At 37.1% G+C, this 72,089-nt stretch overlaps 3 protein-coding genes across 3 annotated transcripts in view; all 3 read right to left on the bottom strand.

The window, feature by feature from the left end:
* Positions 1-3,685: 3,685 nt before the first annotated feature.
* LOC145770246 (uncharacterized) lies at positions 3,686-6,593 on the bottom strand. The gene is made up of 4 exons (XM_082581845.1): positions 6,318-6,593; positions 6,066-6,161; positions 5,601-5,815; positions 3,686-5,379 (listed from the first exon to the last, which is right to left on the bottom strand). The coding sequence occupies exons 1-4, from the start codon at positions 6,393-6,395 to the stop codon at positions 4,629-4,631; spliced, it is 1,140 nt and encodes a 379-aa protein (XP_082437971.1). The 5' UTR covers positions 6,396-6,593; the 3' UTR covers positions 3,686-4,628.
* A 19,276-nt stretch (positions 6,594-25,869) lies between these two features.
* Positions 25,870-57,774, bottom strand: LOC145776055 (MAM domain-containing glycosylphosphatidylinositol anchor protein 2-like). The gene is made up of 18 exons (XM_082587466.1): positions 57,503-57,774; positions 57,076-57,238; positions 56,689-56,801; positions 54,965-55,098; positions 54,051-54,172; positions 53,702-53,826; positions 51,789-51,949; positions 50,961-51,099; positions 49,831-49,927; positions 49,223-49,531; positions 48,696-48,757; positions 48,183-48,320; positions 39,466-39,513; positions 38,971-39,129; positions 31,583-31,717; positions 31,224-31,348; positions 30,077-30,185; positions 25,870-27,307 (listed from the first exon to the last, which is right to left on the bottom strand). Exons 2-18 carry the CDS (start codon positions 57,171-57,173, stop codon positions 27,141-27,143), a joined length of 2,241 nt encoding a protein of 746 aa, XP_082443592.1. The 5' UTR covers positions 57,174-57,238; positions 57,503-57,774; the 3' UTR covers positions 25,870-27,140.
* An 11,565-nt stretch (positions 57,775-69,339) lies between these two features.
* The window catches only part of LOC145777271 (uncharacterized), an 11,029-nt gene continuing 8,279 nt past the window's right edge, over positions 69,340-72,089 (bottom strand). The window contains exons 5-10 of the mRNA XM_082588618.1: positions 72,055-72,089; positions 71,411-71,549; positions 71,220-71,254; positions 70,459-70,519; positions 70,096-70,157; positions 69,340-69,612 (exon numbers count right to left, since the gene is read on the bottom strand). The exon at positions 72,055-72,089 is cut by the window's right edge and continues 43 nt beyond it. Coding sequence (XP_082444744.1) covers positions 69,512-69,612; positions 70,096-70,157; positions 70,459-70,519; positions 71,220-71,254; positions 71,411-71,549; positions 72,055-72,089 — 433 coding nt within the window. The 3' untranslated portion in view covers positions 69,340-69,511. The remainder of the gene's footprint in view (positions 69,613-70,095; positions 70,158-70,458; positions 70,520-71,219; positions 71,255-71,410; positions 71,550-72,054) is intronic.

Genomic DNA, 72,089 nt, shown 5'->3' with positions numbered 1-72,089 from the left:
GAAAACAATGTTTACAATAAACTGGCATTTTAGTCGACTAAATATATGAATTGATCAAAGAGGTTTCTGCATTCCATGACTGGAAGTTCTTGTTATGCCTTGTTTTAATCCAAGAATGATGTCACATAAATTTAAGTAATGTTTTCTTAAGATTTTCGGGTTTGAGTTTTTCTGTTTGGCTTCTTTCTGCTGTGGTTATTATAAAAAATAATTCTACTTAATTTGAAATGACTGTGACTTGTGACATGATAGTAAACAGGAAACAGTTTTGTTTTCAAAACTGTTCCAATGAAACATTAATTGTACGAAGAAAAAAAAACAAACTTGAAAGCATTTACTGCGTTTTGTCTAGCGATCACTGTCTATACAGACTATTCCCTTTTTATTTTATTTAATTTCTGCTTTTACTAGATATTCAAAGAAAAGATGTCACCTACCTTAAAGTTAATCGAGGTCTGTGAAACAATGTAACATGACAACCGTTTTCCATGTTCTCAATTCGGCTAAACAGGATATGTCTACATAGAGATGGCTCAGAACTTTCCTAGAAAAGCGTCTTTGCTATGACATCTTGTCGATAAAAAGTCATGTCGCTTGAGTTTTTTCCATGGAAATGAATTATGAATGAAATTATAAGCAAAAGTTTGCGTTGAATCATAATAAATACATTAATTGCAAAGTGTTATTCAAAATTTCAAACATTTATGATCTATTTTGAATTGTTGCCAGTAAAAAAGAATTCAAGCTGCTGGTCAGGAAATCTCGTTCAACAAGTTTCTTCTGTTTGGTTTTATCGCTTAGGTTAAAACTATGAAGTACGGTAGATTAAACTAAACTATCAAAAAGATATTGTAATAAATAATAACCTACATTTATTGCGACGTTTCTTAAACCAGATGTACTGTAACTAACTTCTTCATGACGGTGGTACAGTTAATAACCTCCGCAACTTATAACAAAGCCAAAACCATGTCGCAGAACAATGAAACTGAGAATCACAAAATTCAAAAAGAGATATGTTTTCAAATGCACAGTGCACAGTACTGATTACTAACCGTATGATTTTGAAAACCACATTTAATCAATAAAAGAAAGAACCGACAATCCATTTGGGTTCCACAGTTGCCAAAGTAAATAAACTTATCTATTGAAACTCATCGAAAATAGGATATTTTAAGTTCAATTTTCAATTGGCAATGGCACATTGACCTTGTCTTTGAGTGTTGCAGGTCACTATGAAACTGGTCTGAAGAGCTTATTGGTAAAACTGACTGTTCGTTGAAGGGACCTTTGAAATGATTAATGATTTCAACTTTAAAACTTGACAACGCAGCACTTTGGTCTACTCTATGCTGATGGTGAAAACCAAGCCTCATGAAAAACCACAAACAAATCGATTGAAATTATGACACCCTGCTTACAACCAAGCAATCAAGAACTGTGATATAAGTCATGAGTGGAATGGAAAGAATAATAGACACTACCATATGGTGGAGATCTTCTCGGTCATCCAAGTCGAAGCTTACGTCACCTCGTTTCCTGGTTGGATGTCGCTCGATGACCAGAAGCTCCAGGGGGTCTGACTAGATAGGTCTAGGACGTGGGGTCTAGGATAATTTTAGAGGTTATGAATCTTTTCAGTAAGCCTGTAATAAAGTAAATTACGCACATTATTTGGAAGCTCTCCTCTCAAATAGCTCGAATCAGGGGCGGAATCGAAGAAGTAAAGAGGGCAATTTCCTCCCTCCTCCCGACATATTTCTGTATATGCAACGGACTAACAGACTTATAAACTATTGAAAAGCTGTAGGAAATTTTATTAAAAGAAGAGGTATTTCTTTGATCAAATGTGTGTGCATTTAGTCATGCAACACTTAATCTGCTAACTGTTGTCAGAGGTAAAAAGGTAAAGATAAAGGTGGTCCCATACTTAATTCAAGTATCGAGTATGAGAAGATAAGGTTCTCATTGTACTAAGCCTTCGGCACTAAGGGGATTAGGGAGGCCAGTTTCTTTCTCTCGGCCGCCTTTTCTGCAGCAATTATGCCCACCCAATTTAGTACACCCATGGCCACCTGAAGATGCGGCCTGATTTGTCACATTATGCAGATTTTGATTACAGCTACTGCTAGTGCTTGACTGACATTTTTTGAGATGTTTTTACTTTTTGCGGTTTCCTAATGACATAAAACTTTTTTGTTGCCTTGGGGAAGCAGTAGCAAATGAGAAAAAGTAAGTTGAAAAACGCAAAATCAGACTGTTATTGAAAATTAACAGTCTGACTAAAATCTTTGAAATCAAATTTTCTTTGTTTTTCAACATGTGAGAATGTTAAAACCTATTGTGTCATCTGGGAAAAGCAGTAAAGAAAGCGTAAAAATCTAATTTTTAGAAAAAATTCTTTAAACTTTCGCCCAAAGTTAGGAAAACCTGAAGATTTCTGCAAAATGTAACAAATCAGGCCGTATCTTTAGGTGGCCATGGTACACCCTAGGTAGAGGTGAGTGGTGTTTTCAACAAACAGCTAAAGCCGGGAATCGAACCAGGTTTGCAATTGGAAAGCCAACGCCTTATCCGTTGCGCCATCCCTCCTGTCAGAGGTAGTGACATGCAATTTTTTGTTTAATGGCTTACTTACTGGTTGGCGGTAGCGTAATGTCGAATGTTTGTTTCGACGTAGGCGTGCCGTACACCTCAGATCTAATATGAACAATAGATAACTGCTACTTTGTATTTTGTGCGAAAGGTATTTGTTGACAAACTGAAGCCTACCATTGAACCAATCATAAGGCCTACTCTATTTATTCTTACAGCTGTTTTGGTGTTATGTAGACCTAACTTACGTAAAATGTTACCTTTGTTACAGCATTTTTTGACAGAGTTTTAAGGTATTTTAAGAAATTCGTCTGAGGAAGCTCTCCAGAGGTTTCGTCTTCGGCGACAGGACACCGGGCTTACCGACAAATCAACAGAAGGAAAGGTTTAAAGGTTTCTCAATTCACAAGTGGACGTGCAATGTAAGCCTGAGCATAACAATAAATCAAGCAATCGGCAATGACCCATTCACGTACAATAACAGATGGCAACTTTGGACACCTTCATTGTTTTGTCTTGACCGTAAACTATAAGCTGTGAATCTATTGTAGCCTAATTTTTACAGAAGAAACAGGCGAAGAGTGGCAACTTTCCCATGGGTTTTACAATAGCGAGCGCGTCAAGACAGGAAATTTTATACAAACAGGTCACATTCTCACAAGCGGCAACAATGGAACGAAGTTGTCAAAGCCTTCCGTCTTCTTGTGTACCAATTTTCAATCGGCAGTAGCCTACTCATAGACTTTCTTCGATTCTAAGACCTGCTGTACGCGTGTTCATTGTAATATGGCACCATCAAAACTGAAGTGTTTGTGTTGTTTGGAACGCCTAATAATCTTGATTACGACACCAAGCTTTGTATCAAGTAATCTTGCTTGCTCTGTCTTCATGTCATAGCAGAGTGTCGAAGAAAAATAATGCCGCGTCTGTGATGTAAAAATAACCGAAGAGATCGCTTTATAAGACGATTCTTCCGTCGATTTCTTGTGTCAAATGCGAGTTCATCTGAAATGCGATTATTGATAAATTGAAATTTATTTGCTTCAAGGAAACTGTTTCATTCAGGAACAACCATCACAATAGTTTGATGAAATCTTTTTCTTTCATACTGTATTTGCAATCAATAGCGAACATTGAAAAGAAATGCAAAAAAAACGAAATTATATAAAAAGAAACGCAACAGCATACTATGCAAAGAAAACGTTGTATAATTATAAAGGCACCAAAAAGGAAAGCCTAAGTTAAAAATAAATCTAAGCACAGAAAAAGCACACACAAGGCATACAAGTTTGTTAGAACGAACAATTGGATCGTTATCAGTTCGCAATGAACACCGTTGTTCAAAGTCATGTACAGTACACATTCACCTATAATAAAACTCGTAGAAATAACATAACAACTTTTACAGCGAGAGCAGGAGCCCTCATGTCGATGGCTTCGTCAAAAATCTTAACAGTCTTTTATGGAAGTTTACAGTATATTTATTCATTGCAAACAACAAATAACTATATTTTAACTCGACGGTTAAAACTTTGTCTTTTAAAAGCAGCAAATCATTTAGTTAGTTGAAAACTGAATAATAAACAAAAGCAAATACCAGAAAGCCCGAAACAACTATTGTCTCATAATTCTATTCAGGTAATGTCAAATTTACCCAGATAAACGTAATGAAGCAATGTCTAACGTAGTAAATTTTGGTACCGTGGTTTTTAAAAGGCATTGTACGGACCAAATTCAATTTACTAGTTCATTGACAAAGCCTGGTACTGCAGCACGACAGAGAAGGCAGCTGGGGCACAAAATTTTATAACTAAGTCAATAAGCTTCTAACGCCAAACAATTTCAATTGAATAAATAACAGAGATTTTTATTTCAATGTGATGTTATCTATTTGTGATGAAGTTGACAATGTTTTAAAATAAAAAGATGGTAAAGAAACCCTTTATTTCACATTGAACCAAGATTACATAAAATATTTCAAAAATGAACACGTTTGAAGCTGATCGTATATTTTGTCGTAGTTGTTGCATTGTTTACCATGGTCGCCATACAGAATCAGAATCGCTATCACTACCTGCAGAAGACGTGGGCGAAAAAGGTTGGCTCATCAGCGACGACGACTCGCGGTTAGGAGTAGGTTTGTTTACGAACGGGCAAGGAGAAGAAGATGGAGTGACCGGTGAAACACACTGGCTATTGTAGGAGGAAGGTCTTTGAGATCTCTCTGCTTCCGGATGAGTCCTTGAAGGAGAAAGAGCAGCAACTGAGGAGGATTGAGGAACTACAACAAAACGTCTCTCCATGTCTCCTTGCGATTCTAAAACTTTTGAACATTTTCTCGGGGTTGCTGAAGGTGAAACACCATTAGACTCTGAGAGAGAAACCAGACCAGATGATGCGAAAGAAGATCCACTATTGTGACGAATAAAATGCGTGTGTGGTTCAGAATGGGAAAGAGCACTGTCTGGAGTCCTGGAGGAAGATATTTGAGGGGAAAGAGGATGCATTTCTCGGTTCATTGGCCGAGAATCCAGCGGCTCTTTTGTAACAAACGGTATTCCTGAATGTCCGTGAGACATCACCGATCTTCCTTGAGCCATCGCCACTGCCGCCATTACTTGTTGCATTTGAGTATTAGGGGTGAGCTGGATTTGAAGAGGAGAAATTGCGTTAATAGCGGCTACAGGAGGAGCTGTTGTCAGTAGCCGTGGACCTTGACTTTGGTTCATTAGTTGTTGGGTCACGTGAGATTGGGGAACTGTATTTCCAAGATGATTCATAAGTCTGAAAGATAGATAGCAATTGTTGTAAATCAAGAACATGTTTGTTTCAGTCTTACACATTTTTTAAAAATCAAAACATGCCATCAGTGAAGTCCAATTGTTCCTTAGTGTTATTTTAACCAACTTTTTTGTTGAAATACAAAAATGTCACAATGAATTATAATTGCGATTTATTGCCAGACTAATCATCGCTATTTATTTAACCAATCCTGAAATCCTCACCTTGCTTTCACATCTGTTTGGTTGTTTTCGTTGGAGTTGTCGAGGAAATGCGAAACTTCGTTCTTGCATTCCATGAAACCGTTTCTGTATTTGTTAACCGCGTTTGGATCGACTGACATCGCCGCAGTCATTCGCTGTCTTTGGATGCCTCGTAGATAACGCACCGTCATTTCTAAAATGTCGGCTTTTTCCAATTTCGAGTGGCATGTGCTCTGCTGTGAAAAAAATAAAACATTTAGAATAATCTCAAAACTTAAAACGTTAATAATGTTAACTGCAATGGATAGATGTTTTTAAATCAACTTTGTTAAAAGTCATAAAAGGTCCATCTTTTCAATAATAATGGCGACTCATGTACTTAACTCACAAATAATTTTTAAACTAGGACTTTATCAAAGTTGTTTGTTTTAATTTTGGTAGACACGTCAATAACTTTTGCATAAGCCGACATAAATGTATACTTACATCTTTTCTCAAAGCGTTGAGCAAAATGGATTTCAATTCGTTCAAACTTTTGTTGATGCGTTCTCTTCGCCTTTTTTCCATCAAGGGTTTCGATGCCTAAAAAAAAACAATACAAACTTTACAAACCAAGCGATGAAACAATCACATTAACAAACTTACAAAATCGTAATTATGTTGATCACAAAATAATTGAACCTTCAAAATTAACACTTAATTTAATAAAACTTAAAACATTAATAACTTTGTACTTACTCTGCGGTCATTTTTCATCACTGAACCAGAAGAAACGACATGGACGTTTGCGGTACGGGGAGACATGATAGTCTTCATTGATTTGTTCAAAAATAAATATCGAAGTGTAAAGAATTCCAGTCAAAAAATCAGCAGCTTTTGAGTAATCCAATGATTTTACTTTTTCAGTTGTTCTTGCAGCTTGTTGCGTTGTATGCACGATTTGTCAAATAAACTTATTTCTGAAATGAATAAGATAGACTGTGTGTTAAATTGCTGGCAAGAAACTCTGCTCCAACAAAAGTTTGTCGCACAAATAAGCACGATAAATCCACTCTCAAGTCCTTTTCATATTTACATGGCCTGACATCTCAATTTTTCGTTTTATCTCAAGACCTTTTTAGATTAGTTTCAAACTCTACAAACGATGCGAATACTTAGCTACAAAAACACGTTCTTTCCTCCCACTTGACAGTGCCGTTGTTACAAGTGAAACGCGAAACCTCACAATGACCAAATCTTATATACAATGTGGTCGCGTGTGCGACGCAAGTCTGTTTTTTGTTTTGTAGATAAAATTACTTTCGCCTTTTACTCTTTTATTCCGTTTGTTGTCAGAAATCTCTCCGCCACAAAAAAGGGAAACGTAATAAGTAAGACAAGAAGCAGCGCTCGTTTTTGAGCGGCAAATTACCAACAAGCGAAACGAGACCGATGATCGAACGGGAAGAGGAAGAGAGGCTCGCCACTTTACCTCTATGTGAAAGCAGTCGTTCGGGTGTTCCCACGGTCTTTTACAGCAATCAATTCGAGTGTAAACACGATTGTACGTGCCGACGCGTGCGGCCTAACCCTTCGAGCTCTTTCCTTCTTTGTTTCTTTACTTTCTCTTTTCATCTCATTTGAGTAAAACACTTTATCCTCTTGTGGTTCTCTGGTTTAAAGACCTTTAATCTAAATCCAGCCTTTGCTTGCCTTTCGTATCATTAGCATTCATTCCAGCCGCTTTTAAGCGTGTTATTACGTATGGGTCGTTGAAGCTCAAGGACTAATCCACAAACATAAAGCCCACGCAGGGGTTGCATCACATTTTAACAAAGTCCGCCGTGATTTGATATCTCTCACCTCATGGTTACGTCATGTTTAATATGTTGAAGATTTTGATTATCTAACGTTTATGTCAACTACAAAAGTTATTTGCAAATTATTTAATTTGGTCATCTCGGTATTAAAAAAACGAAATAGAAAAAGATTTTTAGTTCCTGGCAATGATGGCAAACAGAGCTGATGATGTTTCTCAGAGAAGACGAGATTGCCACAACACTTCCTAGTTCAAAAGCACAGACAACAATCGGATAATCGAGGAGAATATGCACGATTGATATTGATCAATATGCCATAAAGTTTTGAATAGTTTCAATAGATATTGTCTGGCTTCTTTAGTTTTCATGCATACTTGTTTTATCCTTTGCAGCACGACATGCAAAAGTAACTAAGCTGAATTTAGCAACATTCAAGAGAATTATATTAGCAGCACACTACGAATTGTAAAAACTTGAATTAGAAACACCACAGTGGCACAACTCGATATACCAATATGATGGAGCGGAACTCATTTTCTTTAATGTCAAGCAGTCGCGCCAGCTGCATAAAAATAAACTGTTACTCAAACAAATATTTAAATCCATTGTCTCTGTTGACTATGTCACGTCTTTAATATACAAAATATTCGTGAAAAGATGCACGGGGCTGAATAAGCATTGGACATTACGATGTAAGTAAAGCGTTATTTGTTTACACTAGAACAAAAGACGTTTGACGTTAACCCTTAAGTGAATCCTTGTTATAAAGCGAATAATCTTGATTGAAATTCGCTGACTTTTCAGAGACGGCTATTCCAGCTTTGTTTACCTTCTTTTAACTTGTGTCATTTTCTTGTCCGGATTATAATTTAAAATGTGTCGAATTATTTCACAGTGTTAGTTTAAAACTTGGATTTATTTTTGTGAATTTGACAACGCTTGAAACAAGCATCATTTCGAAAGTCATTATCCTGTCAGCTGTTCAATCTTCAGCTTTCAAATCGTTTGTTTTATTTTCAACTTAACACCAAAGAAGGTGTCAATTCCGCAAACCTCAGGTGAATGATGATTTCATTCAATAAACGTATGCTATAGCTCAATCAAAACTGAGAAATAGAAGACATTCTAATGAGACCCTTGTAAACTTTGTATCAATTAGCGACGCACATTTACGAGACCGACGTTCCCACGCACAGAGTTGTTTAGATAGAGAATACCAAGATAAGTGTGCAAGATATACACGTCTGTCTTGTTTCCCATCTATCTTGCAGGTGTCGAACAGATTCGAAATGAGTTAAAATCTTCATTAAAAATGCATGAGCATTTTTCAAACTCACCAAACAACAAATAGATTCCGAAATTATTGTTTTTGGCAGCTTCACCAACACGAAAACGATTTGACTGAGAATTAAACAGTTTTAAAAAGTAACGAAAAAACGGATTGGATATCGAAATAAAGCATCTCACAAGCGTTTTCGATCTTCCGGTTTTAATCAACGCAATAAACAAAAAAACAACTGCCTCGCATACTCTGCAGTGTTTTCAAAAGCAGGAAGCCAAACATTATTTAAGATTATATTTGTAAAATGTGGCTTGTACCCGAAAAGGTCACTAGCGTGAGCCTTCAGATCCAATCATAAATTTCTCTACTGTTGAGCCTTTTTAAGATTTCAAAGGGTCAAGATGTATCGCTTCACTATTTGCCTGTTTCCGCCTCCTGTGCGTGCCGGTGCTTTTGAAACAAATCGTTAACTGCTCAACAAAAATTCAATGTTAAGGAGCTTATATTAAACGTTATACAAAGTGCATTGGTTAAAAAGGACCCAATCAAATAAATGGACAACACGTCGTTGAGTGTAATATACCTGAACATTTGCTTCAGCAAACACACTTGTGTTTTAGCGTTGGTTGTTCTCACAATACAATGGGCGCCATCAATTATACAACAGACTATTAAAGAAAGGTCTTTCCCACGCCATTTCGTAAAACCTCAATACTACTTCAAGAACAACAAACTTTTCATGCAGCAAGTCGATCGTTTCAACTAATTAAATTTATTTTCGTGTCGATGCAACATTTCTTCACGTTAAATAGAATGAGTAATTTTAACCTTTGACCCACGCAACGAGTGTATGCTTGCTTTCATCGAGAAAATTCGCTTTTCCAGCCCTAAATTCAGGCTTTTTGAACCTAAATTCAGGTTTCTAATTTTTTTCACAATTCACGCTTGCAAGTTTCAAAAGTGCGGTAAGATATTTTAAATTAAAAATATTCAACCCTGTGATTTTCGCCTACTTAGTTCTGTGTAGTTTTTTTTTACTTCTCAACGCTTTCAGAAAATGTTCTCAGTTTTCCACAGCGTGCTTGCAGTTGATGGATAACAATTTCCATTGTGTTCGTCAAAAAACGAAGCTCAACTCGGTAACTTGCCGTTGATACAACGCTTCGTGTCTCACCACTCGCAGAGCAACGAAAGAACTTGTCACTGACAGCCAGTGAACGTAAAACTGCCTGGCGATTGTTTCCAAGGCTGTAAAGTTGATTTGTGTGATGACCTTCAATTATAAGTTAATTGATTGGAAGCGAACTTGTTGTTGTCTGCTCGTGAGAAAGAACAAATCTCTAAAAAACTGACGCCATAAAACGATCAGTATTCTTTTTAATGTTATTATGGCTAAAGAAATTGTTTGATGAATGGCAATCACTATTTAGCTGCTTGCTTGTTGTCAATTTTTTAAGCGACGCGTGAGACACTCAATTTATTTAATTTTGAAAGTGGTTCTAATCGAAATCTGTAATAACTTCAAACAATTTTTACATTTTTAGATAGAGGTCTCATTGAAACCTTCATGGATTCATTATTCAACCCTCATCAAAACGTTTTACAAGGAGAGACAAATAGGACTGTTGCTTGTTTGTGATCAATCGTATTCGTATCCTGCATTGGCGTTGAATACTCAAATACATGGATGGAAACTTTTTCCCTTTCCAAGTGATCAACTAAGAACACGCATTGACGCAATCGGTGGCCTTGTCTTTACATTTAAAAGATTTTTCTATTCAGAATCTTTTTAACATTCAAGAAGTTTCAAGTGAGTTTAGTTTGTTTTGAACATTGCTTTGGTTTGTTGTACAAGTGGAGTTACTAGTGGAGTTACTACAGTGTTTTTTGTTGCATTATGTAGGTTACTGTCAACCAATACCATGTGTTTGAGTTAGTATCTTGTGTGTCGTGCAATAACGCAACTTTTGTGAGTGTTTTTTTGCTTTAATGTCTGAAACTTATAAAGGTATGAAACTATGCGCAATTGTACTGTTTTTCACAGTTGAGTTTAAGATTGTCGTGATTGACTTTTGTCAAAACTTTTTGCTCGTTTTTCTCATTTCGGAATTAGCTAACGAGTTGGTTCTTCACAATCACGTGATGTTGGTTCGATTATTGTAGGCGAGCTGACTTTCTTAATTTCTTGTCCACTTAAACTAAACCTTCAAGCAGCGGCATGAGCATGGGTACGACAATGGAATATTGATTATCGTACTTCAGTGATACACAGAGACAGTGTAACAATTCTAGTGTGTTATTTAATTGTCATTCAATGGATATAAGACCACACTGACACAACGTAGGCTATACGTTTTTGTGTTCGAAAATGTTCGTAAAAAATAACCACTAAAAATAGTCACTCTCAGAACACCGACCAGTGGTGATGTAATTGACTGAAATAGAAAATGGACAACAGCTTGGTACATTCTCCACGTTTAATTTTGTCTGCTTGAAGAAGCGGATATGTCTTTTTCTCTTCCAGACAAAGATCGTTGCTCATATGCACTGTCTGTTAACATGAAACAGTAGCGGGTAGCCTATCGTGAACAGTGGCCAACCGAATTGTTGGACTCTGCATTCAGAATATGCACTACTTGCTTACATATTGATCTATTTTGTTTTGTAATATCACGTCGAAACTTTTTTTATTTCAAATCAACCTTTTTACTCACGAAAGCCCATATTACTATTGGCATTGTTACAAAAACACATCAGTGGTATTGAGTGTCGAAATGATTTGAATTGTTTCACTACGAAAGATTTTAACTTAGCCATTGTTTTGCTTAATCTCGTGGTGTAAATTGTAAGCTTCAATTAAACAAAAACGATATTACATTTTTAAATCCAACAATATTTTTTAAATCCAGCTGTGACATTTCAACTTTAAAATTCATCAGTTGGGTAGCTGGAGGTTAAGAACTCAGGTACTAGTGCCGGAGTGCCTGTGGCGTTCCGACACCGCTCAGCATGAGTTTGTGTATTTGGCAGTACACTGATGGGTCCACTGATACACTGATGGGTAAGTGAACACGAAGATTGGCTTCCTTGCCTTTCCTCAAACTAATTCTTCAACCATGCGATAAAAAATGCACAAAATTTATCACTTTTGCGAAATAAAGCTTTACAGTAATTATTTACTTGCTGGCCTCAAAATTTAACTTACAATATGTTCACAGAAAGCAACAAGCAAAGCTCATGTAAATTGATGGACATTCGCAAATGTGCAAAGCATTGCAAAAGTTTTATCACGAGGAAAATCAGTTTTATTTAAAATTTTATCTAAAGATAGAAGCTAAATATTATATTTTGTATTACATTTTTATCTCTGCAAAAATCTTTGACAGGAGATGTAAAAGGCGAATTGCAGTGAGCGACCGCATTAACAATGTGGGCTTTGTGTTTTTATCGATCTGATTTGTGTTTGATGGCTGACTTTCCTTGCATGAAACAGGTTGTTTTGTAAGAATCTTTTCATCTTTTGTGATCGGTACGGCCGAAAATTGTTGCAACTAAAAGGCTTAATAGATTTAAGACGAAGTGAAATTGTGTAAAGACTTTTTACTGTGTTGATGGTTAGCTATTTGTGTTTTGGAGTTTTATACTTTCGTTATCATCAAAGCAACAAAATTACTAGTATGAGTTTTTGCGGGCATGTGCTATTAGCAATACAACGCAATTTGAAATAAAAGATTGTATAACGTGAAAGTTAAGAGGCTTTTAGTTGTGAAGATGCAAGGTTGCGACATCACCGAGTTTAACATTTCCTGAGCCTACTTTGCCAATAAAAAAGCTGCTCTATAATTTTCAAAACATAATCAAACAAACAAAACTGAAGTTATAACAACAGATTTCGAAACGATACCTAAATGATATGCTATGCCCAGGAAATCTTCATCTACAAAACAGGCTAGTCCTTTACTCTGCTGCCAGTAGGCCTACATTGCCTATCTAACCTTATGCTTGCATCTCAGCACGGACATGAGGATTCGCCCAGTCCCATGCACCAAACAAGAATTTGAACTAAACAGCCACGCAATCAACACACAAAACAATCTTCAGTTGTTGTAACAATAACAATTATTTTTGATTTTTATTTGCATCTGATTTAGGCATAGCTTTAAGCACCCTTAAAATTTCACAAAAAGCAATCGATTGCTTTTTGAATTTCACACACTACAGGATCTGTTTCCCCTTTCCTCGAATGCAGCCCGCAACAACACTTAGGCTACTTGTTAAAATAAGAAACTGAGAAACAAGAATTTCTACAATAGGCCTAATTTATTGCAAGAACAGTTTGAAGCAAACGAACCATTTTCTAATTTTACAGGAAACGTTTTACAAAACCACCACATTTACACAAACTCGTTTACGTAGTATACTTGTGGGCTACTAAATAAATTTTCAAGTCATTTTTTGTGTGAAACATAATTTACGTATACACACACACAATAGAATGTCCATTCCATTACCGAATAAACACAATGACAAATCTAAAAAGAACTGGGCATTTATAGCTACTTTTTAAGATTCCGAAGAGATACAAAGAGCAATTTATTGATCACTTTCGTGAAAGAAAGTAGCTTATCTTTTCTGAACATTTGTTTTTTTTATGTCTGACTAACGAAGACTGAGATAAATCTAAGTAAGTTTTATAATTATTCAGGCATATAAACTAATCCGAATAATAGTGATTTTTATTTCGTATCTTTGTGATAGACACAAGAGCTTGTTTCAAGGCATAGTTACATTAAAGATAGACTCTCGGGCTGAGAGGCTCAAACAACGACGAACCTATTTAAGCATCAATGCTAATTGGTTTGTAATACGTAAAAATCGAATGGTTTTAACTTATTCAAACTTTTGGTAAATTTTGGTTAGCCGCTTATTAGAAAATATTAGTTCAAAACTTTAAAAAAGGTTTAGATCTCTTAAAAATAAGGCCGTGATGGGTATTTCGATTTTAGTTTCCATATTTTCCCTTATTATTCCTTATGTTGTACAGTCGGTTGGTACGGTCCCATGCCGAATAACAATTTTCGTTACTTATTATACTGTATGTAAAGTACGGTAAAAGTAGCAACTATTTTGAACAAGTAAAATGGCATTTCTCAAACATTGCTTTTATTCGAAGCTATTCAGAAATTTTCTACAAAGTTTTTTGTTCACCGGCCATACTATAAAGTAAACCATTTGCTTTTAAGGAAGATGATTTTATTCATGACAAAATGGTGGATGCACTCATACTGACACTACGACCGTGTGATGGCAAGCAATGGCGTAACGCCTAACCTATAATGGTCGAGGCAGGGACTGCAACGTGAATGAAAGAACTAGTTATAGAAACTGAAACAAACATTATATTCTGTAATTCAACTAATGAGTCAATTATTATGCGATATGCTTTGACAGATGTTGAATAGCACTCAAGCGCATATTTTCAACTTCTACTTTTCGAAGTACACTTTTTTTGTTATAAAAACTCTAGCATGAAATTTCTAATGTATGTACTGAATTATCATCTATACTGAATACCTACAGTAAATTCTTTTATCTGGTATTGACCATAGTATTCATGTTCAATGACATTAAAAATAAAGCATGAACGAAGCCTTAACTTTCTATTCTCGCAAAAGCAAGAATATTAGCATAAAAAAATGTATCATAGAGTAGTTTCGAAACAAGCTTACGTGTTTTTATTCTATGCTTCCAAAATCTGTTGTTAGTTCTCTCAAAGCATTTAACCAAAAAAAATTGTGTTTTTGGAATCAGACTCAAAGTTGCAACTGGTCAAGTATTGTACTTCATCTCGGATATTCTATATTTATCTTCCTCCCTTTTTTATCTTTTCATGGATAAACTCGGTAAAATCGCTCATTAAACTTCAAATGTCTATTCACGGTTTTAGCATCAGAGTCTGAAATTTGTCATATTTCTTTATTCAAGTGCCAAGTTTAAAATGTATCAAACGAGATTTAGAAAAGACCACGACTTTGATGATTTATTTGTGTAATTTTCAAGACCACCGTTTTATCGCATATGAAATGAGACACTTGTTGGATGCAAAACGTGTAGGCATACTTTGTTTCTCTAACTCATGCTCGAGTCTTTTGAGTAGTATAAGTGGTAAGTCTTTAGAATTAAGATAAATGCTTTTCACGTCCATTTATCTTCTGACTATGGGTGGCCAGGTATTAATTCGCTATTGTTCGCCATACATACGTAATGCCTGTTGAAACTACGTCAAAGTGTACGAGAGGGCACCTCGTTGACAGCTCAATCGTCACCGAAGCAACTTGTCACGAAGTTAATCTGATTCAAATGTTTTTGCTTGGTTTTCATTTTTGGCTCGTTGAGCGTTTCTCCTAAGAAATCGAGATACATTGCTAAACCGATAGGCGGCTGGACATGCGAGTAAATTTAACTTAATCGTGGGACGTTGATTGTGCCAAACCTGCTTACGGCGGTACTGTATACACTTCGTTGTTGCAGCGTATAAATTACTAAATATCTTGTCATCAACAAATGACGTTGTAAATAGGAGAATTTCTGCACTATAAACCCAACGTCAAAGAAGGGTACACCTTGTAAAACATGATGCCATCATAGCAGATTTAATCGGATTTTTATGCACTGATCTGATCTGAACAAGAAAAGGACAAATTGAAACAAAGTTTCGTGTTTCTTTCAGCTCTCCATGTCAGACCGTCTGCTGCTTATTGAGTTGCTGACGTAATCTGCGGCCAATGCAAATTTTTCATTGTCTCTTTATTCGTTAAGGTCCGTTTGGCTTAAATTCGACAATGTAAACAACTTAAATCCATATTGTCTGACGTTGAATGAGACTAAAAGTATGGGGAAAGGTTTCTCGGAGGCTCAGTCGACAATGTTTATTTTCAATGCGAAGGCGTTTAATCTCCCAATATCGTGATTTGAGGCTGTTTTATTTTCCGCCACGAAGTTAACAACAGACTTTGGTATACAAACTAATGTGGGCAAGCCTTGAAGAAAAGGTCTGGAAATTGTCGAGACTAATATTCTGTTCTATGTTTTTATCCAATTACCAACCTCACGATTTCAAATTTAATACCTTTTTTATAGCCTATCACACAAATTACGGGACTCATTAATTTCTTAAACCTCTCAAAAACTTTCAAATGCTCACCCACTTTGCAGTTTTTTGTTTATCAGTGTTTTTTTTATGTTGTTATTGAGTTTCTTTCAATTCTAACAGTCTTTTTATTGACTCTCGATTTATTTTTAATGGCTGGATTTGATCAGTGAACGTCAATGAGACAAAGCCAATCAGTGTCCACTGCAAGCAGGTCATCAAAGGGTCTTAACGAAAAGCAGGAGGCTACTCACGGTGAGTGTCGAACCAAGGTCTTTTTATTTGTCAAGTAGATGTTTTCGCTACGTGACCATATATAGAGAATGTTGGTAAAAATCGACACGGAAAAATCCATACAGAAAATATCCATGTTGTTCAAGAGAGAATTTTTCTCCGAGTAGATATTTTCCTAGTGGGTATTTTCCAGTCGGGATATTTTTCGTATGGATGTTTTCTGCATGGATTTTTCGTATGGATTTTTACCGATTCCCTCATAAAACTTTTACTGCTACTAGTCATTTGTAGCAGCATTTTGATTATTTTCATTTAATTACAAGAGCACAAAAATGAAAAAGGTCATTAAACAATTTCGAGTTAAATTGAATTCAATTTGCTTGATATCTCATTTCTTCTGATGTCGTACAAATATTGTCGCGTGAGGTCATCGGGATAGTTACTGCAAGAGTGTTTCGATTGTTGCCAATAACAATCAATCAAGTTTGTTTGCAATGAGGCGTCCCTGACAACTGTTCTAATGTGAGAATGGATTTTCTTGGACGCTCACATCGCGTTTGCTTCAATGTGATGCTCATTGATGACAAATCTACGCAGGATTAAAGTTTTGCTCACAAGAGTTTGACATCGAATTTTGACACAGTCTTGCTGATTATTATTTTCCGTTGCTTATTGCCAGCAGAACGCCTTTCCCACGAACGAATAAAAGAATTTGCCGATATATTATTTGCTATCAAGCAATTAAGTGGTACAATCAAGATACATTTTCTCTGACGTGCATTGTATGTTGCCATGAAATTTAGAGGGCATCTCCAACGAAGTGTGAGAGAAACCGAAATTAATTGATAAAATTTAACCATACTCTCTGATGTGCTATTTTGCAAACTATTTATGGTGATTCAATACTGAACGTTGAAGATGTTGTATCGGAATTTGTTACAGTTACCTCGCTTTGTGTCACGAGGAATTTTATGTCAGTAAAGGGGATTTCTTTTTAAAAATTACAAGCATTTTTTCTGTCGAAATAAAAAAACAACAATATCAAATTAGTAGGCTACTTTAGAAGACACTCAAGACAACCACTTGAACTAGAAGTGCATCTTCCTCATCGTAAAAACAAGTTCATGCATTGATCAATTTTTCAAGTTACTGTAAATTGAAGTTAGCTATTTTGTGTTATGCTTTTTGCTGATTTGCGTTCACACTGCAGTATGCAAAAATGTCATTTCAGGTAATGCACACTCGCTATATATGTTTGTACATTTCATCAACGTCGACTCATTGAGCTTCATTTTAGGAAAGAAAAAAAAATTGTGAAATGTTAATAATAAATGACTGAAATTATAATCTGCAATGAGCTACGTATAAACACAACTGAAAAACAAATACAAAAGGTGTTAACGATCTGTTATAAACTATGTGGGAGTGTGGTCACAACCCTATGAACTCAACAAGCAATTTCGCTGGAGGGGCATCTTTCTTGTTAAATTTGTACTAAATTACGTTTGTTTTCTGATTTTCCTTAATTGCCTTAACGTTGTACCGCTCGCTATCTTGTCTTGTGACCACATTCCCACAAATTATAACAGAATGTTAACACCTTTTGTCTTTGTTCTTCTGTTGTGTTTCTATGTAGCTCAGTGTAGATTGTAATTTCTGTCATTTATTATTAACATTTCACGAATATTTGTTGTCTTTGTTTAGATGAATTGTTATTTTCCTGACGAGGGCAGAAAGTTTTTCGAAAACGTTTGAATTTATGTAGTTATCTTTTATGGTATGTATTGTTTTTGAATTATGCAATTCCATCACATCAAGTTGCTATCTGTCCATGGCAGGGGTCACCAACTGGCGGCCCGCCACGCTGATATTGTGCGACCCGCGGAAGGTATCAGCGTACAAGTATAATCAAAATTACTTTTCTTGAACAGTTAAAGATCATGAAGGCAAAAAATCCTTTCTGGGAAGCATAGTTTTGCTTTGCATAAGATTCCACCGACCGACCAATCAGATTGTAGTTCTAGGTGGGGGTTGCTTAAAGTTATTTCAATGCGATGTCCAGCCACACTGTCCCAATGGTTGATTAAAACGTTTGTTTTCGAAATTGTCTGTGAGTATAGGGTTGCTTGTTTTAAGTTTGTAAATGTCATGTACAGTAAACACTAGTGTGCGTTTCACCGTTATTGTGTTTCACAAGCAGTGTTCCCTTTATGCAAGTTTTTGTTGGCAAAAAAGGTCGGTGTGCCAACTCAATTTATAATAAACTGTCAAAATATTATATATACATTATGCAGTATATAAATTTAAAGACTTTTTCTGGTTGTATTATAAAAATACTTAGCTTAGTAGGCTGCAAAATGTTGTTAATCAATAATTCTTGCCATGCTGATAAGCACCGCAAGTGACAGTTGTCAAATAATCAAAGAAAGACGGTTTTATAGACTCTCACAAAAAGGATGAAAAACCAACTCATTGCTTTTTTAGAGGAAACACTGTTCATGGGTTACCATAAAAACGTTTTTTCGGTGATTTCCACAAGCGTTTGTTTCATGGTGCCTGGTTTCTTTCTCCCTGTTATTAGAGCCTATTTTTCACTGATATGTTTGCAGGCCACTATTGTTGCCTGTATTGCGATGTGTCAAATATTTCCTTGTTTACTGAAACTGTTAATGGCAAGATATCTTTTGTGAAGCGAAGTGACAACACCAATCTTGCTTGGTGATGAATATTCTGTTGAAACAGCTCGCCTCGCTATAAGAGCGCAAAACAAGTGGTCAAAAAAGTCAAAAGTGTTGTTAAAGGAGCTTGGCCTGGCAATAGCGTTGTTCGACTAATTTTGTTGCTGCAGTATTTTAAGATAAATATTAACAACATGTAACGCTGAATACTGGGTACGAAGTGCGTTCTTTTCTTGCATAAGAATCAACCTACCTAAAATTTTATTAATGCGGCCCGCCACAGCTCTTTTAAGTGCCAATGTAGCCCGCATGCAAAAAAGGTTGGTGACCCCTGGTCTATGGTATTCAAAAGCTATAAAAATTAGGTTGTTCAACGTATCGTAAATCTTAACAGTTGGACTTACATCTCAACCATCAGATCTTTGAAGAGCGGATGAGGAGCGCTTTTACCGAAATAAGGAAGCTTGTTTGCTTTTTTTAGCAAAGATTCTGCAAGACCTAAAATACATAAAGTAACTTTTCCTTCTACAAGAATCTTTTATCTAACGAACCGTAAATTTGCTGACTTGTGACATGTCAAGTTATGGCTTGCTCAGTTGGTACTTACTCAGTTTCATCATTTACCAACTTCAGCCAGTTGCTAAAATGTTGCTGGCTCAGTTGCCAATTGCTCAGTTAATTCAAAACTGCTGGCATGTAGAAGACTCCAATAGAATAGATTGTTTCAACAAATCTCTTTCAGTATAAGATTAGAAAATCAAAGTTGCTTTAAGCCGATCACAAGACTGCTAAGTAGCAATTGGATTGAGCTGGCAATGTAAACAAACTATGCCATTAGGGATGAAGGTGACCAAAGATGGGGAGAACGAACCCACTCAAGTAATAATAAGAAAACAGAAGAGAACACTCGTTTAAACGATGGCATTTGACCATCTCAAATCAGTTTTGAGGTTTAGAAAACAGAAAAATTTTTAACAGACCTTGTAGTTTTTGAAATTATGATAATATCAAAGAAAAAACTATTTTTTGCAAGAAATGAAACCATTTTATGCTTACTTCAGTAAGACATTTCAACCAGCAAACTGTTTTAACCGTCCTACGAAAAGGAAACAGTAATTAAGGCATTTGGTCGCTTTCATCAGTCAGAGATATTGATCAGATCTTCATTTCTCGCCCCACCTGTTTACTTTAAGTTAGTATGATTGTTGTGAAACTTTAGACAAGTAGTTCTCAAATTTTTTCAGCTTGCGGCGCACTAAAAAAATGAAAAATACGTTGCACACTTGCTGCAAAGCACAATTGGTTATAAAAAAGCATCGGCAAAGGAACAGGTAAATGCCATAATATAATCAGTAATCACTTCTTTAATGCATGGTGTTCAACTGTTCATTATAGTCTCGATGGCTTGCCTGCATGCCTATTTGTTTGTAATACTGATGGTTTATTTTCTAAAATTTCAAAAGATTCCGCGGCACACCAGAGAATCCCTCACGATATGCAGTTTTGGAAACACTGCTTTAAGATGTTCTTTTTGTCAAAGCTCAATGCTTTTGAGGTCTTGAAAACATCATCATTTTAATTTTTCTTTTATACGATCATGAGATGGTTTACTCTCTCTTTCTTTCTTTCTATAAGTATCACAGCTAATTCAGCTCTCGATGAACAATGATGATCCAGTTGGATCGATATCCATGGCGGGCTGGGCTATATATAGGGTCAAGCTGACTGGGCTTCCACAGGCCAAAAACCGTGGTGCCAAATCTATTTATATTTGGCTTGTGGGCCAAAAAACAATCGGGAGAACACGGTAGGTCTCAAGAAAAAACAGTTCATTCATTAAAGTTGCCCTTTCTTGCCTGGAGTACAATGCCAATATGCCATGCATTGTAAGGGAATCTAAGGAAAGAACTTCTGAAAGTTCACTTCACAGGATTAGCGCATTGTTCAGTATTCTACTGATAGAGTTTTCTCAACAACCACCTCGAGTCGACAAACATCCATCACAACAACTTGCTGGTGAGAAGCATCTTCAGCAGCAGTTGTCAGCCTGAAGTTTTCAATTGATGGTGCCAACAGAAGCATACCAAAGGCAAGTCCTACGTGATTAAACCGATTAAACTGAAACCAGCAGATAAAATAGACATGTAGATGGAAATGGATTGAGCGGAGAATCTCAGAGTGAGAGCTTGAATCGAAAATGCAAAGTAAATTTCGGCAGACAGAAGCCAAAGACGTTTTGTCAGTTAAATCAGTTATCGTAACTTAACAAAACAAGCAAAAAGCGACTTTATGTTTTGAAAAGTAGTTTTTGGAGGTAGGTTTTGTTCAATTTACGGCACCTCAACTACAACCAGCTTCACACAAGCAGCTGTTTGCATTAATGCCACGCTTTTGCACATGCACAATTGCACACTAATCAAAATGACCACTTTCCCGTGTTTTACGATGAAACAAAGATCAGAAAAATGCTTACGGCAATCTTGCAACATATTTAATATGTTTTAGTACAGTAGCAAATAAGATTTGTACTTTAAATGGCCATGAAATGCCATAAACAAAAGGTGATGTCTATACAATATTAGGCAATTAAACGCGAAAAGTAATTCTCCAATAGGAGGGAGTCTTTGAACCACAGTTTCAATGTTTTTTAAGAGGTCTTAGAATGTTCTGTTGTATTCTGAAACCAGGGCTAAAATGAGCAGGGCTTGGATTTGAGAAAAAAAGCCCTCCCCTCCCTTCTAATAACAGAAATCATAAAACAATGATAATATTGGACTTTTAAAAGAAAATGGTTAAAACGCCCGATCACTTTGATCAAAAATATAGTTTCTGCATTATGCGTTAGTTAATTTATGATCAAGAGACTCTTGGTTGTCCATAATTGCATTATGGAAGCAAGCAAAAAGAGTAAACGAATATCTCAAAAACCAAACAATGTTGCCATGCAAGGAATGGCATTATTCACATGCATAAGTGGTTTCAAAATATGATAAATGAGTTTGATGATCTATGGCGGCATGATCGATTTATGTAGCAGCAGACAAAGTGGTTATATTCTTTGTACAGCGCAACAACAAAGTTCTTCCGTAATTTGTAATGGGGTCGTTCTTCTTGGCACGCGTAACTTTCTGAAAGCTTCATGTTGAGTGAAAGTCAATCAGGCGTAAAATGGCAGCACACTTTCCCACACTACGTCATCTCTGAGTGCACACACATGTCCGCCCACAAGAGCATGCTGACCCGAGATTGCTCACACAGGTGTAAGATGACACGCACCGCGCGTGGATTGCCCCAGCCTGTTGTGACCTTGAATAAACAAACCTGTTGGGGACAGACGGGATATGCTTGATTGCCGCGTGTTCGCCTAGTCAAAATAAAAGTAATTATCATATTTTTTTGTGTAAAAGTAAAGGTCTGAAATGCATGGTATTTTCGAGGAAAATGCTCTAGATCTTTGTCAAGTGTCCTTCACTCTGTTCAATGCTAAACCTTTTGTTCCAGATGTAGACTGCCAGAGCACCTTTTGCACAGGATGTGCTTGCATGAAGAATACATTCCTTGCAAAAAAATCATGCCAAAGGTAGATACGTGGTTGTTGTATAAAACCATGATGTAATGTTAGTTAATTGGGCCATGAACTTCCTTATCAACTTAAGATTTGCTCAACAGCGAATCTTTCATCTTAGCAAAATAAACACATTGCTTTCGACCACCAAGCGAACGACTAACGATAATAAGAACGTTATCTTTATTGTTTACTGATGCCGAACATCCCAAAGAGCAAAAGTTGCATTTTTCCATCATATTATCGTAAACGTTTGCTCAATGAGACATAGAACCGAGATTGATGACTTCAGGTGAGGAAATACGTGTTAACCTGGTGGCAAATTACTATCAACACCTTCAATGACTTAATCAACCCACGCATGGGGAGGGTAGCCTACTTTGTTTTAATTACCAGAACAGATCATTTCACGTTAGTGAAAACTACTAAACACTTATTGGATTGAGGTGACTCAACCAGGATAACATTTCAGTTTGAAAACCGAGTTTAAAACATAGATCTAGCACAAAACTAAGGCGATGAGCACAAAATGTTCAAAGAAAATCATTCAGTTTGCTTTGTCATTTAGGTTTTTGTTCTTGGTTACCATGCAACTTTGTTGTAAAATAATTACTCGGTTGTTTTACAAAAATATGAGCTTCGGAATAAAAATATTAACTTTGTTTGGTGTTAAATTTGATGTGAGCAAACAAATGCTGAACAATAAAAAACACAAAAATAAGCAAAAATGCCTTATAATTTTCAATTATGTCTCTCAGCGGTCATCAAGTCTTTGGTTTATCTTTATTCTTTAGACGAGCCTTCAAATGCAAATAAGACTGAGAATGCTTTTGTTTGAGTCCTCTTCTTTCAATAATAATCCCTTTTTGTCAAAGCAAAATGTGCAAGTTGACGATTTTGCAGATGCTGTTGGAATGTTTTTTCTTTCTTGTCAAAAAAACTTGTGGGTCAAAAAGATGGTTTTAGTATTTTCAATTTCTAAAATCTGAACCAAAAAAGTTAATCGGATCTTGCAACGATGAAGACATACCAAGAAGACAGGTGTTGACAAAAATAGAAAAAAATAACTGAGAATCTGTGGAAAAGGATTAATGTTTGTTGTTATCCTTAGTAATTAGTTTCCCATGTCAGGTTACCTTAATGTGTGAGGTGAGAAGCAAAAGCTTAAAATGGCAAAAAACACTTTCAACAGCGCTTCAAATTCAACCAGTAGCCTACGATACGTGTCTGATACAAATCTGGGCTTACTGCTCACCCTAATGCAGTACAGCAACAATTATAATCTTAAAACTAGCCACATATTGTAATAAATGTCAAACCAGCTCCTTTCAACTAAAAAAACTTTGTCTTCTGTATCTGATTCTACCTGGAAAATATGTCTGATCTCAAAGTTTATAACTTTTTAATCTTCCAAGATAGAATAGATTTGTTGACATACGGAGTTGCAGCTGAAGCAAAGTTAGGCTACCGATTTCGAACTAGCAGTGAATTGAAAACATGAAATGTAAGCAGAGCATACATGAAAAACACACATCAAAACTTTCACAAGTAATTCGCTACGTGAGCCAGTTGCAGACTAAAGCACGGGACTGACAATTCAATGGTTGCCTCTTGATCGCCGTTAAGATGATGTGGCTGCGTCGAGGCAAGACACTTTAGTCCTAAGACATTGCAGAAAGCGGATGTTAAATTGTTGTTCTACTCACAAAATCGAAATGCCCATTATATCGAGTTGATTGTTGTTCAAACCGTTTGTTCGTTCCTGTATATTGGATAACTTTTGCAACATTCAATTGTGAGTGCCGAGTGGTCACAACAGATAGATAAAAAAACTGGCTACTTTTTGACTATTTCTTCTTTTGACGTAATAAGCAGCTTAATATTGGTAGGATAATTTTTATTTTGCTATTTAAGTGCAATTTAAGCAAAATATTTAACTAAATGCGTTAAATCCGAGTTACGATAGCGCACTAGGCGTAGGACAATTGCAAGTGCTCCTCTCCTAAGTTATCAAATGTTGACCAACCAAAAGTTAAAAACTTTTTTGATGGTCATAAATTTGATTAACCTCTATTGAAATACAGAAATAGACAAACTAAATGTCGCCTACACTGGAAGTTTTTGATTGATTGTTTGCAATATAATCGATGTGGAGTAGGAGGATTGAAAGTTTTTTCAACAAGTTGGCAGCTCCAAAATACAATCCTTTGCGATCTCTACAAGAGGTTTGGTTTGAGTTTCACACGCCACTTACCAACTTTTGTCCTTGAGATTGTTATTTTGCGATGACTGAGTAAACACACGTAGAGAGGGCAGGCCTAGGAAAATTTGTGGAAAAGTTATTGGTAAAAGCATAATTTTGCATCGGATAGAGTCGCAGTGTTTCCTTGTGTACGTGGCGAGATAAGCAACAAGAATATTACACATGAACGAAATTTGAGAAGTGAAAGGAGCCGCTTCAATGTAAAGGTATGAGTGTCAACATCAACAAGACAAAGATTGTAATCAAGTGGAACGGAAGGGAAAACCACAATGCGCAAAATCAACCCTTGTGGCGTATGTGGAAAAAGAGTAAGGGAAAATTCTGTTATGTGTACGAAATGCAGGAAGTGGGTGCATGGAAGATGTGCAAAGATGAAGAGTGACATGCAGATCCGGAGATTGTTTTGAATGTGAAAGATACAAGAAGATTGAAGAAAGAATGATTGGTCCTGTTGAAAAGCTGAATGAAGATGTTGAATCAGTGAATGCCTTTTGCTATCTAGGTCCTAGGAGATAGATTGAACGCTAGTGGTTGTTGTGAAGCGGCAGTGACTGCAGGAGTGAGGTTTGGTTGGCTGAAATTCAGAGAGTATCGAGAATTGTTATGTGGTAGAAGAATTCCGTTCAAAATGAGAGGAAGGATTTATATTAGTTGTGTGAGATCTGCAATGCTGTACGAAAGGAAGTGAAGTGAGACATGGTGCTTACAGGAAAACGAACTGGCAATTTTAAGAACAACTGAGAGAGCGATAATGGGAGCAATGTCTGGTATGAAGCTGATGGACAAAAGGAATACCGAAGAACTTATGAACTTGCTTGGGTTGAATGAGAATATTAAGTTGGCGAAGGCGACTGGAGTGAGGTGGTATGGGCATATTTTGAGAAGGGGTGACAATGATGTTTTAAAAAGAGCACTGGAGTTGCGAGTGGAGGGTCGTAGAAAGCAAGGAAGATCCAAGAAAACGTGGAAAAGGCAAGTTGAGGAAAAACAGCAAGGTGGGCTTGACAAAAGAGGACGCGTTAGGCAGATCAATGTGGAGGCAGGGTGTGAAAGCGATTGTGCCACTTGGAGGTGAATCCGGCCACCCTCCGTAATGGGAAAATCACTAAGTTGAAACTGGACTACTACTACATGAAAAAACATTGAAACTGATCAACGATGGTATCACAACTAAAACAAAAAATTGCTCGTGGAAATTTGGGAAAGACAAAAGAAAGTTTACTGAAAAGAAAATAATCCGTATCACATTTTTAAGTTACAATGCTAATAAGAAAATGAGCTGATACAATTTTCCTTTCCTCGTTGTCGGAATGGATTAATCAAATTGGCAAAGCCAAAGATTTAAAGTTACGCGAATCTCAACTACAGTATTCTTCTGGCCTAATTCATAGACCACTAAGCCTCTATTAACTAAAAAATTCAAGTAACCTTCTCAAAGACAGCTTTCATCAAAAACAATTCGTAGTAATGAGATAGGATGCTTGATTTAAACAAATCACTTTGTACAAATAAAATATGAATCTATACGTCACTCGTAAAGTGTTTAAATATGGAACACAGCTTTAAAAAGTAACAAAAAACCAAACAACTGCAAAATACAGAATATTGCAGCTCAAAGTTACAATTTTTACAATAGTCCATTTTAGGCTATGTATTTATGTTCTTTATTGCATTTTAAAATCAAGTATTTTATTGCAATATAACATAATTTTAAAATTTTTGTTGAAACATGAAAGATTTAGGCATATTCATTGAAGTAATGCAATAGCCACTATGTTTTATAAAAATGTAATGTTTCACTTTGTCTCACGAAAATACCATATTTGTTGTCTTGCATAAAATGCGATGTACACTAGTGACTAGAAGTTGTTATATCTAGATAAGCTGACATAAAGCTATAGGTAATAAAGACTCAGCTGTGAACATGTTTACAACGTCAATATTGTTATAAAAGTCACTGTACAAAAACTAGTGTAAGGAAGCTCTTGGTCTGCTACGCAGTTACGGATCATTATGCTTAACACAACGCATTACTATTTGCACACACTTTTGAATGTTCCCTAAAGACGTAAGAAAAATCGTTCACACTTTGTGTAAAACGGAATGAAAACCAATTCAATAACTTTGGAAAATAGAATTGATACAACTAGTACAACTATACTTGGACTACATGCTGCACTGGCAAAAATACCCAAATCTGAATAATTGTTCGCTTTCTTATAGGCCTACTATTTCGGTATTTAAATAAAACTTAAACCAAAGAAATGCAGAAGACATTGTAGGCCTACAAATAAATCGAAATATTATTTCATGTTATGTTGAAGACGTTTTATTTGAATAAGCTGAAGATGCTATGCTTATAGCAAAATTGATTCTTTAATAAATTATGTTAAGAGATTATAAAATAGATTTTTATGCAAGTATCAGCATTGGATGAATGCGAATTAGCAGTACTAGCCTATTTCAGGTCAAAGTAGGCCTACTAGCCTATAACGTCTGCAGACTTTGAATCAATGCAAAAAATGGTTGATCCTACCCTACACGGTTCATATGCGTTACAAATAAAGAAACAATTTGTTTAGAAAATTGTTCAAACAAAAATGGAAAAACTGCAAAAGTAACCAAATACCACGGTTACAAAGTAATTTAATAATGTTAGTGTCGACGTGGAAAATTTCCAAATGGAAAACGGAAGGAAATGAAATTGGTTCTTCAACGACCCAGCACCGCCACCTTGTGGTGTAGTTGGAAACAAGTCTGATGAAATAAACGGTTAAGTTTGTTAAATTAAGTTTGTTCTACAGCTTATTTAGGCTTATAATTGACGATCTACACTCTACAGGATCTCGATTCGATCCTTTCACATGTCACTACGTTTACTATTGTTGCTTGGCTACAAATTGACACTGGTGATCAACGAAGAATTAACTTTTAAAAGAAATCATGAGGAATAAAGTCTCATCCATGGCGACATATCATACAACAGGTCTATGTACTGTTCACATACCATGCCAAATTGCAAGTTTTAAATTTGGTTAGCGGCTAATCTGCTACGCTTGATATCAAACAGGATTGCTAGTGTAAGACGCTAGCTTGAGTAGTAATTGATAATAATTGTAATTGTAGTTTTTGTGTATATTCTGTGTAAATTTGGGCTACTTTTGTGCTGTTGTTACCATATTGACATTTATGCCTGAAATCTGAAGTGCATCTGGCAACCTTGGAAATACGAAAGGTTTTGACTAGAATCATGGTTCTTGCGTAACACCCTATCACAGAGGTGTACAGGAATACGATCCGGACCCAGATCTTACTATTTTTCGCCGGATCCGGATCTGGATCTGAGTCTGTTTTTTTGAAACAGTAAGATCAAAAAGATAAGATAGCCTACAGTAAGATCAATGCATAACCGAGTGATGAAAGGTCTGGAACAACAATCAAAAGGGCGCCGGTTCGACACCACTCAAGAGCATGCGGCTGTGTCTCTGGTAGGACACTTAAAAGCAAGTCTGAAGGTGGACAAGAAGATTGGCTTCCTTGCCTTCCCGTCCACTTAATCTAAATCTTCAACCACTGGGTAAGCCTGGATACGACAAAAAAAGGAAACAAATAGATAAAAATATTTCATAAACTCCTGGCAACATTTCCAAACCCGGAGAAAGTTTTGAACCACTGCGTTTGTGGCAACACTGAAATTTTAGTCAGGTCAACGTTGATGTTGTAAGATCATTGTTTTTCCAAATTCTAAAAATTGGTTTTGCTTGTTGCATTTTTACTGCAATATGTGTTGAAAATGTTTAATGTTAGAGAGATAAACATGCATTATGGGTTACAAGGTAGGCCACTAGGCCTACATGGATGCAACCTAGTTCGTACCCTGAACAGTTCGTACCCTCATTTCGTACCCTGAAAAGATCGAGAGAAAACATTAAAAAAAGCGGAAGTCGCTGATCGCAGTTTCCGCAAACATTTTAAAATTTTCCCCCTGAAAAGATCGAGGGAAAGATAGCACAAAGCCGAAGTCGCTGATCGCAGTTTCCGCTAACCTTAACAGTAACCCTATCCTAACGCTAACCCTCACTCATCGCAGCTTCCGCAAACATTTTTCCGCAGTTTCCGCTAACCCTAACCATAGACTAATCTATGCTCTAACCCTAACCTTCGCTGATTGCAGTTTCCGCAAACATTTTTCCGTAGTTTCCGCTAACCTTTACCCTAACTTTAAGTCTCTAACCATAGAGTAATCTATGCTCTAACCCTAATCCTCGCTGATCGCAGTTTCCGCAAACATTGTTTCGCAATTTCCGCTAACTGCAGTTTCCGCTAACCTTTACCTTAACCATAGAGTAATCTATGCTCTAACCCTAACCCTCGCTGATCGCAGTTTCCGCAAACATTTTTTCGTAGTTTTGCAGTTCCCGGTAACCTTTACCCTAACCATAGAGTAATCTATGCTCTAACCCTCGCTGATCGCAGTTTCCGCAAATATTTTTCCGCTGTTTCATTTTTCCGCAGTTTCCGCTAACCTTAACCCTCGAGTTTGTTTGCGGAAGCTTCGATCAGCGAGTTCGGCTTTGTGCTATGAAACTGCGATCAGCGACTTCGGCTTTTTTTAATTTTTTCTCTCGATCTTTTCAGGGTACGAACTGAGGGTACGAACTGTTCAGGGTACGAACTAGGTTGCACCCGGCCTACATAAGGTTGACAAATGAGGCTAGACTTTATTTCATTATTAAGTTTAGTTATTGCTTTGCTATGCACTGAATGGTTAGTTCAGAAACCATATTGGTTGCGTCATGTAATATGCAATTATGCGTTTGAATGAAGAGAGAACACATTTCAAGTCAGGATGCTTGTTATGCAAAGACCAAAAGTGCTATACGAGGCGATCAGCAAGTAACGCGTGATGTACCCGTACGGTAGTACGCTAAGCACGAAAGCACCATACACCTATTAAGTATACACCTACAGTACTGAGGAGTAAGCTACGTACTGAATTTAATGAATCCATTTTGTAAATTACTTTTACAAAAAAAATGTGAATCTGTCGTGTGGTGAAATAGCCTACTATTGTATAAAATTTGAGACATAAAATTACTTCAGATTTGTTAAATTTACTTCAGATTCGAATCTAAGATATCTAGAAATTTCCGGATCCGGATCTCAAAAAGCAAAAACCGGATCATGATCCAAAAAGTCTTGGTTCTGTAATTGATTATTTTGATCTTTGGAACCTCTGCTCTGTCAGTATTTGACATTTTGGCAAAGGAAAAACAACTATCAAAATTGTTTGGTTGGAAAGCATCAACATTTAGGAACAACTTTCACTAATAAAATATTTACAAGCAGTAGCCTACAATTGTTTGCATTTTTGTGGTCTCAGTTGCGTTTGGCCAAAGAAACTGCTCCTTAAAAAAAATTAGAAAAAAATCATTTATTTGACTTTCTCTTGTTTCCATATCTTTCTAAAAAACAAATTACTTTAAAGTAGAAACACCATGTCGCTCTAAAGTTACAGGTTCTCACTTTCATTTGAGGTAGTAGGAGGAAGCTCACATTCGTCACCATCAACTATGATATCATCAATGGCAATATCACCTTGAAATCCATCCTTCATTACAGCTTCAAATATAATCTGAAAGCAAAATTGCAGTGGCTCAATACTTACAGTAAAGCAGTATCAACCGGGTTATTAAAAAACTCAATAATAAATTAATTTCTGAGAACTTTCACCTTGGGTAAAAGAGATGAAACGCCACTTCAATAGTTGAGTTGGTTTCAAAACTAAAAAGGGTTTTTGTGTTGTTTTGAACGAATAAATAATATTCTAAAAATATGTTAGAGTTGATGGATTACAAGCCTTCGTTTGTAGCATGTATGACATCTGACAAGTGGATCTACAACAGCATAAAGTGCTGAGTTAAGTGCACATTAAACACTAATGATTGCGTATTTGCGTGTGACTTGTATCAACACAGATGGTAGCATTTGTGAACATTTTTGTTTAATTTGATAACACTAGAACGGCATTGCATCAGTTGTCCTGAATATTTCACCTTAAATGTTAAAACAGACGTGACAGAATTACCTAAAAAAAAAGCTACACATAATTTCCCAAATAAAAATTGGCTGACGACACAGAAATCGAAGTGATTGGAGGCGATTCTTTAAAAAGAGAGCGTGATAGCTATCACCATTGCCACGCGATGGCGTTTGGCTGTCATCCAATCACAAAAACCTCTGAAAAAATTGCTTTTGTTCATGAAGCTTCCAGGAAAGTCATAACTCAATGTTTTTGCAATGCGTCTGCGTCGAGTCACATAGGCTACCATTGGCGTCATACAAACGTCATTGTAGTTATTTCTTTCAGATATAGGCTAATCAATCTCCTTCTTCTTTGGAAATTTCTCACTACCTTACTGGTTTTGAGCATTGTCTTTTTTGCATTGTTTATATTGAACAGACTGATCAAATTCAAGTCTCATTCAAAAGAGCTTCATTTTTATACGCTATTATTTTTCTTTCGAAACTTTTCACAGGCAACAATGTGATGCATTTTCAATGCTCTCAGTTCTTATAGTAATTGCATCTTTTTGTTAGTGGTATGCCTAATGCCTATACCATGCCTTCGTTCCATGCTAAAACACCACAAAAACATACGCAAGCGACCTACCCGATACTCTGTTCGTGGTGATAGGTTAATCAGAGCATAGAGCCAGGTTTTGCCTTGTTCTTTTTCCTTCTTCCACAACTCAACTTCCTTTCCAGTCTTTTCCGAAAGCAAGACTCGTAGCTTTCCTTTCATGTATCGAAAAAATTATTTGAAGGCATAGAAACTAGACGTTGTGATGAATAATCGCGATGTAGCACAGCAAGCGTCTTCGTAATATTTTATCGATTCAATTTAACTTCTCGTGGCCATGTTGTGTTTGTTTTGATGTAAACTTAAATTAAATCTTAAAACTTACATTAAGTTTTATCTCAATTTCAAACGCCAACGACTATTTTAAGACATTAAAGGTGCATTCTTACCAATATGGCGACCCTTCATATGATAGAAAAACTTCAAGCAGTGTCGCTGAGATGTTTCATGCCAGAACGTGGGACTAATGAGGCGTGCTCTATCTCCTGCTTTTACATTTGAAGACTCGATGAACATATAACCACCTTTGAAACAAAGTTGACATAGGACACGATATCTTATTTCATCATTATCTTTCATTCAATTTAAATCCGCTGCTGACTTTAGACATAGCATGTTTTTATACAATCGGTTACTTTAATTTGAGCGAGAAAAACGACAGATTTTTTTTTACAAAGAAAATTTGCAATTTTGGAAAGCTTGGTGCGTGACAAAACTTGATTCATAATTATAGTCCGGCAGCCCGTGACGTATTTGTAACATCATAAGGTACAAAAGGTTTGAGTGTTTTATCAACCTTGCCCCACTGTGGGATGTTCAGATACCCACGTCCGAGGTTTCACTGCTGGGGCGTTTGGGGGCTACGGCCCGATGAAAAACCCATTTTGGGGGTCAAAAAAACATCATAAGGTACAAGAAAAAAACCTATGCCAGATTTTATGCCTTCACTTGTAGACTTTGGAACAAGTCGATCTGGGTGCCCCAGGTGGGGCATTCCCGAATAAGGGGCCCCCAAAGTTGGGGCAAAATACGTAAAAATAACATCATAAAGTACAAAGATGAAACTTTTTTCATCAGTTGGGGCATGTTCCACTGAGTACGAAACAACTTTTCTTATGGCCCCAAGGTGGGGCTTAACCTCATTTTGGGGGTACAACCGCTAAAATTCACAAAATTAACATCATAAGGTACATGGATGAAACCAAGTGCAGGTGATAGTACCTCACTTACGGATTTCAGAACATTAAAATTTGGTCGCCCCAGGTGGGGCATTCCCGAATAAGGAGCCCCCAAAGTTGGGGCAAAATACGTAAAAATAACATCATAAAGTACAAAGATGAAACTTTTTTCATCAGTTGGGGCATGTTCCACTGAGTACGAAACAACTTTTCTTATGGCCCCAAGGTGGGGCTTAACCTCATTTTGGGGGTACAACCCCTAAAATTCACAAAATTAACATCATAAGGTACATGGATGAAACCAAGTGTAGGTGATAGTACCTCACTTACGGATTTCAAAACATTAAAATTTGGTCGCCCCAAGTGGGGCATTCCTGAATAAGGAGCCCCAAAGTTGGGGCAAAATACGTAAAAATAACATCATAAGGTACAAAGATGGAACTTGTATCATCAGTTGGGACGCGTTCCACCGAGTTCGAAAAAACTTTTCTTATGGCCCCAAGATGGGGCTTAACCTCATTTTGGGGGTATAACCCCTAAAATTCACAAAATTAACATCATAAGGTATAAAACCAATAGTGTCTCTCGTATATATTTCAAAACGTCTGCAAATATTTTGGAAAATCAACGAAGTATATAAGATATAATATCTACACAACATAACATTTGCTTATTAGGTTAAAATTTATCACAATGAAAATAGATATTGTACGCAGGGGTGGATTGGTGGCTAATCATTAGCCTACTGGGAATTCGAGAACGTTCCCGGTTGGCCGGTCAGAGGGTCACTGTCCTCAGGCCCGGATTTAGGGGGGGCAGTTGCCTCGGGCCCCCCGACTTTTGAAGGGCTCCCCTATGTGGAAAAAATGTGATTTTGTTATATATTTTTTCGTTTTGGCCTTTAAAGTCTGCAAAATGCTGTGCAGTACTGGACTGATGCTACTGTAGACGTAGAGATGGTTTTTCGCATGGGGGCCCCCCGATCTAAAAGTGCCCCGGGCCCCCCATCAGCTAAATCCGGCCCTGACTGTCCTGTTTTATGTACAAAAGAAAATTTTATTTGAAATATAATAGTCGTAGCGCTATATCCTTATTGTTTGTTTGAATAACACTGACAATGATTCAAGTTACAAATCAAAGCTTGCTGTACAAATACGTACAATGTCTAATTTTATAGCCTACATCATATTACCGATGAAAGACTTTTTCTGAAATGAAATAAATTGTTTGTGAAACGAGCATTTTTATGCTAAATCTATTTTGATAGAAGTGGACCGTTATTATTTTTAAATTCCCGGGCTAATTTAGTTTGAAAATCCGCCCCTGATTGTACGTAGGCCTACCTACATTTAAGTTTCTCTCAGGCTAAACACTGAACAGAAACAAATCACACTATGTGGTCTCATCTAAACAACTGAGAGGACTTCTCGAATAACATGTGATTTGTGCTGAAAGGAATGGAAAAATTGCTCGCTACAAAATAACGAAACCTGGAAGGCGTGCGAAAGAAACGTTAAACTATAGGCTACACTAGAACGAAAAGATGCACATTGAACTATTTGAAAACGTATGCCCTGTTTATCAAGTCAAAAGGCTTCTTGAAAAAGCATGCCTCCTGCATAATCTCTCTTGAGTAGGCTATGCACCATTGGCCCCGGTTTGCAGCCATGTGAAAAGATTAATCCTAACAGTTTGTTCCATGTGGTTTCGTGAGTTCTGGTGGAAACCGTAAAATTAATACAAGTTCAAATCATACTCTATCCCCATGTTTACAAGAATAAAGGTAAAAAGTTGCTTATGTAGGCTATAGCCGACAGTTTATTTATGCTTGAGGTGGAGAAAGGCAAAAACATCTATTCATTAAAGGTCTGCAGATTCGTCGTCAGAAAAGTCACATTCATCCGTTTCTGTTGTTTCATCATCTGATTCTGTTCCGTCTTGGTCCAAACCCTTCTCACTTTGCAGAACGTTATCCAGCATGGACGGAACTGGATCTCCATGAAACCAAGCTGGAGTGAATTTACCATCTTCCAAACGCCAGCCGCTTTCAACTGGTGTCTGGAAAAAGCTTCCTTTTTCGGCAACATGATTCTAAATGCCACAAATGTAATTCGCTCTGAGTATTTTCTGATAGAGCACAGTTTTGCACGGGGGAAAGAGAAAGTTGCTTCCATCTGAACCTTTCAGTCGTCGCAATGGATTGGAACCTTTCGGTTTGTATGTCTCAATGATTTTTTTAAATCGTAATTCATTAAGGCAATGACCACTTTTACATCCATACATCTGGCACACAAATTTTTCAATGCCCTTTTCAATGGTTTCATCAAGATTTTTCAAATATCTCAAAGCAGCAAAGACATGTTGAGCATGCACATTTTTCTCCAATATATTAAGGGGTCGAGCCTTCCCTTTACCCAAAAAAGCAGCTGTATAATCACACCTTGTAAAGCAATGAAAACCTGGAAGCGAACAAAGCATGTCTGGAGATAAAGTACTGCCAAGCTTTGATACATCAATATATCTCAGAGTATTGTTTGCCTGTACACCAACTTCCATCCATATGTTTACGTCTTTTTGTACGAACGACAAATTTCCCAACAGTATAATCAGAACATCCGTGTCATTAGAGCGGACTACCACATTTTTCACATCTTGGCATGCGGTGACGATGTGGTACATTAGGCGCGTATCTGCTTCTTCGTGGTAGCATAACAAGGACTCCTCTTCACCAGACAACATTTTTTCGGTAAACATAACATGTTTCATCAAGTGTAGCATAAAGAACCTTTAAGTCGAGGAAGCTGGAACACTCATCTGATTTCCAAGAATTAACAAGAAAATACACCAATGCTTGCTTGAAGTTGTCATTCCTCATTGCGGCTGCAAAATTAACAGGTCGTTTCATGGCCTCTCCTTCGATGACGTATTGCTGATCGCGGAAGTCATGAATTGCTCGGCGATCTCGCTGGGCATCTTTGATGGACGGCGATACAGTTCTATAGAAAACAACGTGTATTGTTTTCCCACTGTGTCTGCACAATTTCTTCAAAGTCGTCTTTGCAACACCTCCGAACGTCATCGGCAAATATCCAAGAGTGTGAAGAAGAAACATACCATCGATCAACGTGCAGTCAACAAAAGGCGGATCTGTACTTTCAATTTTCTTTTAAAGAGCCTTCAAAAGCATTAACTTTTGGGTTGATTTCATCGTTGCATCCATATGGCACAAAGACAGTGGTACTGGTGTGAAGGGGTAAGACAGCATCAATTCCATGTCTACCTTGTGATCTACTGCTAAACATAGAAGCCTTCCAATCAAATTGCGTTCCATTCTCAAGTGAGAAAATTTGCCTTTGCGGGTTATGCTTTTGACAACGGCAGCTTCAGAAGCAAAGTTGCAGATTTTGTTTTTACGTATTGGCTTGTTGAAGGTGCTAGCGTCCTGGTGGCATTGACTAATAAATTTGTTTCTATCCTCAGTTACTTTTTGAAAAACATTCAAAAGAAAATTTGAAGTGGCAGGAGCCACTGCTTTTCCTGTGCTAATATTAAATAGAAAGGATACATCGAAGCCTGCACTAAATGGATTAACTGTATTGCTTACTTTTTGCATTAGTTTATCCAAATGTCTGCGATCTCTATCGATGCTTGAAGGATGAAGGTCGAATGATGCTTTCTCTGCTGATGTCATCCCCAGATCTTCATAGAAGTGGGGAAGGATCGTTTGGCGCATAAAGTGGGTAAGTGCCCATCTCTGTCTGGCACCAATTGAATTGGTGAAAGACGTAATCCCAGTGAGTCGATTGGCGGATTCTGCATTGATTGTTTGCTCTAAAGTTTGATCAACAGCACATCCATAGAAGTTTTTTTCAGTTCTTTTTACGGACAAGATGCCTTATTCCAGGGTGAAAACAGATCACTTATTCCAGGGTGAGTTTCTTTCATTTTTAGCATGTTATCCTGCAGTCGCAAAATCCATCTTGCATAATTTGGTTGGTTGAAAATGAAGAACACGCTTGACATCTCTCCTATGCAGTGCACAAACAACTGATGATTTGCAGAATGAATACTCCGAGCAAAGAGGAGGTACGTCTTGACAAGTTTTAAGTATCCATACCAGTACTGGGCAGTCTTGCCATTTTCTCCTGTTTCGGTTTTCCTTGAAAATTCTTGGTAGGAACTCAAAACGTAGACTACGCTACCAGTATTCTAAACAATTGAAGACTAAAACTTTTTTATTTGATAGCCCTTGTAAACTGGTTACTACCGGTAGTTGTCGTGGTCGAATTCTACTTTTTGCATCAGCCAGATGCTTCTGTGCTACTAATGCTGTCTGCTAACCGGAGATGTAGCTTAGCTTTTAGTTTGTTGTAAATATCTTCATCAAATTAACCTTTTCTATTGAGTAGAACTAAAATGGTAGGCTACTGGAACCGGCACTACACACTGGCAAGATTCAAAATCTTTAATCTATAATACTAAATCTTACATTTCTAATGGCGCAGGTTAACTGGCAGTCAGTATGAGAATTTCAGAAACAGCACGTGGAGTTCTCTATGCGCTATTATTGTCTTCGACTCTTGTCTTGTACGAAATATAACCACAGGAGTAGCATAATATCATTATGTTGTCATACAGAGTAACACTTAATAGTCTATGACGAAAGCATGCCTGTTGCGCCAAATCGATCATTATCACATTGTATGCTACTGTACACTACAGTCTTCAACCAGTGAAATATTAAATTATACGTAGCACAGTTGCTTATTATGGAATTATGACTTTTGCATCCGGTATCAGTCTTTGTGTTAGGAAAAACCCTCAGCTGAAGCAAAAATATTTTGACGATTTACAAACACTTGGTTTCATCCAAATAGGCTACAACCTTGAATTTGGGGGTTGTATATCCTAAGATGAGGTTAAGCCCCACCTTGGAGCCATAAGAAAAGTTTTTTCGAACTCGGTGGAACGCGTCCCAACTGATGATACAAGTTTCATCTTTGTATCTTATGATGTTATTTTTACGTATTTCGCCCCAACTTTGGGGGCTCCTTATTCGGAAATGCTCCACCTGAGGCGACCAAATTTTAATGTCCTGAAATCCGTAAGTGAGGTACTATCACCTACACTTGGTTTCATCCATGTACCTTATGATGTTAATTTTGTGAATTTTAGCGGTTGTACCCCCAAGATGAGGTTAAGCCCCACCTTGGGGCCATAAGAAAAGTTGTTTCGAACTCAGTGGAACATGCCCTAGCTGATGATACAAGTTCCATTTTTGTACCTTATGATGTTATTTTTACGTATTTTGCCCCAACTTTGGGGGCTCCTTATTCGGGAATGCCCCACCTGGGGCGACCAAATTTTAATGTTCTGAAGTCCGTAAGTGAGGTACTATCACCTACACTTGGTTTCATCCATGTACCTTATGATGTTAATTTTGTGAATTTTAGGGGTTTTACCCCTAAAATAAGGTTATAAGCTCCACCTTGGGGCCATAAGAAAAGTTGTTTCGTCCTCAGTGGAACATGCCCTAACTGATGAAAAAAGTTCCATCTTTGTACCTTATGATGTTATTTTTACGTATTTTGCCCCAACTTTGGGGGCCCCTTATTCGGGAATGCCCCACCTGGGGCACCCAGATCGACTTGTTCCAAAGTCTACAAGTGAAGGCATAAAATCTGGCATAGGTTTTTTTCCTGTACCTTATGATGTTTTTTTGACCCCCAAAATGGGTTTTTCACCGGGCCGTAGCCCCCAAACGCCCCAGCAGTGAAACCTCGGATGTGGGTTTCTGAACATCCCACAGTGGGGCAAGGTTGATAAAACACTCAAACCTTTTGTACCTTATGATGTTACAAATACGTCACGGGCTGCCGGACTATTAGATCCTACGTTAATCTTAGTAATTTAAAAAACACACCATGTCTTCACTGCTATTGCTAATAAACTATATTATTACATTTTAACCCTAGCTAAATTCATGAAAATGCTGTCTATTATGATTAACTTTTACTGTAAATCCCAAACTGAAGTGTAGAGTATGACTCTCCTACAAGTCAGCAGTTGTGAACTGAGCAAGCGACAACTGAGCAAGTAACCAGTGACGTAGCTGGGAATGTACCGAAATGTGCTGCCAGGGGCGGATTCAGATTTTGCCGCCCCTTCAGGAAAAAGCATGTGAAAAAATGCGTTTTTTTATCAGATTATAATCAAAGTCAAAAATCGTAGTCTGAAAGTGCCCCTCCCCCCCCCCCTAGCTACGCCACTGGTGACAACTGAGCCAGCAACATTTTAAAAAGTGACTAAAGTTGGTAAATGAAAAAGTTGAGTATGTAACAACTTAGCAAGCCATGACACGTCACAAGGCAGCAAATTCAGTTCCGCAAGCAAATACCAAGCAAGTCCGACGTGAGTACGTAAATCTTATTTGCTGACTTGTCAGTAGCTGAAATGTACTTAATAAGCCTACTGAGTTGTCGCATGCTGAGTGGTCCGACGACCGTGGAGTATTTTATATCATCATTATTGAATGCAAGCAAACGTATTGCTTCACTTTACTGTACAGCTTCATTACTGAAGATAAAATAAATTGTTACCTGTTTTATCAAAGTTGCTATGATCCGCATCCGGCCCGGTGCTTTCTGTTCTTTTCAGTTGAGTACTTTCACTGTTTAATGTCCAATCTAAGTCATCTGTTTTGGATTGCACGAAAAGACACTTTTTTGGGAAATCGAAAGTGCAAAAGTACTCTTTACCTGAAGGGTATTAACATTGACCAATGTCAAAACATATTAAACTTAAATAAATTTTGCAAAAAGAGCTAGAAAAAGATGGGTTATTGAAACTTGGATTTGTAGCAATGGATATAGTAGCGCAGCCAGAAGAGAGATTGTGAACTAAGTTATCCCTCTGCTTTGAGTCGTGTACAATGTCAAGACAGTTAAAGCAGTAACAATAACAAATAGTTTTGGCAATACGCCTAGCTGATTAATGGATTTTTAGAAGATGCAAATTTATTTTATGAAAAGCACAAGATCCATATATTTTATGTTACCACAAAAAATTAAAAATAAAACAACGAAATCACTTACTGAGACTGTGGGTCGTTGGACTCACGTCCCTTGGGTTTAGATCTGAAACTATAAACATTAAATTTTTAAGTGTATGCTACCTGATAAAGGCAATCTCACTCATACTTGATATCAAGCGTCGGGGTATTAGAAAATAAGGTTATAATAAGGCTTATACTACGCCAAATTACCAAAGTAGGATGATGATTGATCTTTTTTTTTTCGATTGCCTTCTTTCCGCAAGTAGCTACGTGCACCCAATTTATTACATCTTGTGAAGAGATGAGTGATGCTTTTTTCAACAACCAGCTGCCTGGAGCTACACCCATAGATTTTTCTATTTACCTACAATTTTAAATTCCAAGACGCAAACCAAAATATTGATTTTAGATGTTAAAGCTTCTTCAATCGATTGTGCTAATAAATATTTGTAATCAAATTTGCTTTTTATGAAAATAGCTATGACTTTTTCATTGAACATATTAGCTATTTGTATTGCAATTTTGTAAGTAGGCCTATCACTTGTAATTTTGAAGCCGAAACCGGTTATTAGGAATACTTCTTTGTACAGTAGATGGTCTGTATTGCATTCTACTTATTATGTACCGTACCCAGGGCCGGATTAAGGGTATTGTAGACCTAAGGCTGTTTGCTTGAAAAGGGCCTAATTTTGCAAACCAAGCTACAAAAGTAAGAAAAACACATAAGTTACATGAAAAATTGAAATTATGCAAAATAACATAAACATGACTGAAAAATGGCTCATAAGTTAATTGGTTTTGGAAACAAACACAATTTTTATTGTCAAGTTTGAAGCAGATGGAAAAGATTTTGGAAAGAAAGAAGTGGATAGTAGGTAGCCTACCTATGGTAGGCTAATACTTTACCTAATCACATTCTAAACCAGGGGTTTTCAACCTTTTTCCCACCGCGACCTCCTCAGAGCAATCAATGTAGTCTCGCACCCCCCATAAAAGTATTCAACAAAAGCATATTTAATGCAAATTTTAACCAAATTTGATTCAAACCGACATCCAGTTATGTTTAGTTTTGCTGTTCCAACGTAACTTCCGAAACGAAAAACGTTTTTTTTGGGATGTTACCACGGCTTTTATTACATTTCCTCCGATTGTTATTTCCATTTTCTATCAAGATTAGCTAGATAATAGAAGAAAAAATAATGAGAATAAAATCAACGTTTTCACACTTTCACCGGTTGAATTTATTGCAATCTTTTATGAATTTATTTAAATCAATTTCAGTGAGATGGTTGGTGCTGCATGTTCCCGACAATTATTCACCAAATCAAACGTCATATAAAAACCGTTATGGTCTACTTAACCTAGCTGGCATCTTACGTCATGGAAATTGCTAGAAAATGTCCAAATATTGCACCATCGTTCGTAAGACCTTATGAAATATTGCGTCAGCCGCTTTGAACACCTGTTTGAATGACTTCATAATTGTCTTTCATTATTGCGTCACAGTTACTGTGTACGTGCATTTGAGATATCGCAAATTATTCTAGTCATTCGTAAAGTTGTTTGTTGGAAGTCAGTCGCATATTTAACTGTTTGCTTGGTGCTTGCCAGCTGGACAAATTTTCCGTCTTTTATCCAAGTAATCTGTTCTGTAGTGACAGTTTTAGAGGCGTACGGTGTTGCGTCCCATTTTCGATAGCCGCGGGCTAATTTTACAGGAATACACTTTTTGAATAGACGTTTCGAGGAGTGTTTCTTTTTCGGTCATTACATGCAGACGAACGGATCCGGGAACTTTATGTTACAATTTTCCCACGAAGAGATTATGGTTTACCGCTGTGACCATAAAAAATAAAAGACGTTTTTGTTAGCTGGTAGGCCAAGAAGCACTTGAAGGCATAAAAAATAAAAGACGTGACTTGTTAGCTGGTAGGCCAAGAAGCACTAGAAGCACATAAAAATAAATAAAAGACGAGTTCTTGTCAGTTGGTAGGTCAAGAAGAAATTAAAGCAAAATAATAAAAGAAGATCTTGTTGGTTGGTAGTCTACAGAAGCAAAAGAAAATTAAAGACTTTTCTTCTCAGTTGGTACTGAAGAACTTTAAGTTAAAAATTAAAGGCGTTTCTTTGTCGGTTCTGAAGAAAAAACTACATTGACATTCATTGGCAAGATAAAAGATTAAAGACAATCGATCTGTGCTTGAAGATTCAAGTCGAAAAATCCAAGCAAGTTTTGTGGAACTTTAGGACTTCATATACCCGTACAACTACGGTATTGTGCATTTTAATTCCTTTTTGTATTTTTTACGGTCTTTGCAGTTAAGTTTTTTATAACTTAATATTTTGTGTGTTTGTGTAACTTAATTTTTTAATTGGTAAATTTAGCCTCAACATTTAATATGTCTACACTCGGTGGCGACAGGGACTCGACCGCCGTCGACTCGACTGAGTTTAAGCCTGATGGTGTTCTTTGCGGTCGGGCAGGCCATTCTGGGGAGGGACCCAGTAACGATGAGGCTAAGTCAGTTCGAGAGGCCCGACATCTTAGACGGGATATTTTGACTCAAATTGGGGAACTTTCTGTAGCCCTAGGTTCTTTGAGTGATAAGCAGGAACTGTTAATTTTTAGATCTAAGTTCTCTACTTTGGAAGAGGATTTACGGCATTTCCATGCTCTTTTGACTAAAATTTTTAACTCTGCAATCTTGGCAGAACTTCGTGATAGGGTAGATCCTGAATTTAACTCGTTAAAAAATAACTTCGAACAAAAAGAATGTGAGTTCTCAGATAGGTTGGATGCTGACATACATCCTGAGGATAGCGCCTCAAATGTAAGCACTAAGATGTCTGAGAGCTCGTCACGGATAGTTGCACAAATTAACCTGCAGCTAAGACGAGAGGAGCTCCAGATACAAGCCGAGGCCGAAGCAAGAGCTGCTGAAGCCATACGAGCTGAGGCCGTACGAGCAGAGGCCGTCGCGAGAGCTGAGGCTGAAGCAAGAGCTGCTGCCATACGAGCTGAGGCCGTACGAGCAGAGGCCGTCGCGAGAGCGGAGACCGAAGCAAGAGCTACTGAGGCCGCCGCGAGAGCTGCTGAGTTTGCACTCAAAGACGCACAGTTGAGGGCTGAACAACGTAAAGAAGTAGCTTTGGCTGAATATCGATCAGATGTGGGCTCCCGGCGTAGCTCCAAGAAGGGCTCTTCTAGGCATTCCAGAAGTGAACATCAATCGCGGTTAAATTTACATAACCTTTTCCAGACGCCTGTTCAATCCGTAAGTGGACCAGTACAATCCACATCTTTTCAAGCTGTTTCAGGAGGTCTCGGGGCCGCGGCTAAGGGTCTTCCGACGGCTGTAGAGCCAAGGCCTGTGACTTATAACCTAACTCCTCCCCCAGAGCGTACAGGTCACGGGGCCGCTATCAGAAGTAATGCTTTGCCCCCTTCACAGTTTTCTGCGCCGCTAGTTTTTGATCGCCCAGCTACACGTAATTTGGGTGGTTGTGAGAGGCGTATCGAGTCTTCTGATTTTAACGTTTGTGAGGATCGTGATCGGGCTGTGCATGTGACTGAGCCCCCTCAGCCCCTTAAGGGATATAGCTTGTCTTCTCCCGCTAAATCGAGTTCTCAACAACAGGATAGCTTTTTTGAATACCAAAATAGTAGGACGTTTTTCGATAAGGCGACCTTGATTGGTTACGATGGTAATAATATGCCATTTGTCTTCTTTAAAAATCGTGTTACGGCCTTAATGGCAGCTTCGCCCTTTAAAGGAACTCGTTTGACTTTGTTACAAGCAGCTTGTGTTAGAACAGCTGCGCAAACGATTGCTAATTTGGTTTCCGACACTCCTGGCTTGTCAGAAGAAGACAGGATAGAAATGTCGTTAGCTCGCTTGTCCCAGCGTTTTGGGGTTCCTGGAGGTCTTTTCGCCGAACCGGAAATTAGAAAGTATCGCTATGGTAGCAAATTGACTTCGACCTCTTCCAGTGATCTGAAAGAGTTTAAAGATGAATTGTCGCAGTGTCTGCTTTACGCGCAAGCTTATGGTCAGCGTGACAAATTGGAAGGACGTTTTATTTTGGATTTGGCTAAGCGACTCCCGTTTGACGCTAAGCAGCGTTGTCTTGACTTTTTAGGTGATCAGTATGGTGGTACTGATGAGCCTACTTTTCAGAGTTTGTTTGAATTTGTAGTACGGGAGGAAACGCGCAAGTCGACTGATTTCAGCATTATGCTAATGGGCGATTCTGGTGAGTCGCAGCATTTTAAAAAGTTTGGCAAAGGAAAATTGCCTTCATGTCCGGTTAGGCAGACGTCGGTAAAACCCCATGATAGTGTGATTTCAGGGAGTTGGCAGTGCTCGACTGCTGTTGGCGCACCGCGCGGTGGTGTGGCCAGACGTAGAGACATACCGGCATGTTTTTATTGTTCGTCACGTGGTCAAGTTGAATATCATTTTTTGTCTAATTGTAAAGAATTTTTGCGCTTGACACCTAAAGATCGGAGAGATGTCATTGTGAAAGCTGGCAAATGCTTGAATTGTTTGCGCCAGCATATGGTTAGGGATTGCGTTCATGCAAATAACTGTCGTAAGTGTGGGCCTAACAACGATAGGAAACACTATTTTCTTCTGCATGATTTTTATGTGACGTCACGTGATTCTCTGGATTCGATTGGCAAAGATGATGCTGGTGCCAGAGTTCCTGTGCGTAATGTTAAGATTGCAAATGTTAAAGCAGCTTTTAATCGCGTTACTGCTGCTCGTGTTTTGAATCCAATGACTGGTAAATCGAAGTTGGTGTATTGTCAGCATGATCCTGGTTCGCAGTTGACTTTTGTTTCGAGTGATTTGGTGTGCAAACTTGGCCTTAAACCGTATGATAAAGCGTCGTTTAAAATGGATACTCTGGCTGGTCAGAAACCTACTTGTGCTAACCTTGTTAAACTCAACATCCAGTCGTTAGAGACAGATGAACTGTTTTGTGATATAACTTCGGTGGTTAACCCAGCTTGGGCTGACGATGTTAAAACTTTACCACATAAGCAGGATTTAAGTAGTTTCCGTCATTTTCATGACGTGAATATGTTTCATTTGAATGATTGTAGTACTGTAGATGTACTGATTGGAAACGACAACGCTTATTTGATGTGTGCTAAAGAAGAGCGTGTTGGTGAGAATCGTAGTGAACCACATGCTTTGCTCACTCCTCTCGGTTGGTTGGCTTGTGGTGGTAAGTCACCCTTAGATGAAAGCGTTGCAAATGTGTGCAGAGTGCAGACGTCTTCAGAGTCGGATGTCATCTCTGGCTTTCAGCGTAAAATTGAGTCTCGTGATATGGAAATAGCAGACCTGAATAAAGTCATTCAGGATTTGACCTTGCAAAATGAAACCTGTGAATTGTCTCGCAATGATATTTTGGCTAGAGAACTTGTCGAACCGAATATTGAGTTGAAAGATGGTCGATTTGAGATGCCTGTACCGTTGAAGGAAGATATTGATTTACCTAACAATTTTGTGCTGGCGTCAGATAGAGCTGCTGCTTTAAGGAAGAAGGCTTTAAAACAACCTGAACTTCGTGATTTCCTTACTGACACCATGAAAGATCTTAAATCTAATGGTTATATTGAGCGTGCTGGGGAAGCAGAAAATGTAAAGGGATTTGAATGGTATTTACCATACTTTGTGACGTCACAATTAAAAAAGCGCATTGCTTACGATGGCAAGTCTGAATTTCGAGGAACTTGTGTAAATGATTTAATGTCTTCTTGTCCTGACTGGTCTGACTTGTTAAACCCTTTGGCAGATGTCTTGGCTAGATTTCGGCTTGAAAGATTTGGTTTCATGGCTGATGTGAACAAATACTTTTTTCACATTTTGGACTCTTCAATTCGTAAGCCTAATTTTATTGAACTGCTTACGTACACAGGCAGTGCCGTTTGGATCGTGAACGAACGCCCTTTGGTACCTTTGAGTGACGACCCTAGGGATTTTACTGTCATTACCCCTGCCTCACTTTTGACCCCATACTTAGACCCATACTGTGCTGTTGGGCAACCACATGATCGTGACCAACTAAGAAGGGATTATCGGTTCAATTTGTCACTTTCTCAGCAGTTTTGGAGTAAATGGATCGATTTTTACTTGCCAGGGCTTCAGGGCCGGAAAAAATGGTGAAAAATGGCCGAGAATTTGGAGCCTGGTCAATTTGTAGTGGTAGGTTCCCTCCAAGACATTGGTAAACGTGGGAAGTATCAACTTGGAAGGGTGCATGAGGTGGTCCCACAAATTAGGAAAGGGAAGCCTGTGGTTCGTAGAGCTAAAGTTGCCATCTGCAACTATGATGAGAGTACGGGGAAAGTGAAAGTAGACTACGTGTTGAGGGATATTTCGTGCCTCGCCCCCGTAAAGAACACCTAAGTGTTAGGGTTTGAGCCTGGTTTTGTCTGCGGTGGCCGACACTTGTCTGAGCCCAGAACAGTCGGTTATTATCGCAACCATTGTATATAGCGTCATTTTAGCGTGTACCTATGGTACCAATTTCATGTATCGTCGTGTATTATTCGTATTGTTGTTCATTCTTTGCATGCCCTTTGTATTTACGTGTTAACATAAACGTGAGTGATTCAAACAATTTGTGTATCGTGTGTTTTTATTCATTGGCTCACAATTGTCGTCAATTCTTTTTTAGTTATGCCATGTCAGACTGTCATAACTAGGGACCGCTATGTTCCCGACAATTATTCACCAAATCAAACGTCATATAAAAACCGTTATGGTCTACTTAACCTAGCTGGCATCTTACGTCATGGAAATTGCTAGAAAATGTCCAAATATTGCACCATCGTTCGTAAGACCTTATGAAATATTGCGTCAGCCGCTTTGAACACCTGTTTGAATGACTTCATAATTGTCTTTCATTATTGCGTCACAGTTACTGTGTACGTGCATTTGAGATATCGCAAATTATTCTAGTCATTCGTAAAATTGTTTGTTGGAAGTCAGTCGCATATTTAACTGTTTGCTTGGTGCTTGCCAGCTGGACAAATTTTCCGTCTTTTATCCAAGTAATCTGTTCTGTAGTGACAGTTTTAGAGGCGTACGGTGTTGCGTCCCATTTTCGATAGCCGCGGGCTAATTTTACAGGAATACACTTTTTGAATAGACGTTTCGAGGAGTGTTTCTTTTTCGGTCATTACATGCAGACGAACGGATCCGGGAACTTTATGTTACAATTTTCCCACGAAGAGATTATGGTTTATCGCTGTGACCACTGCATATTTTTAACTATTAAGTTTGTCAATGCATGCACCTGTTGCTGAAAGACCTTCCATACAAAATAGGCTACCCGACACCAACTTTTTTCAATGCCATTGAAAACGATAGTGAGAAATCTATATTTTGCAAAGGACTCTACATAATTTTGCTTTTTGACCATAGCGTTGTTACTTGGTTAACGTTAGACGTTAGTCTGCACAAAACAACGTAAAAGAACTTGGTGAAAAATATCGAATGCTTTCCTTTCGTTAAAGCCTTTGCAACGTCTGAAAGCTTAAACGATATAATAACCTCAAGTAAAGGAATGGGCGATTGCGAAAAAAACACAGTTTTTAATCTTTTCTAGCAAAAAAGAATTGAAAACAATACAATGGAATTTCAAGCATCTCGCCAACCTCCGAAAAATGACTCGCGACTTCCAGGTTAAAAAGGCCTGCTCCAAACTCAATTTCGGTAAAAGTGGCGCCTACTTGGTTTTGGAAATGGGCTCTTCATGTGTAGGCCTATTGACTGAACTCAGTCATTCGTTTTTAAGCAAAAACTGTAGCCTACTGCACTGGATCTGTATCACTACCAGCCTTACAAAAATTGAGGGCTGAATTTTTCCAGGGCCTAAGGCTATAGCCTTACTAGCCTAATGATTAATCCGGCCCTGACCGTACCTATTATTCCTTAGTTATGGTCACAGCGATAAACCATAATATCTGCGTGGGAAAGTTGTAACATAAAATTCCAGGATCCGTTCGTCTGTATGCGATGACCCCGAAAAAGAATACTCTTCTGAAACATCTTTTTCAAGAATTGTATTTCAGCAAAAAATAGCCACCGGCTGTCGAAAATTAGTGAAACGCGTATGCACTACACAGTAGAAAACTTGTCACCACAATACAAACTACTGAGATAAAGACGGAAATTTCGTTTAGTTGGTAAGCACCAAGCAAACAGTTAAATATTCGACCAACTTTTCTAAACGACAATTCTAAATGACGAAACTGACTTGAGATATTTCAAACGCACGTAACCAGCTTCTGTGACGTAATAGTCCATATGCATTGTTATGCAATTTCACAGGTGTTGAAACGGTTTGTGCAATGTTATGCTACAGGTGCAACGTTTTACAGGTCTTACGAAGTATGTTGCAATCTCGGCTCATTTTTTGGCAATTTTCATGACGTAAGACGCCAGCTAGGTTAATTAGACCATAACGGTTTTATGTGACGTTTGATTTGGTGAACGATTGTCTGGAACAAGTTAACGTAGGGCTACTTAATTTTTTTACAATGTCAGTCTTTCTTGATTCATTCCAAGAAAAAATTTGTCACGTTTTGATAAAACTTATGATGATGATGAGAATCATTGAAATGTATTCAATATAAGTAAACAAGAAAGTTTTTTTGTAAAATACGAGTCAAAATAATTTCAAATTAGCGTAGTGACCGACTTTTAAATGGAGCTCATTTCACTGATTTATTCTTACTTCTTGACTTGACTTGAATAATTCTTGTTGCTGGACTTCCATCCCCAAAGATTGTAATTGGGACGACCTCTACGTAATATCGGCCAGTTTCCAGATCGGTCAGTTTGTAAGAAATAGGTTGTCCGAGTTTTGCTCCTCCTAAAGGTTAAAAAACAAACAATTCAACAGAAAAAGAATGAGCATTGAAATGGCCGAATGGAAATTGCTTTAATTTTGTTATTGTTATAATTGCCATTTCTTTATTTTTGTCGGTTTAAGAAGCTATAAGCTCTGTTCTCACTAGTATTCTTTCTGCACAGCTGGTTATCTGAAACCCATATGCCTGTATCGCCCTCAGAGTTCTTCATGGTATTGCACCACTAAAGATCAGCAGAGATGTTGCGAGCCAAGCAAAAAGATAAGGCCAAAATGTGACAAAAAACGTCGTTTTATGAATAAACTACTGCGCAAACTAGTCAAGAGATAAGTTACATTTTAAATTAGAAACTAAGATACATCTAGTCTTTCATTTACCTGGAATGTATACGGAATGATTTTGCCACGCCGAGAATTTTTTAATCAAACGCCATCTTATTCTGAAAACAAAGTAAGGGTAGGCCTATATGTATTAAAATTAATAATTTCACAAACTTTAATCTATGACAAATCTATCATTAATAATTTAGTAGTAGTTCGTGTCACTTAGTGTAGTGACCAAGTAGTTATCGATGCAGTTTGTACATTTGTATTTGATTCTTACACAAAAACGATATTGGCAGACACAGTAGTTTTTGTATAGTTTTTCAACGCACAATTGTAATGTATCTAGAAATGTAACGTTAATTTATTTAAATAGTGCATTTAACCGGATAAATAAAACTACACCAAACTGTTACACAGTATAAACTACAGTAACCTTAAATATACTATCGTTGATACAAGGCTAAGTTTACCACTGAAAAAGTAACAAAAAAGTTAGGAGGCTAGATACTGTACGATTTATCAATGAGATACGCATTTCTACATTTAGTTTGATTGTAATAGGTCGATTAATATTTTACCTATATTCTATAACAGGTTCTACTGCATTCGGAAGCTTCTGAGTCCATGAAAGGAAATAAGAGTACATGCTCAATGCTCCTGTATCGGTGGTTTGTAAGTAGGATCCGTCTTGATCAGAGTAGTAAAAATCGGGTGGATAAGCGTCATTTGTGACGTTCATGACGCAATTGTTGGAGCCAATCGAATTGCTCACAGTGCAGGTGTAAATTCCGTAGTGATTCTTATCGATGGATGGATAGTGCATTTGCTCACTTGTCTGAAGTTTGCCTTGAAGAACTCCGTCTTTCGTCCATTGGTAAGTTAAGGGGCTAGAAACGAAATGCATGAACTTGTTATTGCCAGGGTGTGAATAAAATTCAATTGCTGTAATAGATTGAGTTCAAAGGTAGAACAATCAAGAGAAATAAACGAGATAAAATAGTTTCCTAATCAAAAGAAAAACTTTGTCGCTTTTTTTAGATTTAACAGGCTAGGCTAACAACTTTACGCGGTTGCCTATTACCGATACAAATTTGGTAATATGATAACTTTAATGATGTCACAGTTTAAAGTGTGCTCTACTGCGGCTCTATATGATTGTCATCACACGTCATTTCGTGAGACTTACTATTCCCATAAAGAGTCGGCAACAAAGCAAGTTAAATTCAGTGCTGCGCCTTGGGGTTTTCGTATCAAAGTGTAAACTGGTTGAACAGTAGGTGGATCTGAAAAGCAAAATTTGATTATAATTTAACGAAGAAATGAAACGATGTCAGACAGTAGCGTAGCCAGGAATTTTGAAGGGGGGGGGGGTTTGACGGCCGGCGGGCGAAGCCTGACGGCGCGTTTGCTGAAGGCGACACCCAGCGTCGAGGGGTCTGGGGGACCTCCTCCCCCAGAAAAATTTAAAAAATTACTTTGAAATTAGTGCATTCTGAGAAAAACATGGGTATAAATATTCCTGTAAAATGGTGCTGTCCGGTAGCATAGCAAAAGGATAAGATCATGTTTTCTTCGAAATTTTTCGGAATTAAAGCTAAGTCTCTATGTTTTCTTGTTGCTAATTCCTGGCTGAGATATTTGAATGTTTGGTATTGGCAAAACTCGCTTTTTTAATGCAATTTCGTTTAAAATTAGGCAAACTTTGTTTTAGAGGCATAGGTTGATTGCTTTTTTTGTGAGAATATTATAGTTTTATTATTTATCAATTTTCTCCTTGGTTGATCCAAAAGACAATCTTATTCCGGTAAGTCACTAACTTTCATGCTTTAAAGTTAACTCAAAGTTCAGAAAATAAACCTCATAGATCTTGATGAGTGTCAGACAAAAAGCTTTGAGACAATGAAGGTACTTCATTTCTGATATAATATTCAAGTTTTGTATAACGTATCACTGGAATCAGCTATATTAAAGGTCAGTGCAATTTTTCACAGCTGTGGATATTGCGGTGTTTCCAAGGACTGCACGAGTTACAATAGCTGCAGACTATGGATACTGAACAGTTGTAGAGCGGTCACACCTTGCTATATAAAAGGTCATTCGAATTATAAAGCATGTGACACACAAGTTCTAACTCATTTTAAAAGATAAAGCACCAGAACTGCTTTAACATGTCGAATTAGTAGAATCATGCTTACAGACGTGACGTCACACGCGTGCCAAAGGGGGAGGGTTAAAACCCCCAACTCCCCCCCCCCCCCCCCCCGTGGCTACGCCACTGATGTCAGATTATAACACAAATTGACAGATTCAACTCACATTCAACCTTCAATTCAATTTCTGCTTGAGACCAGGTCGGGTTTGCAGAACGTTTGCTGAAGCCATTGAATAACGCAGCCGAGCAATAGTAAGTGCCAACATCGTCTCTGCTTACTTTCGTTAGCACCAGGAAACCGTTCTGCATACGGATGAAGATTAGTTTTATTTTTATAAACAGTGATGGTCAAAATGTAGACCGCACTATTTTGGACTAAGAAAAAAACGCATTTAGGTAAAATTTGATGCAATAATTGCAAGATCGATCGACAAACTTTAAACCATAAAAAATAAGTATAAATATAATTTACAAAATGTAAATTTTAACGTTTTGTTTTCGATGATTCATTAAGAATTGGATTTTCATCATATGCGCTACACTGCGGGTGTTAAGAGACACCATACGTTTTTGTTTTATCAATATACTTGACAAGTTATGCAAAAAATAGTTTGACTCTATGCCAATTTTTAGAGACCTTCATAGCATATAGTAAGAGCATGGTATAGCAGAGATCTAAGTCAACAAATGATTGTAAAAAATTCAAACCAACAAGTTGAAACATTAGTTTAAGAATTGAAGTATATAGCCTGTAATTATACTTTGTATTAATTATATTTAACAAGTAAGTAATAAGTACTATAGATTAAATATATATCTGTCTAGTGTACGATTTACTGCACAGAGGAGACTTTAAGGTCGAAACAGTGACGTTCTGTCTGCAGTTATATACTATATAAAAAGTATAATTGTAAGATAATAATTACTACAGTAGCTTTTATCAATTGCACTAAAGTATAATTTTCCGCTAAATCAATGTTGACATCACTAACTTGACTGAACTCTTCGCTATTTCCATTAGGCAAGGTCCTGTTTTCCTCTCTGTAAAAACGAAAAGTCGGAGATGGACTTCCATTTGCTGTGCATTGCAGAGTCGCATTTTGTTTTTCTTGAGCAATAACTATCTTCATCACAGCACTAATTTTAGGAGGAGCTTAAAATCAAGAATCAAGCAATTTGATTAATATCGCACATCTTTCCTGAAAGGTGAGAGCTTCTGACGTCAAAATTTCATACGTGTTTATCCATGCGCAAAATATTCATCTATTTTATATCCAGTACAAAACGACAGTTTAGTACAGTGGTTCCCAACCTTTTTTGTTGCGTTCCTCCCTTTGCCTATTTTGGAACTATTCATTCCTCCCCATATTACTAAAAACAAAAAAGGGAGTCCTAAATTTTAGAAACCCTAGAATTTTAACTAAAATGGTTTCTCTAGAATTCCCCCAGATTGTAATAGACACCATTATGTTAGGGTTCTAAGACTCTTTCCTCATTCCGATCGGAAGTAAAAACGGGATCAGGGACCGCACAGCCGGCGGTCTATAAAAATTACCAGATATGCCAGTTTTTGGTTTGGCTTATCAAAACCATCGTGTCGATCATCCTCATTCTGCGCAAGCGGAACCCAAGGTATGTGAAGGTTTTTTAGTGGCGTGTTGGCCAGTGGCGTAGCCAGAAATGTTTTTTTGGGGGGGGCCAAATATTTGATGGATCGAAGAGAACAACAAAGTGTTTGATTAAAGACATCGCTACCTCATGCGCAGTGGCGTACCCTGGTCGGTTGAGCAAGGGAAGCAATAAAACTGGTGGGAGGTTAGAGCGTGCCGAAGGCACGCGTATTCTAGGGGGGCCCGGGGGCATGCTCCCCCGGAAAATTTTTGCAAAATTACACTAAAATAATGGATTATAGCGCTTTCTGGAAACACTTTTAGGGTAATATTTGTATGAAATTTATTAGCAAATAAACAGCTATTAACTTATTAAATGTAGCTCTTGCACACGAACGGCAAAAACTGAAATTCCTCCCCTGAACTCATGAAATTCCTCCCTAGGGAGGAATTCCTCCCCGGTTGGGAACCACTGGTTTAGTAAGAAACTTAATAGACTGTAAATATTAAACTTTCTTTTTATCGTCATCATCTTGTGTGTTGGAATGTTTTAATTTTTTTGTATTTGTATTTTGTACTCAACTGTGTGTTTTTTGTCAGCCGATTGCAAAGTAGCAAGGATAAATTCTGTGCCGGCATGAATTAATTGTGCGATACTGATGAGGTCAGATTGATGGGTGAAACTTGTGTCCATCGCTGTCAGTTTTTGCTACTTTGTAATTGGCTGTCGAGAAACGTGTATAGCGGACTGGATGGTGTCGATGGCTAATGTGGAGGCTACATTGTTATGGTTAGCGAAACGCAATTGATGTTCTACACTGAATATTCAGTCTTGCGCCGACTGCCAGATAAATTGCTCATTCAACATTATAAATAAACATGCTGAAGATTAAATAACACAATTCAAATGTGGGATCCTCTATCAGTTTGAATGGGTTTTTCATTGTTTACATTTTCATGCAAGTTTGTCACATTTACTAATTTTTATCATGCATTTTATCAACCATGGTAATGACATCAGGCATTTGATAGCAACGTTTGGGAAGAGAAAAAGTCACTTTCTTGTGGTCCCTCCTGTGACTCTGTGAAAAGCACGAAAAGGAGGAAACGAAAAAGTGTCGAAAAACGAATCTTGACTCGGAGTACCGAAACTGCTCTTTCTAAAGAACGGCGGTTCAACTGTCGACAATTACGCAGTCGAGTAGTTCATTTAACACCAACGTTATGTTAAGGAAGTTACAATTTCATGCATAAAATTCTCCAGCTTTTCATCTTTTAGAACTAGTTGAGCTTACCAGAATCTTTGCCTATTGGAATTCTGGCAAATACTTCTACTGAGCTGTTGTCAAATCCCGTGAGCGTCGCAGAACAAACGTAGACGCCATAATCGTCGTCAGTCAGTTCGTGCATCTCCAAGCGGCTAATTAGTGGATGACAAACAACAAATTTGACTAGAACAAAGAAGAAATCGAAAACTTTCTAGAAAAAATCTTTCCGTTCCAGTTACAACCCTAAATGAAAATAATGACCCAAAGATGTCGCAAAGTGTTGCAATAGCTAACGTAGCCTACTCTTTGTGCAACAGCTTCGTTTCTACAGCGTACTGTAAATTTTATCAAGCTTGTAATTAGAAAGTTAACTTACCTGGAAACTGCTGGGATTGTGTACGCTCTTTTAACTTCATCTTCACAAAGTCTCGAAATGGACATTTTATTATTGTCGGAAAAAAAGGTTTTTGGGATTACTTTTCGTGCATTTTGGTTGCTCTGTAACAAAAAAAATGCAAGAAAAATCTTACAAAAGCTCAGTGTGTGCACGACTAAACATCAAGCAGCGCCGGTTCGACTCTCGGAGTGTGCACTGGAGCAACGCATTTCAAAACTGCTCTTCATTCAGCAGCACCTAGTGGATAGAATAGCTGACAAACAACAACACTTCAAACAACTTTAAAAACTTCACTCAGCCAATCTCGGTAACCGACCCTACGTCAGTGGTTCAAAGCCTCTACAAGATGCGAAACTGCCAGGAATAACCTGTCAAAGGCTTTACCAGTACGAGGATAAGGATTCAAAAACAAACCAAGTAGGTGATCAGATTACGCAAAATAAGCAAAAACCTTACAAAGTATACAAACCTTGCCAAGTTGTAGCCTGTAACCTAGCCTTCAACTTTTATCGAGAGCAAGTTATTTTTTCTTAAATTTGCAAAATTATGAAATTATTGCAATAAAAATATTTAAAACTTCTTATTAAGTTTATTTAAATAATTATAAGTTTAAGTTATTTTATAATAATATAAATATATAAAATAATAATATATAATAATATATAATAATAATATATAAAATATATATATTTTATAATATATATAATAGTATTATAAGTTTATTTATATATTTTTGTCTTTTATTGATTATATGTAAGACCATGTTTCAAGTGTCTTCAAATAAATAGCAAACAAAATGGTGCTGCAATGATGCTGTCTTTAAACTTATTCAGTATTCACTCATGTCAAATTAATTACAATGTCATTCTTTCTCTGGCACTTGTTGCACTCACCATCTTGTACCAGGTGTATCGGACTTCTGATGACGGTTCAGCATCAGCATGACACGTCAACCAAACGTCGACGCCCATGGAAAGCTTTCGATATCCTCTCATAGGCGATATCCAGAAAGTCATGGAACCAAGCCCTTGTTATGAAAACAACAGTATGATGACATAAAACACTGACCAGGATGATTCACTCATAAGTTACAGCTGTGATTTTGCCAGCATACATTGCATAAACGTCCTGCCATGCCCATCTTAATTCAGTGACAGAAAGCTATTAAAGCATAAGTCTAATTTATTGTTTCTAGAAGACGTTCGTAGACAGGCACCAGCTTACGATAGAAGATGTTGGTTGTTGACTATATACGTATACAGCGCATTTCAAATTGACTTTACTAAAGAGAGATGATGTGTGGAAGAAAAACTAGCAGCCAACCTGCAGAAGGGGAGAAAAATATCTGACAACGGAAAACAAAGCTTTGCTGTGCGTGATTTTTACCCCATCACTTTGGAATATAAAACCACTGATTTAATCTTGAGCAAGCGAATGTTAACCATCACAATAAACATTGATGTCAAATAAATGGTTAATGCCTCCATTGGACGTTTAGATTTTTTTTGGAAACTTAGTACGAGAATATTGAAACTCAATGATGGGCAATGGCAAGAAATAAATGTTTTTGTAGTGGAAACACATGCACGACACAGCTCCTGCAAGGTGGAGCCAAAATGTCAAGTGGGATATCGTCTCTGACAACGTGCTGCAGTTGCTGTAATTATACGATACATTAGTTGTTGCTTCAAATATATCTTTAAAACTTTCTTCTGTATTGTATTTGTATTTTAAGATGTGGTTTCACAACTCCAAATTCCGGGAGAAACTGGAGAGTGGAGAAACGTCTAATTCATGATAGCTTACCTACTTTTGTGTCGCATAGTTATTATTTTTGAGAGCAATTGTTGCTGATTAAATAAAAGTTACCGACGGAACAAAAATGTTAAGTGCACGTTGATGATTTGATTCTACGACACATAAACGTAGATAATTTGGTTTGATAGGTTATGAAACTGTTTTTTCTTCTTTTGTGCATATCGACGACAGACTTTAATAAGAAGATAGACTGAACTACTATTGATTCGAAAACGCAAGGATATTATATCAGGAAAAGAATCATAGCAATATTACGTTTGTTTGTTTTTTGTGTTTTTCATTCAGAAAGTGCAAAGATTAATATTTAAAAAAAAAAAGAAAATCAACCTGCGGATTTCAACGAATGATTGAATATCGTGAAAGCTATGAAAAAGAAGCAATGGACTAGAACCATGATGCATGATCAGTGACTGCCTCTTTTTGTAACTTTGATGAATATTGCAAGCTTGATTTTTATATTTTTTAATCAATTGGTCTTGGCAATATATAAACTTTATTTTTCGAAACATTCAGTTATGACAAATTTACGTTTTAAGTAAGTAAACCCCACCGCAATATTATTGTCTTCTGTGTAGGCTAACATTTCTTCCACGAAATCTGGTAAATGCATACTATAGTGTAGCCTATACGGAAAACCAAGCCCTAAGACAAAATTCAGGATTATTGAACTTTTCTGTTGTGTTGAGTTTTAGGTTGTTTTCTCCTTTGTTCACAAATTAGGTGTGAGTTTATATTTCTCCAACATCGATAATTATTTCAAAGCTTGGATTCGCAAACAATAGTGTTCAATTCAATTTACTTCTGACGGTGACGTGAACTCTCTTTTGTGTTGGAATTCCCACTCTGTTGCTTCCAATACAAAGATAGTTTCCACTGTCTTCGTATGTAGTGTTTGAAATGACCAGATTGTTCCTGCAAAAAAGTGTTTCAATAAAGGAGAAATCAAAGTTTCAACAAACGAAAATTCCTTCGAATTTCTTGTTTGTTTTAATAAATAAAAATGTTGTTTTCTATTTTCTATAAGAACTTATAGAAAATACTAAACAACATTTTTATTTATTATTTATATTATAATATTATATATTTATATTAATAACTTATAAAAAATACAAACTGCTCAAAAATACAAAAATATAAGTTGTTTCAATATCATTAAAAACTACATTAGAAAACGTAAGATTGTAACCTTTTTGTGATCACAACTCTGTTTGAGAAAGAAACTCCATCTTGTCGCATCCAAGTGATTGTCGGCTTTGGAAATCCTCCCTGTGCGTCGCAGATCATTCGAACACTTTCTCCTTTATTCACTACCACCCTGGGTGCCGATCTTAGTCTAATTTGTGGAGGAGCTGAAAATAAAGATTACAAATCGGCAGAAATTTATTTGTCAACTTTGCGCAAATAAAAAAAAAGTTTCAGAATACATGTTTTCACACCAACGAAATAATAGCAACTATTCAAACTACTTTATATGTTTTAGGTTATTTTATTCACATACTGTCATATTGAGTGCAAGGTAGCAAATTAAAAAACCTCAAGGATGTTTTTTGTTTAAAGTAAAATTTTCTTCAAATTAAAAAAAAAATTATTTCAGACTTCATAATCTATATTACCTATATTACTGCTGTAAAGTAATACGTCTTTTGTATCCAGAATCGAGGTTTTAATTCCTATTTGATTTAAGCTCGTGTGACACTCATAATTTCCAAAATCACTAGATCTGGCATTTTTAATTTGTAAAACTGAAGTGGAAAGACTCGGCTTGTACGGAGGATTTGGTTGAATGGATATTCCTAAAAAATGTGAATTTTTTTAAGGTTTACTTACAAATCTACTGCTCTTTATAATTTTTATCACAAGCTATTACTCTTTTAAAGTTGTTTTGTAAAAAGATGTTTCTCGATAGGGGAATAGGCTATAGCAAGAATTAATAGAGATACACACTTGTTTCGCCTATGAAGCTGCGCTCACCAATACGCACCATTAATTCGTGTCACCGACCTCTCAACCGCTGCATTAGCTAATGAATTAAATTCTTAAACATTTGTTGATTGGAAAAGTCTTTATGACTAGCGTGAAGGCTACACCGGTATGGTTAGCGAAGGGCAAAGCTCGCTGTTTCGTAGTGCTGAGTACTCAGTCTTGTACTGAATGCCAGGTAGATCGCTCCTTCCACATAAAGCAATCCTAATATCGCTATCCCGTAATAAATAAGCAATCGTAATCGATTACACTGTCATTGTAACCACGCCAACACTTTGTCCTCGAATATTTTTTAGAAAGATATGTTGATACGATTATAATATTAAATGACAAATTGTCAAACCATTGTAGTTGCGGTTGAATTCAATCAGAGTATTGTTTCTTTTCCAGGCGAACGTCGGAGGCGGGTTGCTGGCCACTGAACAATGCAGATATACTGTGTTTGCAAACCATATGCTTGTACTCGGGACATATGTCTTGATAGGTATTTGGATGGTCAGAAGAGGTTTATCTAAATCTGCAACAAACAGCTTTGATTTATTTATGTTCTTACCACCTGGATCAAGATTTACAAAAAAATAACATTTTTGGAACGAGATCCAAAATGAATATTATACTATTGATACCATTATACAATACTATTTATCTGCCTTCAAGCGTTAGTTTAGTCCAGAAAAATACTCCGTTAGCTCAGTGGTTACGCGCCCGGCTCAAAATCACGCGACGCTGGTTCGACTCTGGGGGTGCGCGCTTGAGCACCGCATTTCAGGTCTGCTCTCCATTTAGCGGCACCTAGTGAATGGAATAATTTCCCGGCAACAACACTGCAACAATTGGAAAACTTCACTCTGCCAATCTCGGTAACCGGCTCTGCGGCAAGAGTCGGTTACCGAGATTGGCAGAGTGAAGTTTTCCAATTGTTGCAGTGTTTTCGTTTTTTTTTCAATGCAGAACTTGCTAAAGCTTCTCAAATTCCGTTTCGGAAAATGTACATTGGAAATTCAATTAATCGATCAATCAATTAAAGATGATTGATGTTGCTATCAAAAAAAATCTGTACTGTATAGCATATCTATTTTCGACGCTAAAAATCAAACTTCTCTTACATAGTTGAACCGTGCCTTGTCAACTTAATTGCAACAAGAAACGTGCTATTACCAAGAACACAAAATTTAAAAAAAAATTCTTACACACAACGTTGATGCGTTTCGTTGCAAATACAGGGTTTCCGATTCCATTTGTGGCTTTACAAGTCACTCGACCGCTTTCCGATCGAGTAAGGTTTGATAGAGCTAATGTGGAATTGTACATATCCAGATTCCTCCTGAAAAAAAGTGACTTTTCATATATAAGATTTTGCAAATTTTTACTCTTGTAAGCTACAGTAGGCCTAATTGTTAATATTTTTGTTTTTAACTTCAATGATTTGAAGTTGTTTGCAATTCCATTTGGAATCGTCGCTGTGCACAAATCCAGAAAGTATACTATTAAAACTACCTAAACGCAAAGTAAACAATAAATGCTATTAATACCACAAAAAGTACTCAATGCCATAAGCAAACAGCCCAGCAGAGCAAATTGCATCAAGTTGAGTTTTAGACCCCTGCTCTACAGCCTATTTCACGCTTTTTTACTGGGGATCATCAGAGAATCCTTATTCAAATAGAATTTATTTGAATAAGGGCTTTCTGATGATCTGCAGTATAAAAGGTGAAACAAGGACTGTAGAGGTTATTAGAAAATAATGGCCGAATTTGATGTAAACCAAACTTAACATATTTTTGTTTCCCAATATTGCAAGATAGTAATGTGTATCTAGCGATACAAAATATTGGCATATGTTTAGCCTGTATCCTCTATAGGCCTATTCACAACTCGTCAACATTCTCAACTGCAGGTGTTCAATATAAAATTGTAATCAAGGTTATGACATTCTTACCTTACAAGTCCTCCTCCGTAAATTGTCCATTTTATTGTCGGTTTAGGGTGGCCAGTGGCTTTGCAGTAAATAACAAGCGTTTTTAATTCTTTCACCGTATACTCTTGGCCGCTCTTCGGCAAAATCTCTATTCTTGGGCTGCCTGTAAGATAGTTTTGTTTAAGTCAATCTTTGCCATCAGAGTTGGATCTATTACGTGGCTTCGGTAGAGTTATGATAAGTTTGTCAAAAAGTTCAATCGGATTACAATTACTTCGTCCTGAAAGGAATAAATTCCAATCACAATTAGACGAATGGTAATTGTAATTAATTACAAATACATGTCACAGAATGAAATGCTTTATGTGATTTCTAATTTCGTATAGGTGAACATTAATCATTTGCAACCTAAACAAGAAGTAAAAAGTCTAATATCATTTGTTTTCTTATTCACTTATCACTTAGGCCGAAGCTCCGCTAATTAGACAGCAGAGCTTTGATGCTCAGCACCATGAGATTGAAAAATAATGTTATTCTTATCTGCGCAGTTATACGGCATAAAAAAAAAAAAAGGCTACGAACCCTGCCTCTATTGATAAATCAATTTTCTCTTGCAGGAAAAAGTTAAGTTGGTTTGTATGTGCTCAATTATATCAAATTTTATCAACGTGTTGGTGTTTGAAGTCACTTTGACAATTGCACGTATCTGTGACTGTGGTTGCTTTGCTGCAGAGGCCCTATTTTGAAAATAAACCAACTGCATGACTACACAAGTGATAATACGTCACACAATTGTAGCGAGCGTAATCTATGTTTTCGTCACTTGCACATGAATGTTTTATAATCTGGACCATGTTTAAACCACAAATATGTGGTGACATTTTGAATATTCGTTTATAAAATTACTAATTGATGTCCTTTGAAGGCATGTTTCAAATCAATAATCATCAAACAAGACATTAGACCAAACTTTCGAATGACCAAAGTAACTGTGCTCCCAACTTAATGTGATAGCTTAAATTTGTGATAGCTGACAAAGCAGTGATTTTTAAACTTTTGCGGTTGTAATTCGATCACGCTAAAAATCAAAATTTGGAATCAGCAAAGCTTGCAGAGAAGGTAAAGTCAAAGAAAAACAAAACGTGGCAGACAACCAGAACGATGGCAGGGCAACATTCAGACACGAACCGGACTCAGTTTAGCGACGCTGGTCCAGTTAGCTTAAAATCGCCACTCTTGGAAATGCATTCATTCATAGCTTGTCACGCCAGTACTGAAGCCAGATAAGAGCCTTGTCTGTTATGTTTTTTAAATCATTGTCGTCACAGGAAGGGCGAATAGGGTAATTGGTAAGGATGTGCTTCATCGTATGATTGTCTAAACCACAATCACACATTGGATTGAAAGTCATCTTCCATCGAAAAAGGTTACTTGTTGATGCTCAATCTGCTGCAAGCAAAGATGGAGGCTGATGATGATGATGATGAGTAGTAAATTGTCAAAATCTTATGTTAAAGTGTTTACAAGAAACGTGATGAAAAACCTTAATTATTTCTGTTTGGTAAAATGTTGTTTTCCTTGTTTGTTATTACAAGAATATGAAGAAGAAGATACAGAAAAGATGTTTATCTAAAACCGTATAAATTTCAGCGAGCAGAGTGTGAAGCTGAACAAGTGAACATCAAATTTTGATCTTTAGGATCGTAAGTGTCGCATCTCTGATATAGGCTAAATTATTACACCCTTGCTTTTACAGCTTAAAGGCGAACAAAAGCTTCAGTGATTCTATGAAAACAAGATTGTTTGAAGCTGAAACAAAGCTAAACTCTCAACTAAAACCACAAGTCATAAGGACAATGGGAATGGCTTAATTTTTCTTCTTCTTATCTTACTTAATCATAAGTCATAATGATAAGTCACAAAAGTCAGAAGGATGAAGCTTTTTGTACATTCATTACGAGCAGTTTGTTAAACCAATCGGAGTAAATGGCGCCTGTTTTTGTCGTGTATGTTAGTAAGCATCAATTATAAATGAGAAATCATTGCTTGAACGACTTTATGTCTCTAGAGAGGACTGATAATTGTTAAAAACATGCGTTAACAAGAGGGGTCCTTTGCGCTTGAAAGACTCGATTTTTTATGTTGGTTTGACATATTTTTGAAAAGATATAATCGAAAAATGTCAACTGTTCTCAGAGAAATACTTTTAAAATCGATAGGATTAAGATGTCGGGGTCAGCTTTAGCATTAGCATTTCTGCTCCCAAGAGAGTTAATTAGTGAAAAAAGTACGAAAATCATAATATCACGCATTAGCTGCAAGCTTTAAGACGCTAATGAGCCGTTATCCGAGCGGTCACATCAATTTTAGGTTTCACAAATTTTGTCTTCAGAGAATTCCATAGAGCGGTGTGAGATTTGATACGATTCAGCCAAACGTTGGCAAAGTAACTGGCTGTTTATCACTAGTGCTGTCACTGTATATTATCATACCGTCGCATTAAAATTTATTCCAAAATAAATTACCGATTGAAAGACAAATCTTCTATCTTGGTTTAAACAAACGTGCCGGTTGTTAAATAAGCTTCAACCTAGCCAGACGTTAATGTGATATGAAATGGACAGCTTTGATTTTCTAGGCAGCGAATTATCTTTTCCTATCATTGGCAATATAAATCATAGCTAATGCGTAATACAACACCTATCAATATTATTTTTTATACATATCACAATGACTTGTCATACTAGGTAGGTCTATTTATGAAGTAGACTGAAATAAAAACAAAAAACATTAAAATCTTTTTTGTAGAAAATGCATGACACCATCAGCCGTGAAGCTTGGGCTATGTCATTCAACTTTGAAAACGTTGTTCTAACAGCTAGTTCGCGTCACTGCTGGTGTTCAGAGGTGGTAAACGATCGAGCCTCTTGATCCTTGCACTGGCAAAGAAAATATTTTCAAATAGAAGATGTACGTTGATTGTCCATTTTTGTATCCTTCCACCAGCCCATATCTAGTTTTCTTATGGGAAACAATTAGACAAAGCCTTGATACGACCTAAAACTTCCATTTAACAATTCTTTACTTAAATGGCATGAAAGATTTTTCAGATATTCCTCTAAAATACAAGTACAAAGTGAATTATTTAAACTTTACCAAAAATAAGAAAATTTAGGTTTTCTCGCAAGCTACAAGCAGTTTATAAAACGTACTTACTGTAAACTGAATCTATTTTTGATGCTTGAACAACTTGAATGTTTTCGAAGGAACTGCTGAGAAGTGAAAAGCTAAGTTGAGCCCAAAATAGCATCATAACTTTATTTCGCACCATAGTTATGACGACTTGTGGTCACAGTTCTGAGACTTACACCGAAAAATAATCTAAAATCAAATTAGTAAAAGTATGAACTAATACGATTTTGATAAGCATAATCTGCGTAAATAAGAAAAGGTTAGCCTATGGTTTAGAGTTTTAGACTACGTAGCCTACTGTGATATAATAGCTTGAAAAAAGGGCAATTCGCTCACTCAATAATGAAGGTGGCAAAGGAAAATTACCGGAGGTGTGTGAATATTTGTTTGTGGGAAACTATTGGATTGATTTTTATAATTTATTTATGGTCATATTCAAATTGTGATAAAATGTCCCCCGAGCTCGCTGAAAGAACTCGGTCTACACACTTTGCTGGGATTGTGAAATTCTGTTGGCCTATACAACTTTAGGAATTGCCTCCAACTAAGCGAAAAAACAATATTTACTCGGCTAGACTCAAGGAGGCCTGAACAATATCGACTTTTCAAACTTTAGCCCAGCAGCCTCCAACTTAAGGCCCGTGGATTTGCACGAAGCCCTTAAGATTTTAATGGAGGTTAGGGTTTGGTAATGTGGTTCGTAAATGCATTGAATTTAGAAAAATATATAAATTTTAGGTGCTAAAATCCATAAATTTACAAACAATTTTGAAATTTGTTGCTTTGTATTACTTAAAAATTAAGTGATTCACAAACTTGATAATTCTCGAAAAAGAATTTAGAAAAAGTTGGGAACCAATACTCTAGCCATGGAATATATTGTCAACAACCTTACTAGCCTGTCAGCACGACTTTCCTGTCAATTTCCAGTTGCCGCCTACCAGACTTGGGCAACTAAATAATTCTGGTTGTCTAATTCGATAAACCAAGCGAAATGTAGGTAATGAGTTCCAATCTAATTCGGTAAAACCTTGTTTGCTTTAATTGTAGTTCTTATTATCCAATCTTCAGTTTTGCAAAAAATTTTAGTTTGTCCAACAGTAGTTTTTTGGCAAATGGAAGGATGTTAACGTTACGCTATACAAAAAAAAATGCAATAAAACGATCAAGATCAAAATGTCATTCCATCCCTTACTTGAGCAGCAAAGTTATAAAAAATTCGATTAATTCGTCAATTCACTGACGTTCAATGTATATAATGACGTAAGTGGATTTGGCGCTGTGATAATGGAATGACATTTTGATTTCGAGTTGCCACATTGGCGTTTTTATCCAACTAAAAAAAGATATGTGACAAGTACAACTGCGTTCAACCTTCAACTAACTCTAATCTAGTTTAAATTCTACTTTAATTTGTGAAAACTTGGGTAGCTCTAATTCTAATCCTAGTCTAATTTGTACAAGCTTAAATTTGTCTTATTATAATTCTAATCTAATTTCGAAAGACTACAAAAATTCTAGCTGTCCAAGTCTGCCGCCAACGTCGCAGCAACACAGCTATAGCAAAGTTGCACGGCAGCTATAGCAAAAAACAAAAATAAAAATAAAATTATCTCCAAGTTTTTCAAACTAGTTCAGAGAGGAGTCTGGCCTCTTACCATTGTTTAAAATCCTTAAATTAAACAAGACTGCTTTAAAATTAAAATTGCTAATCATATAATTTGAAAATACACAATTTGTGGTAACACTGATACAGGCGCATTGAAGCTGAATCTGGTTTGGAAGCCTTCGAGTTTACCATTTTAATAACATAGCCTACAGTTGTTTTTTTTTCTCAGCGCAATAACAACATGCTGATGCCACTCGCTGACCTCACATAGCCATTCTATTTCATGGAAAACAAAATGCAAGGTTACCATACAAGTAGAAAGTTCATGCTGAGGTCCAACGCATTGCTTGTATTGTATCAATGGTTCACGCCTGTATTACCACCGAGGTCTTAATGGTGTTGTAGAGTAAATTGGTTTCTGCCGTTTGTACAATTTTATTTCAAATAATAAATGATGGATTTTTAGAATAAAAAAACTCTAGTTTAAAAAAAAATTAGCCTATTATAACATCTAGTGAAAGGAGCAGTTTACTTCACTTCTGTAACTAACCAACTTATAACATTTTAGTAAGCCTACGACATTTTTTACAGTTGTGCAATATTCTTATGCACAGTTTTTCACAATTTCACAAAGTAAGATATGAAGTAAGATATGAAGGCAACAACGTGTTAACAACATTTAGTATTTGTCACATTTCCCTTCTATTTCCACACAAGAAATGCTATCAACTAAAAATACGCCAAAGCTGTAAACAACCAAGAAAATGCTTTCGATACAATAAGAATCACTTTCAGATACAACAAAAATATTTAACATTTGAAATTACATACAAACTGCAGCAAAACTTCTAAGAACCTTATATTAAACTTATAGCTCAGGAGAAAATAGCTGCATTGCCTGGTTAATTTAATCATGACAACAATATAGTTTTCAAAACGTTTGCTGAACATGAGTTTAGTGTCTACATTTTGTGCTCTTTATTTTTTTATCTTATTATCTCACTTTCTCATATTTATTTAGCATTTTATACCACATTTTATCAACACTTCAGAAAGAGTCCCGAATACGATGCAACAAGACAAGTAGAGTAAATTCTGCAAGTAGGCCTACTGTATAGTTGCAGCTACAAAAAAAGTAGGCAAACAGTTGAATTTACTTTTGGTGGCATCTCAGAAAAAATTTGAAAAACATGATAACATCCGAAATGAAATAGATTGTTAGTATTTTATAAACAACCATATCACTTATGCCGTTTTTTATCGTATCCAGGCTTACGCCAGGTGGTTAAAGAACCAGATTAAGTAAACGGGAAGGCAAGGAAGTCAACCTTCGTGCTCACCTTCAAGCATATCATTAAGTGTTCTGCCAAAGACGCAGCCGCATGCTCTTAAGCGGTTTCGAACCTGCGCCCTTTCGAGTGCCGAACCAGGGCACTCACCGCTCGGTTAAGCAACCGACATAGCGTATTCAATATGTAGCTTATAATTTACTTTTCACATTTTAATGTGTTTTAGTGTCTCGGTTATTTCATTGTTTTCGTTTGCACTGTATTTTTTTTGTTGTAAAGCAATTTAGAGAATGAAGATACTGTAGGTCTGAGGAGTTGTAGCATGGCAAAGAAGAATAAAAAATCACAGCAACAGCTACCATGAAGATTAAGAAGACCTACATTGATTTTTATAAAGGTCGTTTGGCACAAGCCGTGCTTCCAATGACTTGAAATTGACGCAACAAATTTATTTGCACAAAAAATCGTTTCTTTTGTCACTAATGTCAAACGACATTGATCAACGGTAGCAAAGATTTTGCACAAGTTGCATTAATATTGAATAGCGCTACCGACCTGGTGCTCTTGTTGTGTGAACCAATGGCGTGACAAACAAAAGCTATAGCAAAATGCACGGCAACAAAACACAACAAAGGCAATGCACAACAAAAGATATTTGATAGAAAGAATATCTTTTTCAGTACAGTTTCCATATCCTTTTGTGATATAAATTAGCTGTTTCCTTTTGTTTATCTACGGTTCTGCACCATTCTAACAAAAACTACACTAATGAATTTAATGACGTCTGGCTGAAGAGATTTTTTCGTATAAGCTGTTTATATACCAATCTAGAATTAAAATAGGCTGCTTATAGCCAATTAGCCAACTGCCTTTTAGTGAATGCCAAAATAAAATACAAACTTTTCTGAGTTGTTCTTCTTAGATCCAATTATTATTGACAGTAAAATACTGTGCAATGGTTTAGTTCTGCTGCAGTTGAAAAAATAAATTCGTTTTAATGGTGATTGATCCTCGGATCTTAGATCTCACTGTCTGCTGTTTCTAACCGGTAAGCTACAACTTTAGTCACTTTATTCTCGAGTGCTATTACAATACAAACGCAGGTTATAAATTTCAGGTTTTTGGCTGAAACCTTCCTCAGTTAAAGCAACCCAAATCTAAGAGTCAAAAAACTGACAAGGCCAAAATTTTAAAATATTTTTACTGTGACAATTTATCTGTAGCCTATCTATTTACATTTTAGAACAACAAGAAAACTCCAAATAAATGCAAGGGAATTACTTTTCGTATATAAATATCAAATTTATTAGAACGCTCTTTTGATGTTTATAAAAAATTACCTTTTTTTAAAGCTATCAAAATGAGTTACATAATAAGGCTGCGTGTTCAGCAATGCGTCGCAGAGGTTACATATTTTAGCGGGGTCATCAGATTCAACTTTATGCTCAAACGAACTCATGTGTTCAAACAAGTTAGTTTCTACAGACAACAGCATCTAAATCCAACTCAACAGACATGTTTTGACTGACCTATAACATCACTTAGCGTCTTAACGTATCACCCGTGCCTGATTGAACTTGCAGTGTCTGGCTGATGTTGAAACCATGTCTGCGCTTCAGCAGCGCATCAATGTTGCCATCAGGCTACTTACCCACTTTGCGCCGCGCAGGAATCATTAGCCATCGCAAAACGCCTACCAGTTCATTTCTCTCCAACTCGTCACATAAATTAGCCTATAGCAAAGGTATTTTCACTCTTATTATGGCACGATTTTCAATGCACGGAAATCATTGATAAAAATTAATGTCTTTTTAACATCAATGTGACGTTGAAAACTTGCCGGAGTTTTCTGTCAAAATCAGGACTCGGTGCTGAGGTTATTAATTTTTAATGCTGCCAGTGTCTCTGCGAGCAGCAGATTTTCGCCTGTGACACTGTCGCATGGCTAAATAGCGAAAGCCTTCTTCTCACTACACACTAACTAGCCTCTTTAACAGTAGCCTATCAGCAGAAACAACCTAGGGCGCTATTGGCTGACTTGGAAAAATATCCTACGTTAATGCATTTGCAGTAGCCTACCGAAGAGAACTGTATCTATGTTGGTTTTGTTTTTGAATTAGTTGAAGAACCACTTTGAAAACGAAATAATGACTTTTATCCTCATCAATAAAACATAACACGAGCGATATTTCAAATTTTTTTAATCATTTCTTTTTCTCGGTTAAACTAACTATCCACAGCTACAAAGTCATACTGGCTGAAGATGAAGCGCCGTTTTTGTCCGACTCAAGCTTATAAGTGGAAGAGGCCTGTGTTTATTTACGTTTTGCCTTTCGGATACAAAACGGCCTCAACAGACAGGAGACTAAGATCTATTGCAACCTTGGCATCGTACAATTTTAGCGACAGTTAGTCAAACCACCGTAAACTGCAACTACAAGAGGACATTTGAGAGAATTTGACGATAACGAGACCTGGCATTTCAAAAATTGGAGATCAGGGATTTGACACGAGGGTAGTTCTAAAAACAGACCTCATTAAAGCCGTAGAGACAAGCGGACGTGCTGGACAGTTTATTGTAATCTTTTGTTTTACGCGGGAACAAATTGTATATTGTAGACTTTAAAAAGACATAATGCAGCAGGCTTTAGTAGCAACGCGTATCTGTACGGGGCAACATGCATCATTAAAACTGTAGTATAAAACTGTGCTGCTTAAATATAATGTCCTCACTGTTTGAGCAACACTCGCCTATTAGCTGCTCCATGTAAGGACGCTGTTTATAATCTCAGATTGTGGAATCCTGATTTATTGCAAAGTATGAGCTTGCTTATGTTTTATAAACATGATGCAATGGGTTGAGTTGCGGTTCAACGTGAACACAAGCAGCCTAGCAGTAAAAACATAACAAAGTTTGTGAAGGATAAGGATGTGTGTCGTTTTTTTGTTAATAAAATAATTTAAAAAAAGCATCGTTTTTTTTTCGCAAACAACCTGTCTAAAATTTAAATGCTGAACAAAACTTGCACTCTTTCTTTTCTGAAACAATCAAGACAAGTCCGCCTCGATAGCTCAGTTGGTTAGCGCGTGACTTTATGATCAAGTAGCCCTGGTTCGATTCTCGGGGTGTAGGCTTGAGCAACGCACGTTAAGGACTGCTCTCCATTCAGCGGCATTTGATGGATGGAATAATTCCTCGGCAACAACACTTCAAAAATCGGAAACTTCACTCTGTCAATCTCGGTGACCGGGCCTGCGTCAGTGGCTTAAAGCCTCTATAAGTGTACGAAACTGTCAGGACTAAGCTCTCAAAGAAGATTTCCCAGTCCGAGGATAAACATGCAATCAATCAACCAATCGATAAGTTAACTTGTAAGCAGCGAGTCGACTAGATCGCAGATTCATAAATTAGATCGCAGGTCTCTGCAACATTATCAACCACGCTTCTAGCATTATGAGTAGAGTAGGCCACTTTTAACTCTGAGCCAGCATGTGTAATTTATAAAAGACGATAAAAGTTTACAAAGAAACGTAAGCAGCCGCCGACAAAGATACAAAGCAGCCGCCAGAGTAATGCGTACAGTACATGTTTATCAAATATTTGGTAAAGTGCAGCGACTTCCGAATATGGTCAATCAAAAAATTCAAAATCATCGTCATCCATTTTGTTGCCTTTGGCGACATCTCGCGAGTCAAAACTATCGTCTTCTTCCGAATCGGTGTCCCATGGGGCTGAAACACACAATTTTTTTAAAAACTGGTAATACCAAGCAAATACCCAGGCAGCAAAATCAATCAGTTTTAAATTGTATTACAATGTAATACTGATGGATTTTGCTGTCTGAGTAGCGATTTGAAAGGACAAAACTTACGCGGCACTTTTATAAGAAAGTAGGCTATCAAAGTAAAAATGAAACAAGAGAAAAACAATTCAGTTAACTAACGCCAACTAAATGTCAATACAAGTGAGGGATTTAACCTCAGAATACTTTTTCGTAGTCAAACGGTACAGTAGCTTAGTAGGTATGGTTGGAAGTCAAAGAAAGTATGTAACCAGTTTCTGTCAATTACTGAGAGAATAAACTATGAAAAAACGTATTTTGATGCTTTGGTAACTTTTCTTGGCTAATCAGGATGCCAAATCGTTGCCTTAAAACAGACTCAGAAAAACGTTAAGCAATAATATGAAGTTGCCTACGCAACCAATTGAATTACCTTTCGCTTTTGCAGGTGGAAACGTCCTCGGCAGAAACTGGTCTTTTGCGGAAGCAGCATCACTGATAATAATAATAATGTCATGGTTTGATTTATTGTTGTTATTCAACTGCTGGGGGGGCTGTAGCCTACTGTTTCGATTACTTCATTACAATTAAAATGTGAACACGCCTAAACCCATCACTGCTTCACACAATAAACAACACAATTAGGCCTATCATTTTTAAAGTATGCAATGTGATCTGACGTGAAATTGAACCACAGCCAGATAGAGCCAGGGACTAAAACAGTAACCAGTCCACCACTGAGTTGACGTAGAAATCACTATGAAAGCATGCCATGATGATTAAATGAAAAACGAACCTGTTCGGTTGAACTGCGGTCTTTATTGCGTCATACGCGGAACTTGATTTGGGATGCGAATCTGACCAAGAAGAAAAGGTATACGTCACGGATACTTAAAATGGCTTCAGATTTTTTGTTCATTTTTTATTCATTGAACACCCAGATCAAGTTTGACATTTCAGGCATCAAGACAAAACATAGGCACTTTACTTTCTTAATGTCTGTGCCATATATTACAGCTTTGAATATTATTGGCTTCCACACACTGCTCGCACGAATGAGTTCAACATTTTAATATGAGCGCAAACTGTATGCTTTTAAGTTTTTATATTTTTCTGTCGCTTAAAAACATCATCAAGCCATTTTTTATCATATCATGAGGAAGAAAAAGTTACACTGCTTTTTGTGGAAAGATCAAAGGAAAACGAGCTTATGAAAAACAGCGTCTCACTTTCCTCAATAACCTCAAGGATCATCTTCACCTTACAACCGTAATAATTTTAACAGTGAAATACCGGGACAGAGGGAAAGAACTACGCATGATCGCCTAAGCCTGGAACAGGCATGGTACACAACGCAGAAGATATGTTTTTAAGATGAAATCCCCATAATCATTAATCAAAGTAACCTTAACAACCTGTTTCACCCTATACGGGATCGTCAAAGAGGCTTATTCAATCAGTAGTTTGAAAAAAATGAGGGTCATGGAACTTTACCACACTGAATCCACGCGGGAGTTTAACGAGAATCGTAATACACAAAAATAGTGAATACGTTACCTTGATCGCTAGATGCATGGTCGTCTTCTGAAAATCTGAAAAAATGTATTAGAGTGTTAAAACTGTCATTCTATGCATATTGGCAACATTGCTAAAGCTGAACTACCAAAATTCATAACAAGTCAATTACGGTACAGAATCTTAGAAAATCTTTTCACAAAGTTTTAAGATGACACAACATTGGTACTAACCTTGAAGCCACTCCTTTCGGAGAAACAATTTTCTCAAGTTCATCTTGATCGGCATCATCGTCATCATCAAGATACTTACTCATCCCAAGTGTACTTGAGAACTCGTTGCTTTTCAGCATATTTCGATATGCGGCGCTGGCTAAGTAAAAACAAGCTTTTTGATAGTTAGCAAAAACGTGTCATCGCTGTAGAATAGCCCCCTGGTAAGCTGTGATAACAGGCTTATTGTTTATTCGATACTCTTTGAATAGGTCATATTAGTTTAAATAAATCAATTATTCTATACGCCTTATTAAAAACTCTGAACATTTTGCCTTGATTGCACTAATCTACTGTGATTTTTTGCACTTTTCGTGACCGACAAATTCAATTAACACAAAAATAACCGCATGTTTCCCTTTGATAATTATTATTTATCACTAGTGAATAATCGGCTACGCCACATTGACGATGAGAAAAACATGTTTCAAACGCACTCAGCAGCAGTTCAAACGTTCTTCAAAATAAATGATGACTTTCAATTCGCATTTACATATTATCTCACTCTCTCACGGACCAACAAGGGGTCGGTGTACTTTAGATTGGGACCTTGTGCTCTAAATTAAACTCTTTGGACAAGCCAAGCGCATCGATTACAAACTTACAGGTGAGAGGAAGGGTTTTGTGTGAAGTCTCCGTG

The sequence above is a fragment of the Aplidium turbinatum genome, chromosome 1 (assembly GCF_918807975.1).
Source record: "Aplidium turbinatum chromosome 1, kaAplTurb1.1, whole genome shotgun sequence".
Lineage (NCBI taxonomy): Eukaryota > Metazoa > Chordata > Ascidiacea > Aplousobranchia > Polyclinidae > Aplidium > Aplidium turbinatum.
Note: the sequence above shows the minus strand (reverse complement) of the source record. Positions and strands in the feature narration are given on the sequence as shown.

Coding starts and splice junctions, on each gene's coding strand:
- LOC145776055 (XM_082587466.1), bottom strand. CDS start 57,173: ATGATCTGCGACGCACAGGGAGGATTTCCAAAGCCGACAATCACTTGG. Junction 30,186..31,223: donor CACCACGAACAGAGTATCGG/GTAGGTCGCTTG, acceptor TTTTGCTTTCAG/ATTATATTTGAAGCTGTAAT. Junction 27,308..30,076: donor TCCTACTACCTCAAATGAAA/GTGAGAACCTGT, acceptor TTATTTCATCAG/ACTTGTTTCCAACTACACCA.
- LOC145770246 (XM_082581845.1), bottom strand. CDS start 6,395: ATGAAGACTATCATGTCTCCCCGTACCGCAAACGTCCATGTCGTTTCT. Junction 5,816..6,065: donor TCAACGCTTTGAGAAAAGAT/GTAAGTATACAT, acceptor TTTTTTTCACAG/CAGAGCACATGCCACTCGAA. Junction 5,380..5,600: donor CAAACAGATGTGAAAGCAAG/GTGAGGATTTCA, acceptor TCTATCTTTCAG/ACTTATGAATCATCTTGGAA.